The 62,395-nt window shown below is 45.7% G+C and overlaps 4 protein-coding genes and 1 non-coding gene across 6 annotated transcripts; 2 read left to right on the top strand and 3 right to left on the bottom strand.

Moving 5' to 3' along the window:
- Positions 1-2,192: 2,192 nt before the first annotated feature.
- Positions 2,193-5,820, top strand: LOC120839467 (the record flags this gene model as incomplete). Its single annotated transcript, XM_040209736.1, has 3 exons — positions 2,193-2,319; positions 3,578-3,965; positions 5,431-5,820. Coding segments are annotated over 3 exons (794 nt in total), but the record flags the coding sequence as incomplete, so codon positions are not given.
- A 13,407-nt stretch (positions 5,821-19,227) lies between these two features.
- On the top strand, positions 19,228-36,225 carry LOC8038970. The gene is made up of 6 exons (XM_029970979.2): positions 19,228-19,266; positions 19,470-19,485; positions 24,438-24,482; positions 27,311-27,446; positions 29,069-29,453; positions 35,953-36,225. The coding sequence occupies exons 1-6, from the start codon at positions 19,228-19,230 to the stop codon at positions 36,223-36,225; spliced, it is 894 nt and encodes a 297-aa protein (XP_029826839.2).
- On the bottom strand, positions 22,508-22,612 carry LOC115312088. Its single transcript, XR_003917147.2, has one exon. It is a non-coding gene; the product is annotated as a U6 spliceosomal RNA (small nuclear RNA).
- Positions 36,226-39,498: 3,273 nt separating the features above from the next.
- LOC8038971 (putative acyl-CoA synthetase YngI) lies at positions 39,499-57,682 on the bottom strand. Of its 2 annotated transcripts, none has more exons than XM_029970962.4 (10): positions 57,634-57,682; positions 54,900-55,008; positions 54,207-54,302; positions 52,855-53,003; positions 49,662-49,753; positions 48,547-48,623; positions 47,030-47,256; positions 45,245-45,360; positions 43,239-43,375; positions 39,499-39,754 (listed from the first exon to the last, which is right to left on the bottom strand). In XM_029970962.4, exons 2-10 carry the CDS (start codon positions 54,912-54,914, stop codon positions 39,608-39,610), a joined length of 1,056 nt encoding a protein of 351 aa, XP_029826822.2. In that variant the 5' UTR covers positions 54,915-55,008; positions 57,634-57,682; the 3' UTR covers positions 39,499-39,607. The 2 variants fall into 2 exon arrangements, with proteins under 2 accessions (XP_029826822.2, XP_029826823.2); XM_029970963.4 differs by having other exon boundaries at positions 57,640-57,682.
- A 77-nt stretch (positions 57,683-57,759) lies between these two features.
- Positions 57,760-60,604, bottom strand: LOC121834711 (medium-chain acyl-CoA ligase ACSF2, mitochondrial-like). The gene is made up of 4 exons (XM_042288444.1): positions 60,358-60,604; positions 58,963-59,091; positions 58,186-58,239; positions 57,760-57,903 (listed from the first exon to the last, which is right to left on the bottom strand). Exons 1-4 carry the CDS (start codon positions 60,466-60,468, stop codon positions 57,760-57,762), a joined length of 438 nt encoding a protein of 145 aa, XP_042144378.1. The 5' UTR covers positions 60,469-60,604.
- Positions 60,605-62,395: the final 1,791 nt, after the last annotated feature.

Below are 62,395 nucleotides of genomic sequence, written 5' to 3'. Positions count from 1 at the left end.
AGTAATGCAGGCTGCCTGGTCAGTGGCGTCACTAGGGTCAGCGGCACCCGGAACAATAGCCCGCCGTGACACGCTTCCCCCCCCCCCCCCCCCCCAGCCACCCTTGTGACGCCAGTGTGCCTGGTTACAATGTTTAATGCTAGAAAACGTCTCTATCACTTTCATTTCCCAACACCTAGTAGATATCAAAACTATATTACTGGATTTTTTGCGCCGCCTTCCGGAGCTCAGCGTGGGGCAAAGAACGCACACCAGGGCAGATTAAACACGAGTCTTAGACAAACACTGACGCTGTGCTAGTGTCCACTCCCTGTTCATTACTTGCTTCCGTTAGGTGCTGTAGAAACTCGGGTAGCGAATATAGTATAGTCTGGTGTAGTATACCGCTTTGAAAGCTTGCATCATGGCGGATTAAAATCAAAATCCGTATGCTACCAACTCCGTTTTGTTATCATCCTTGATATCCATAACTGTGTCAGCTGTTCTGCCTTTGTATATTTATTTACAGACACTCAAAAACTGACCTCTTTCGAGAAGAGATAGTGAACCGATATTTGGACGAAAATTGTTGGTTGTATTGTCATATTCGGCACACCAATTAGTTATAAGTTACGTTGCCTTAAGCGAGATCGGGTCCAAAATTTATCAAATAAAAAAAATATCAATATTGTACGCAACACCTCGTGCACGTTTTTGGAAGCTCGCTTCGTGACGTCACGTTACTTGCCCGGCCAGGCAGGCCAGCTTGGGCAGGCGCTGTGTCCGGTCTAGGTTAGATGGCGCAAGCTGCCGCCTGTCACAGAGGGCATAGCCGCTTGTCACCCATCCATCCGGTATTATCTATATGAATGAATGACATATTTGGGTACTCTACCAACCCGGGGAGCTAGCTGGGGCAATATTCTTGAAACTTCGTATTTCGGTTGAGAATTCCTTTAAACTGCTCATTATAGTGACTAATTTGAAGAGCCTAGATGTCGTTCACTGAGATATATACAGTCATATATAGACACACCAAATCGGAACCCATGCGAGCACTACCGTCGTTTACTTTGCCGAGCATATGCAAGACAATGTGTAACGTAGAAAGGCCACTGTTGAGGCGGAAAATGAAGCGTGAAATACATGTCTACAAAAACTGCGTGGCGCCGCCCCTCCGAGCGGTGTAACCATAGCAACTGCGGCACACACTATGACGGGGCTGGATGCCTTGCCGCCACGGCGTGATGCTACGCGGTTTTTGCGCACATCGAGTTTCACCCTCAACTCCCTCAAGTCCCTCGGTTAGACAGTGTTTGGGTTGACCACCACCAGGAGTAATCAATATTTGTGACGCATCTAAACGTTCATGGGATGCCAAAAAATATGAGACAACGAAGAGTCAAGGCCGCAGAGGTGCGTTAAAGAAATATTGAACCGAAATTTTAATTTTGCAAATAAGGCCGCAGAAGCGTTGAACAGGACGCTACGAACTCCAAAACATCACTCGTACGTCGATATCTCACACGGATGGCCGTACTTTTGGAAAAGAAGGGCGCGATCACGCGAGGGCTATGACGTCACGGTCCTCCTGAAATATTTGAGAATGAGGGCAAGCGGCCTCGCTTCTCTCCTCCTCGCTCCGGTTCACCAGCTCAAGGGGACGTAGCGAGGAGGAGAGGGAATGGGAACGTCACTTGTCTCGTCGACCTCGTCGGCCGTGTTCAATCGCGCACTTATTTTCTAAAAATGCGGCGATCTGTTAAAGATATCACTCTATGAGTGATGTTTTTCGGGTTTGCAGCGTCCCGCCTATTCATTCAGCCTTGTTTTGTGAGCTCGAAATTTCAATTCAGTATCTCTTTACATTATTGGGAGGACATGGACGAACGGATACATGCATACGGCAGAACTCTTTAAATTGGGTGTCGGCTTGCGACAACTAGCCAGTGTTGGCCCTTGGAATGGACTGCCATTATTTTCTAGTGCCGAATTGAGACAGTGGATTTCATTTTTCTCCGTCTGCTGGCGTTCTGTTGAGAGAGATGATAGTGCCGCCCACTGTATGTTTTATTCACTTTTGTTCACGAAAGTCAGCACTTTTGTACAGCGGCAACGCGTTTTATGACGCCTGTGTTTGATACTAAAAAGAATGATCAAATCTGAAGAGAAGCTTTGACATGTCTTGCTTTTTGCTTTCAATTTCTTTACAGATGCGAGAGTGATATTCGATTTGACAAAATGCGTCACGGATTTTGTTACGAAGATGGCAGAGGAAAGACATCGACATATAGTTTCATTGAACCTTTCGGCCGCTGCCAGTTTCCCATTAGAGGGGAAGTATGTGCTTCCATGTGATTCTATTGCCCGCAAATTGTCATTGATTCATTAGATCTAAATGTATTAATCATCTACTAGATTCCCTAATTCATTCATTTAAAGATATGCAAATATGAAGAAATTTACCGAGAAGTTTTCAGTGGCTGACCATAGTGAGATAACAAAAGAGCACAAAAACGAGAAGCATATAGTGATGAAATAAAAATAAAAGGAAGTATTTATTGAAGGGTTCTTCAGTTTTCTTCATGAACGTACGTGGCGTGCCATGGTACGCCACGAAGACAACGTAATATTCTAGACTCCTTGAGAGAAAGGCGAAATTTCGGCCATTTCGAAATGGCGGAGTATAAACGCGGATATTGGGTGTCCCAATTGGGACGTAGCACGTAGCACGCCAAACCTATCATCTGCTTTTTCTATTTATTTTTTTTTCTCGTTATTTCACTTGGGACCGCCGATGTACGCTCTTACGATTTGCCGCGTTCTGCTACAGTTTTTAACCTCTTGACCACGAATGAACACGAAATCTGGGTTGGCTTTAGTGAGGATGCAAGCCTGAAGTCATATCTTGATGGCAACACTGTAAGAGAATGCACATGCGCTAAACCACCTTGTGATTTCCGTACACCTGTGCCAATGTGTCGGACCACTCGGACGTCACTGAGTGTTTATTCCGGATTGCATATGGATAGACAGATGAGTGGATGAATGGATAAATGGATGGATACGAAAGGTGGAACCGTTTCAATTGAGCTTCAACTTGCGTCACTTAGTCAGTGTTTTTATAACAATAGTTAACCTCTTCTGCAAGGTACTCTATTGCACTGTATGCTCTCTCTCTCTCACTGGCGCTCTTATCTGATCTAAACTCTTCTTCGTCCAAAACAAGCAGTTTCATTCGGCTTCGCCGACATTTTTTAGAAATTTTCGTACGTACACTGCCTTTTTTGCTTTGTTTTCCTATTTTAAATATTCTATTCAGGCCACAGCTCGGAAAACTTTTCATGTTGACGATTTAACACCTCTCCAGACGTTTCATATTTCGGATTTGCTAGGCTTCTTTGTGCAGATTATCATTGTGGGTGGCGCTTTGTATACTTTACCTCGGAGTATAAAAGCTCCGGTATCTTTTGTGGTTAAGCAAATAATTTATTAATTAGCCATGATGCTTTTCCAGTTTGCTTACCAAGAATAATATTTAAAAGCAAATAAATAAATAAATAAAAAACCTTAATGTGGACATTTTTTTCTTCTGCAGAACACCATTTAGAGTTGAAGTCAGAAACATCACATACGGAGACAATGTCCACACCAAGAGGTCCGATAAAACTACCAACTATTCTGAATATTTCAAGAATGAAGATTACAGCAGACCTGAACAGAAAACTTACAGGAGCCATATTCGTAGGCCATTAGCTGCCATTTGGAAATTACGTTCTGTCTTCCAGAGCGAATTTGCTCTAGGAATAAATACCAAACCTCCGAAGGTGTATAAAGGTTCTCAAGAGGAAGTGTACAAATTCGATCTCAACGATACACTGATGCTGGAACGGAAGGGATTCACGTACCTCGTCAGGAACAAAACGTTCAAGGTACCACCCAGAAAAAAAACGGAAGTGACTCTTACAGTTCGAGACGAAACGAAGGTACGTTTGATTCGCTTATAATATTCCCGATTTATAGTATAGAAATGATACGCACCCCAAATGCCCAGTCATATTTCCCCCGTATGAAGATGAACGCCCCACGCAGATTGTCTCTCCCTCGATTCAACGTGTCCCTGAAAAAAAAAAAAAAAAAACAGTGTTTGGTTTAGCATAACTTTACTACGCATCACCGAACGTTCAGTCTTTACCAAAATGTAGCGCTAGCGGCTTGGACCAGACAACAAACCGTTATTTTATTCAAAAAGGTGATAAGCGATTTGATGAAACTTTAAAAAGGCAAAATTGGACCCGTTTCTGGTCGCTAACAAAAAATCACCTCCCTGTATTTGCGGGCTTTTTTTTTTTTTTTTTTTTTTTTTTTTTTTGTAGTGAACGGCAAGCTTTAATACTTTCGCATCTGGTCCGGAACGCTAGCGCAGAATACAAACTCTAAGGTATCTGGACCATCTGTTTTTTTTTTTTCTTGTTTTGTTTTTGCAAGTCATTTGGGAGAGACAATAGCCGTACTCTATAGAGGGAACTTGTCGAATAACCTATTTTAACATATGTTATAGAACTAATATAAAAAACCTGCGGTGTGAATTGCATGCCATTTTGCCCAGCTCAGTGTCATAGCGTAGACTATTTTCTTTTTATTGGGTCTAAACATAATTTCAGACTCTTCGTTCGCCAACTTTGAAATTGCAGCAATTGGCTCTCTCTACATGATGGCTTGAGAGAGTCGGCAACACTGGCACTTGACTGCATGTGTCGTCACGTTCGTACGTCGCGGAACGCTCGGCTTGCTCAGTTGCACAAGTGTTTCTTTTTAAGAAGGAAGGGCAGACTCTTCTAAATTTATTGATTTGCTTTATAGAAATACAGCACGTGTAATAAACATTAATTCGCATTTCTAAAGTTGACAACCCCAAAAGCGAGTTGGACCTAGGCTAGCAGCGGTATATTTCCGTGGCTAAACTTCTCATTCATACAACGGCATAGACACCAGACACCATCAGGGCTGCTAACTGCCCGCTTTCTAAATATACACAGAACGCAACTCTTTTTTTATTGTTCCATAGACTTTAGATTTAACTGTCCGGCGACCCCGTGACCTAACGTAGCATGACTTACCTTTTTTTTATTATCTGCGTTTTAATTTCCTCTGCCCACTCTAACTCATTAGTCGTTCAGTGTCTTGATTCTGACTTTTGTCCATCCGGAATCCTTAATATTATTTTGAAGACTATCACACTCGAAACTTACAAGTTGTCAATCCTTTGACTTAAAACGAAAGAAACACACAAGAGGACGAAACAGACGACACAGCTTTTGTGTCGTCTGTTTCGTGTCGTCTGTTCCGTCCTCTTGTGTGTTTCTTTCGTTTTAAGTCAATGTAGATTACCAACACGCTCAAGTCTATAATTGTCAATCCTTTTTTTTATTTTTATTCTTTTATTTCTAGATGCGATCATTCGGGGCCAGTATCGTCTTGAAGGGCTATTTCGGCGTCAAAATATGGCCGAGGGGAGACGAACCGAGTTCCTGGATTATCTGCGTCACCGAACTTCCCTGTGAACACCTGACCAAAACAGCCGATGACGAGATGACATTTCTAGTTAATGGCACTTTCGAGGAACGCTATCCGGTCTCAAGAATCACGCTGAAGACGCACGACTTGGTGGAGAGCGAAGAGGAGATTGAGGTTCCCCCGATATTTTCACGAAAACAAAGAGTTTTATGAAATGCCGCTACAGTAATGTGTCACATAGCAAAATGAGAAACTTAATTTAGGATAACGAGACTGTGTTGACCATTTGTACCCTTGTTCATAAATAAATGCGTCGAAACAGCACAAGCTCCCCTATTCTTCTCGTCAACCTGGCCGCCTAAAGTGTGTGCAGCGCCCGGGCTGCGTCCTGGCACATCAAACAAGGTACCTGCCCTGTTGAACTACTTGGTTTGAGTGGCTATCTTACACCCTCCGTAGGGCATGTGAGAAGGGTTTGCAAAATTTTAAGATCTGAGTACTGGCGCCAGGCTAGATTCTTCAAAGACTGCCTGTGGGTTGCCTGTGGCGTCAATGGGGCCGATTTGTACCGGCAACGACGATCCTTTTCTGAAATGAATAGGACATTGAGTAATGTTACCGAGTTTTTGTGGCAGCGAGTTCGACAAAACCTCCCCAAAAAGAAGAAAAAACCTTTTACAGCTGCAGGGAGATTTACCAACCTCGGGGATATTGTAGTACCCCATTCCCTTCAATCAACCTTGAATCTTGGCCCCAAGTTTTGCCTTCAACCGAATCTGCGCCCTCCGGAACTACTTACTTTGGCAAGAAAGGTGGCGTACAAGACTGATGAGAAGATAAGACCTCGATGTATATCGGAATGTGTTGACGCTATTTCTGTCTCGGGGAAAGTCCAGACCCAGGATCCTATGCGTCTGGTTAACTTCTTGGTCGACAACCAACAGCGTGTTTTGGAGGTCGATAAAGAAGGCTCCTTCGTGATAATGCCTGAAGGCATGTATAATGAAAAAGCCTGCGCAGCAGTACAAAAGAACTTCCGACAGATGCAGATTGTGATGAAAAAAGTGAAGAGCCAGGCTCTCAGTCTGTGTGAACGTCTCACGTTAACACAGTTAGCTGACAACATCAGAAAAGCTGATGAGCTGCACTTAGAAATCTTCTTCAGTGCCAAAACACACAAGGAAGCATGCCCATTCCGAGCTATTGTTACTGAAAGAGGTTCGTGGCAACGGCAAGTATCGACATATCTGCAGAAACACCTTTCAGGGTTAAAAATTAGTGACCCCTTTTTGATCAGCAATTCGGAGGCTGTTCTTGAATTTCTGAAGACAAATGACTTTAACAATCACAGTGTCTTCAGCGTGGATGTTCATGACCTCTTCTACTCACTTCCCCATGATTCCTTGCTCGCCTCTGTCAGGTCCTGCATTGAGTCACATGATGAACTTTCGTTCCGGAACTCAAGTGGGATAACGTTGGAAAGTTTCCTAGAACTTCTCCATTTCTATCTTAGTTCCACTTTCATAGAGTGGCAAAATGGGGTTTATTTACAAAAGTCGGGTGTGTGCATTGGCTCATGTGTAGCACCGGTTTTAAGCGATATTTTTCTTTCGGGTGTTGACCGTACTATTGAGTCTTCCATTGAGTCCACGACTGTCACAAAAGTGTTTAGATATGTCGGCGACTTCTTGCTGGTGTACAAAAAAAACGGTCGATAATGATGTCTGTAAGACAATGGACATTTTCCACAAATGTGGTTTGGGACTTGTCTTTACCTGTGAAACGCCAAAGGAAGGAATTTTGCAATTTCTGGACCTTTCGCTTTGTCTGCTACCCAATCACCTGTGCTGGACCTTTTCCCCTCGTTCCAAGAAAGGCATCCTAAACTACACGTCCTCTCACTCCAAAGTCGTTAAAAGGGGTATAGCTATGTCATGCCTTACAAGCGCCTTAAATAAGTCTTGTTTTCATACCCTCCAATGTAGTTTTGAAGCACAAATTGAGAGGCTGACATCCTCGGGCTTTCCTATGCAGGTGCTGACTGAGGTTGTGGGAACTCTGGTCAAGAGAGTGAAGGGAGTTCAAAAACCTAAGCCCGCTTTTGACAAAAAAAGAATTGTGGTCGTCCCGTATATGCATAAAATTTCCCACAATCTTAAAAAGGTGGCTAGCCGTTACGGGGTCCCTTTAGTGATGCCAGCCCCCCAAAAAATGGCTCAAATTTGTCCAAAAGTTCATGCTAAGGTAAACAATTTTAAAAAACATACGTGCCACAAGAACCACTGCCACTTTTATGTGCCCTGCTCCCTGAGTGTAGTATATAGTATCCCTCTTTCATGTGGTAAAAGCTACGTTGGACAGACCGGACGGTGTGTGAACGACCGGCTACGAGAGCACAATCTCTCTCTAAAGTCTACGGTGGGGGGCCATCTACCTCTTCACTGTAAATCGTGTAATTGTACGCCATCCTTAGCGGAAACCAAGATAATAGGCAGGTACCGAGAAAAACACACCAGAGAGATTTTTGAAGCTTTCATTAATCTAAGCATGGGCGAGTGTCATTAACAGAGGAGGAAATTGCGTTTTTAAAATCATTTTCGTGTGGGTAATTTTAACAGTACCCCTCGAGCCCTCGGGCCTCTGGTGCCTCGTGCCTGTGTGGCCAACGCTCGAGCGGATTCCGCGTTCTGTACCACTTTCTTTTCTTCTTTCGTTAATACATGAGTTGTGAGTGTGCGCTTGTCTGTCGTCTACGTGTTCCTCTTCTCTGTCCTTGTCCCTGTGTGCGCAACTGTCACTATGTTCAAGCTCCCCTGTTTGCTCATTGTGGACACGGTTCTCCACACGCGTTATTTGTGAGCGAAACTGTAGCTTTAAACACCAGCATGTTGCCCTGAACCACCTGAGCGTCATTTGCATCGCACGAGCGCGTTTCGGCGTGAACCCGGCTCTGTTTCGAGAATGACTCCGGCGTGACTGTTTGGCGAATACTCAAATCCACTCGCAAGTTTCGTGTAAAATAAAATGACGACCGACAATGTTGCCTGATGGTGTTTTGAAGGGAGTCTATTAAAACGCAGTATACCATATCGCCGTGACTAGCGAGTGCAGAGGCGTCAAGGTGCTGACAATAATAGAAGTTTTATGTGGCAAAGTATATAGGTGCCCTAAAACCGGCATCGATGTCGGCATAACAAAGGGAATAAACACTCGCAAAACACTGGCTCAATGCTGTAAGCTACCGCTCACTTCATACAGTCTACAGGGTGAAGAACATTCGGAACCAGAATGCACGGTAAGCTTCCTGGGTTCCAATGTGCTTCTATCGCTGCAGCGTGATACCTCCCGGAATGGATCTCGTTGCAGCGAGGTACCTCGCGGTATTGCAGCTTTTGAGGAGGAAACTTCAGCGATGGAAGGAGAAAATGTAGTGATTTGTCGTCAATACGTTCGACGATAATGAGAGCATCGATTCAGCGCAGTGCTGCATTTGTGAACTAGTGTACGTCCATCACTACCGTTGCAATAAACGACTGTGTTTTCTTCGTTCTACGGCTGCTAGGCGGGCTACGCGGAATGCTGATACAGATGTCCATACTTACCATAATAGACCCATCTCAAAGGTTCGTGAGGCAACATTGGAGGCCGCCATATTTTGGGCATCGCTTCCTGAGCAAAACGTCCGAGTGAGTGGATTCAAGTTCACGCGGAACGCTGATGCAGCATTCGTGTCCGATGCATACTAAAAGTGCATGCCCGAAAATTTGGAGGACGCTTAGGCTTCGCCTTTAAGAGTGGAACGCGATAGCGTTATCGGGCCCCGTTCGCAAAGCATTCTCATATAAACCCGAGCTTTTTCCCAAGCCGTGCAAGCGTGTGCGCGTGGCCTAGTCGGTAGCGTCGCGTGTGACGTCACACGTGTGACGTCACGTGAAGTCACACGTGAGCGTTGTGGGATGTTCGAAATTTCCGCGCGAAGTCATCTGGTGTGACGTCACACGTGGCTTTGACGTCATGATCCCATCGACCCGCTAAATTTGGCGGAAAAATGTTCCGGCAAATTTTTCCGCTAAATTTGGCAAAAAATGTTCCGCTTAATTTAGCGAAAAATTTTCTCGTCATATTCAGCGGAAACAAATTTCAGCGAAATTTAGCTGGTCGATAGGGTCATGACGTTATTGCCGCGTGTGACGTCACACGTGACGTCAAACGTGGTTGTGACATCATGACCCTATTGACTAATCAGGATTTTCTAGTCCTCGGATAGTTGACGCAAAAATTACTGGACGGCGCGCATTTTTTAAAAGGGTCAATTAGGACTTCTGCGAGTACAACCCCTGGGCGCCGCCATACCTTGGTGCTGGCATGGCTGGATAGTATGATACTCAAGCATTGCTGAGGTGTGCCCACAGTTGTCAGACAGACGGCCAAACTACGCATTTTTTATCCACGTTGGCCAGACTAGTTTTTAGACACAACACATTCTCGAGGTTGAAGACAAGCAAATGACGACACACACACACACACACACACACACACACACACACACACACACACACACACACACACACACACACACACACACACACACACAAACACACACACACACACGCACAAGCACACGCACACGCACACGCACACGCACGCACACACACACACATACACACACGAAAAGTCTTAAACATAGCTGTGTACGAAAATTTTTATGCGTGTTTAGTCATTCGTTTACCTGTTGTTTCAGGGTAATGTTATGTCAAATCTTCACCAGCTCTTTTGCGCCCTAAACTGTCGGCTTTTGCACATGGCAGCAGGGTGCTTCTGCTCGGTGCCGTGTGTCAGATCGTAGGCTGCCTTCACTTGACATCAATCCGCCATTCTCCTGAATCCTGCTTAATGTCAGTGAAGTGTATATTCGCATCTAGATGTGAAGGTTGCCTCAAGTACGAAACCCGATGTACAAAGTATACGCCTTTCAAATCGTTGACCTTCCGGTTTTTGCTCTTGCTGTGCTCCAAACTCCGTTGAAACGAAGCGCAGATCCCCTCTTCACTGCACTACACATTAAGGTCGTATACCCCCCCCCCCCCCCCCCCCCCCCCCCCCAAGAGACTCAGAGGTCTTGTTGTATACAATATCAAAGTGAAGGGCTTGGTGAGAACGACTGTTGTCACACAAGGAGGCTGGATATTTGCTAGCAGAAGCGTCGCCAGTTGAGGAAAGAGATGGCGGGAGCTTCCTAAAACGAGTACTTTCCCAACAAATGGGTTTTGTATCCGCACGTAGCTTTATTCCTGAATAAACTTCCCAAGGAAAGGCAGCAAGCGGCACCTGATTTGCTCGATTCCCGTTTCCTTTACTACAAAAAGCACGTTTACTTAAAAGGATACGCACGAAACGTTCCAGGGTTTTTGTCAAGGCATTTGGGATTAACTACTTATTCCGTTCGTTTGTTGTTCCCAATGGTCAAAACTTGCGGTTTGGCCTTGCTTGACGAAAGAGGAAAAAGTGAAAGCCGCTTACAACTCCCTGTAACGCCGAATTAGAGCGCAGCTCTTGAGGAGGAGGAGGGAAGGGCACTGGGGGGGGGGGTTAAACTAACCAGGGGGGTCACGTGACCTTGGGGGGTCACGTGACCCCCAATGCCGATGATGTCATCACTGACGTCACTGATGACGTCATCAGTGATGATGACGATGACGATGCGGATGCCGGTGACGACATCAGTAACGATGACGATGCGGGTACCGATGACGTCATTAGTGACGTCACTGATGACTTCACCAGTGATGATGACGATGACGATACGAATGTCGGTGACGTCATCAGTGACGTCTCTGATGACGTCATCAGTGATGATGACGATGACGATGCGGATGCCGGTGACGACATCAGTGACGTCACTGATGACGTCATCAGTGATGATGACGATGACGATGCGGATGTCGGTAACGTCATCAGTGATGATGACGATGACGATGCGGATGCCGGTGACGTCATCAGTGATGATGACGATGACGATGTGGATGCCGGTGACGTCATCAGTGATGGTGACGATGACGATGCGGATGCCGGTGACGTCATCAGTGATGATGACGTAATCAGTGATGATGACGATGACGATGCGGATGCCGGTGACGTCATCAGTGACGATGACGTCATCGGGGGGTCACGCGACATCGGCGGGGGTCACGTGACCTCGGGAGGTCACGTGAACCCCCCCCCCACCCGAGGTCACGTGACCCCCGAAGTCACGTGACTCCCCTGAGGTCACGTGACCCCCTCCTCGAGGTCACGTGACCCCCCCACGAGGTCACGTGACCCCGGTGGGGGGCTCGCGCGGTGCATTATGGGACATTTCCCATGATGCACCGCGCGGTTACGCCGACGGCGACGGCGACGCCGACGCCGCTCAAGCCGGAAACGGGCCCCTAAGAGCTGCGCTCTAAAAAGTTGGGGATCCGTTTGTACTGTCCTCTAAGGTTTTAAAATGGGTTTACCTCACTGGTGTTGTGCCCTTCGCCTTGTAACCCATCAGCCGTTCATCCCTAAGCTGACAGTGTGGTGGAAGTTACGTGCTCGTTGGAACAGCCACAGCTCTGTTTTTCGCCACTTAACCCTGCTCTCGTTCATACCCACGCGCAGTTGAAGGGACTGGTCAGGTGATCAAAAAAATGAAAGCTGCTTACAACTCCCTGTAACGCCGAATTAGAGCTCAGCTCTTGAGGAGGAGGAGAGAAGGGCACTGGGGGGGGGGGGGGGTTAAACTAACCAGGGGGGTCACGTGACCTTGGGGGTCACGTGACCCCAATGCCGATGATGTCATCACTGACGTAACTGATGACGTCATCAGTGACGATGACGATGCGGGTACCGATGACGTCATTAGTGACGTCACTGATGACTTCACCAGTGATGATGACGATGACGATGCGAATGTCGATGACGTCATCAGTGACGTCACTGATGACGTCATCAGTGATGATGACGATGACGATGCGGATGTCGGTAACGTCAGCAGTGATGATGACGATGCGGATGCCGGTGACGTCATCAGTGATGATGACGATGACGATGCGGATGCCGGTGACGTCATCAGTGACGATGACGATGTGGATGCCGGTGACGACATCAGTGATGTCACTGATGACGTCATCAGTGATGATGACGATGACGATGCGGATGTCGGTAACGTCATCAGTGATGATGACGATGACGATGCGGATGCCGGTGACGTCATCAGTGATGATGACGATGACGAAATGGATGCCGGTGACGTCATCAATGATGATGACGATGACGATGTGGATGCCGGTGACGTCATCAGTGATGATGACGTCATCAGTGATGATGACGATGACGATGTGGATGCCGGTGACGTCATCAGTGACGATGACGTCATTGGGGGGGCACGCAATATCGGCGGGGGTCACGTGACCTCAGGGGAGTCACGTGACCTCGGGGGGTCACGTGCCCCCACGAGGTCACGTGACCCCGGTAGGGGGCTCGCGCGGTGCATTATGGGACATTTCCCATGATGCACCGGGGTCACGTGACCTCGGGGGGTCACGTGCCCCCCACGAGGTCACGTGACCCCGGTGGGGGGCTCGCGCGGTGCATTATGGGACATTTCCCATAATGCCCCGCGCGGTTACGCCGACGGCGACGCCGACGCCGCTCAAGCCGGAAACGGGCCCCTAAGAGCTGCGCTCTAAAAAAGGTGTGGTTGATTCGTGCTGGTGAGCTGGTAGCTCCCACCGCACTGCCAGCTTAGGGGTGAGTGAAGTACAGTATCGTCGTGATCACTTGACGCTGTGAATCTGTTTTTCCTGGAGTTCGTGAGCCGTGGCCTTCCAGCGATGTCTTTACACTTAAGCCTTTTAGAGCGCAGCTCTTAGGGGCCCGTTTCCGGCTTGAGCGGCGTCGGCGTCGCCGTCGCCGTCGCCGTCGGCGTCGGCGTAACCGCGCGGTGCATCATGGGAAATGTCCCATAATGCACCGCGCGAGCCCCCCACCGGGGTCACGTGACCTCGTGGGGGGGCACGTGACCCCCCCGAGGTCACGTGACCCCGGTGCATCATGGGAAATGTCCCATAATGCACCGCGCGAGCCCCCCACCGGGGTCACATGACCTAGTGGGGGGCACGTGACCCCCCGAGGTCACGTGACCCCCCGAAGTCACGTGACTCCCCTGAGGTCACGTGACCCCCGCCGATGTCGCGTGACCCCCAATGACGTCATCGTCACTGATGACGTCACCGGCATCCACATCGTCATCGTCATCATCAATGATGACGTCATCATGACTGATGACGTCACCGGCATCCCCATCGTCATCGTCATCATCACTGATGACGTCACCGGCATCCACATCGTCATCGTCATCATCACTGATGACGTCACCGGCATCCGCATCGCCATCGTCATCATCACTGATGACGTTACCGACATCCGCATCGTCATCGTCATCATCACTGATGACGTCATCAGTGACGTCACTGATGTCGTCACCGGCATCCACATCGTCATCGTCATCGTCACTGATGACGTCACCGGCATCCGCATCGTCATCGTCATCATCACTGATGACGTCACCGGCATCCGCATCGTCATCGTCATCATCACTGATGGCGTTATCGACATCCGCATCGTCATCGTCATCATCACTGATGACGTCATCAGCGACGTCACTGATGACGTCACCGACATTCGCATCGTCATCGTCATCACTGGTGAAGTCATCAGTGACGTCACTAATGACGTCATCGGTACCCGCATCGTCATCGTCAATGACGACGTCATCAGCGACCTCAGTGATGACATCATCGGCATTGGGAGTCACGTGACCCCCAAGGTCACGTGACCCCCCCCTGGTTGATTAGTTTAACCCCCCCCCAGTGCCCTTCCCTCCTCCTCCTCAAGAGCTGCGCTCTAATTCGGCGTTACAGGGAGTTGTAAGCAGCTTTCACTTTTTTCTTTCGCATTTAGAGCCTGCCTTTGCACATCTGTCGAGTTCTTCGTACGAGGCTTTGCGCTCAGATGAGCGTCGGTTATTCGGCCTGTCGTCTCTCACAAAATCTCACAAAATCTTGTTTTTGAAGCTCGCAGACGAACTTTCTCCTTTGGGACAAAAGTAATTTTAAAAAAAATAATGAGTAATTTTCTCGAAACTACTGCCTGAAAGTAATTCATTACATTACTAGATTACGAACATAAAGAGGTAATTCATTACATCGCAAATTACCACAAAAATAATGTAATTACTCTAATTTCATCACAGTAATTCCACTACTGCCATCTCTGATTTAGTGGCTCTACTCAAGCCTTGCTAAGGCGTGTCCACGGTTGCCAGTCTGCTGTCTTAAAAATTCGTTTTTTTTTTGTGTGTTTTTTTTACTTACGGTGGACACTCACACTTTTGAAGCGTGGTTGCTTTCAAATGTGATTTTCCAGCGTTTTGTTTTGCCTTCCAAGGGAAGATTTCTTGAACTCGTAACGCAACGAAAATTGCAAAATGTCAAACAACGTCAACCCTCCGAAACAAACAATACCTTGACTTTTACAAAAGCAAACAACCTAACATTAAGCAATCTTCCGTATCCTTCAAGTGTCAGTGATCTATACACGACCTCCCCCATGCCTAAGGCCACGTCAGAGCCGTTTATACTGAGAACGTTTGGCCAAGGGGCGGAGCTTAATTGTTGCCCGCTAGAACCAGCAGATATCGCGATAACAGAAAAATGCGTTAGTTCTTTCTTTTCCTTATTCCTGAGACCTCGCAAAGAATTCTTACGAGTCAGAGCCACAAAAAACGGAGAGGCCGTGAACTGGACGACATTGTGCTGACGGTGAGCTGTGAAACGGAGTTGCGACAACTTCTCGACATATGCGCTGATGAGGCTGCCGTGCTTGTCTCAAGTACAACACATCCAAGTCCGACGTGATACAATTCGCCGGTGCTGAGAAAGAAAAACTCGATAGTCTGATATCGGCCCTTGACGTATTACTGGTACTGAACAAGCATAAGTATTGAGGTACTGAGTTGTCCAAAGAGGCAGACTATCTGAAAGATCATTACGTCCACCTACGTCAATCCGCCACACGGGGAGCTAACATTTTCTGTAAGCGCAGCCTATGGAGCTGTAATAAATTCATAGTGAGCCGTGAAATGTGGAAGGCGCTGGTGGTGCCAGGTTTGACATTCGCCAACGCAGTGGTGGGTGAACCAAGTGACGTAAGAACCACCTTGGGGCGCAGACAACGAGAAGTGGGACGTCAAGCGCTGTTGTGCCATAGCACGGTGGCGAGTGAGGCAGTCCAGGGGGACCTGGGCTGGTCGTCTTTCGAAGCGAGGGAGGCGACAAGCAAGGTTTCCTAAGACGGGCGGATTCGAAAGTGTAACCAGAAATGGAACTTGTCCTGTGCTTTACGCGGGTAAAGGCTTTATTGTGAGCACCGTTGTTGGCGAGAGCAAAAACGCAATGCGTTAAAAATGCACGCAAAGTCGGATACCTGGTTCATGCACCGTGCTATTTCTGCCATAGCATGGCGGCAAATGAGGCAGTGCAGGGTGACCTGGGCTGGTCGTCTTTCGAAGCGAGGGAGGCGACAAGCAAGGTTTCCTAAAACGGGAGGATTTGACTCATGGACCGGTGCCGCTGGTCGAAGAGGCTGTTCCTATACACACTAATGACTATCTGCAGAACCGTTGGCCAAAGCGCCTTTACCGGCTTGAGAAAGAGGTCGGCTTCTTCACAGAACCGGTGGAGGCGACCGCAGAAAAAGAATGGGAGTGTGTGGTGCTCAAGAGGGTTCGCGAACAGGAGAATGTGCAATAGCTGGAGGCTGCCCGGATAAAGTTAACCCTGACAATGTATGCGGAATTAAAACAGCAAATCATGGCGGAGACGCGGCTGTACGACAACAGCTTGGGTAGCCGACTGTTGTTCGAGGATCCTGCGGGTGCCCTGCGCATACTGGTGTACAAACAGCGCTTCGACAATAATGTGCAGTCGACTGTGTGCCGAGTATGCGAGGTTGAGAGCGAAACAGCGGAGCACATCATACGCCATTGTGGCGGAATCCGACCATCTGCCACTTCTCCCGCCGAAGAGGCGAACCGACTACACGAATGTGTCCCGCCTCTGGCGACAGCGCTGGGCTTCTCGACAACAAGCGAGAAATCCAATAATACTGAGGCCTTTTGGCAAACCATCGAGCAGACGAAAAGACCACTGGAGGATTGGTGGCATCAAACACAACACAGGTGGCGCTGAAATCACCCCCAGGCTTGGGCACGATTAATCGAGCCCGCCCGTTATAAAATAAGTAGTCGCAGTATCATCATCATCAACTGTATATGCTTCGCATGCGTATCGGAGTACCGCAATGGTGCTTCCATGGCGGCCATCTTGGATCCAAGGCTGCACTGCGGGAAGCGACCGTTGCTTCTGCAAGAGTTCCGGATGCGCGGGCTACGCGATCATCCTCCGTGTCGTCTTCTTCCCAGAATTTGAAAACATGTTTTCAAACATCGCTCGCGTTATAAAACAACGCGATTATAATGCATCCAATGATTACAGATAATGTTGAATGGCCAAGGAACTTTCCAGTTTGTTCTATTTTAGGACTAGGATATCTATTTCGCAAACGCAAAGCGAGAAACATGATCCGCCCTAAACTCGGAGCCTGCAAGGTCGCTTTCCCGCACAAATAACGTATCCAGCTCGGTACAGGTGACCCCGTCTCCACCAACACGGAGTTGGCGGCGAAAGGAAAAGGGGCACGATACTCTGTCTCTCCAAGCAGAGCCCATACAGTTACTCTAAGAGCAGCTAGAGCAACTGTATAGGTTCTGCAGAAGTGTAGTAAGTTGAACGAGTTGGTATGATGACATGATGAACAGAACAGCGCACACAAAGACAAGGACAGATATGTGTCCTGCATGTTCCTTTTCTCTGTCCTTGTCTTTGTGTGCGCTGTTCTGTTCATCATGTATAGGTTCTGCGTGCAGAGCCAGAGTACTGACCAAAGGAAGGACACAATTTTTCGGCAAGCCATTCCGCCAGGCGAGATACTTGTCATCTCTGCTAGAACCCTCCATAACCGCGGATTACCCGTGGATAATCCGCGAATATCCGCCATCAATTGGTGGATGCGGATAAAAATGAATCATATTTGACGGATTGCGGATCGGATGCTAGGGGCTGCGGATGAGTATCGGATGCAGATATCCGCAAGTCCGGATATACATCATTGCTGAGGCGGCCCACACGTAGAGTGAGGCGGTTTACAAAGTGTAGAGGGAATAAATAAGTGATACTCTGAAGTACGCCACCGAATGTTTCACGGGAGAAAATTACTGTCTCAGAGGAAAGCAGCCAATCGAGGAGAAAATTTTTCTTTGTGCTTCGAAAGACCTGATTCTCGCCGAAGACCGCCTTATACCATTTTATCTCAGCAAAAATGCTTTCCATAGAAAATGTATAAAACATGCAGGGGCATCCATACTTCTCGGCAGTTGGCTAGTTGATGATGAATATGTGGTTTGAGGTTGTGTTTAAAATTGAAACCAATAGGAGGTTTTGTCATTATTGAATATTGCGATATTTTCCCAGTGATGTATACTACTCGGGCTTTACCAAGTATTTATACGCGTACTTTGCTGCAGTGAGTAATTGCCTTTCAGGCACGTAGCCAGGGGGGGGGGGCATGGTTCCCGCCCCCCCCCCCCCCAAAATCTTCCATTTTGCTGGGACTTCCTCTCCACCCTCCCCCTCATACAGCATTTTGTCATGGGCGGCCCCCCCCCCCCCCTCCCCGAAACGAAATCCTGGCTACGTGCCTGTTGCCTTTCCTGTCCTACTTTTTGTATTGTTTGATCTAAATTATATGGTATAATGGTATTAGTCTGTCCTTCATTATTTTCATGTTTAGAAAGTACGTCTGCTTAAAGTTTTTCTCACAAAAAAAAAAAAAAAAATAGATGAACATGTTCTTCCGTTTGAGCGCCCCTTCTGGGTAGAATGTCGCAAACTCCCCTCGGTGAAAAGTCGTTCAAAATCAGTATACTAGAAGTGCACTGAAGTATACTAAAAGTATACTTTCAGTGTGGTCTTTGTACTCAATGTGTACTTCAAGTGTACTTCAAGTATACTTTCAGTAAAGATGATGGTGGATTGAAAGTATACTCGTCCATGCGAAACTAGTCCATGTAGTAGAATCGTAGTGCACTACGATTGTCACTCTAGTGGGGCGCGGCCATAAGACTTCAGCAGAAGCTCTGCCTGCAGCATGCACTCGTCACCTTCCGCAGGGCTTGGGCTGCGCGTGCGACGAAGTGTTATCAAAGGCAGAAAGCTCGTGTGGGCGGGAGGCATCTACTGAAATCTTTACCTGCCCCCCCCCCTCCCCCCCCCCCCCCTCTACGAGTTTGCATCGGATGGCCTTCATTTCCGCATTTGTGACCTTAGAAATATTTTCAATGAACAAGCATGCAGGAAGTGAAAACTCTCCAGTCCTCCTACGTAACGCATATTTTAAAGACAGCTGGTCATCGTCATCAACGCAAAACTGCAGAGCATGTGTTCTACACGCTCTCCGCAACCTTTACTAAGCGTGATGAATGTAACAAACAATTGAACGTAAAGAATCCGTTAGAATATTATAGCGCAGCGATAAATTCAGCTGGGCATTGTGAACTGCCTCCAGAACGTTGCAGAGCTTGTTGACGCCATGCGGCTGGGTATTCTCACTGCAACTTTGTTCATAGTGGTGAGTACATTACGCACATTATCAGCGTGGATGTCTGTCCCACGGATTAGATTGTCTGCTTTAACTATTATAGAATTGCATGATGGGAGGTCATCTGCCGCAGTCCCGATATACGTTTAACCAGAAAAATACTGCCCTGGTCTATGAAAAAGGTCCCTTACCGCTACAATATAATAATTCATTGCTTACTTTTTTCTTTTCAGGGAGTGGCTTCAAAAGGTGAGTTTCCTTGTCGGAGGTTGTCTGATTTATTTATTTATTTATTCGCATATTTACATCGTCCAGAGGGCCTTATTTTAAGGGGGTTAGATAAGTAAATACCGATTATACAAAAATATAAAAAATACACTAAAAAAATAAAACCAAACGGTTTATAAAAAGTGCATCTAACTCTTATCTTGAATAACTGTGAGAAAAATATGGCTGGATTGAGAAGTTCACAGTGAAAACAATTCTAATCGCGAATGGTAAAAAAAAGTGGGAAAACATAAATAGGACAGTTCAACTTTCGCGCCTTTGTTTCATGATAATTCCGCTGCAAAATAAAAATATGGTTTCCTCATATGTTTTATCGATAGCGGTTTGATTGTTATACACTCTAAAAAAGTCCGTGCGTCTACTTTCCCGCACAACACAGGGAGAGCCAATCACCGCGAGTTACGGAGGCAGCTCAGCGAATGACGATACCGAAACATGTTTAGGCCAAAAAACGCAGTCTGAGTTGTGACATTAAGCAATGCAAGCGTGACGTTTTGCATTGCTTAATGTCACAACTCAGCCTGCGTTTTTTGGTCTAAACATATGTTTCGGCATCGTCATTCGCTGGGCTTCTTCCGTAAGTTGCGGTGATTGGCTCTCCGAGTGTTGGGTGCGGGAAAGCAGACGCACGGGCTTTTTTTTGGAGTGTAGCATAAAATATTTTCGATGCAGGTATTTTCCCCGTCGAGAAAAAAGTCCATCCGACATGATTCCTAATTTGTGTATTGCTAGAGCTGAAATTGTGATTGTCACCAACAAAACGAGAAGTCCGGTTTTAGATACGTTTCAACTTGTAGAATGCATTCTGAATATGCGAATCATATGTTGCACATAGGGATGAGCAGTATTTCAAATACAAGTATTTGAAATACGTATTTCAAATACTTTGTGTATTTTGCATTTATATTTAATTACAAATTGGGTAATGTATTTGACGTGTGCATTTAAATACTAAAACGTGGGTATTTCAAATACAATCGTAATTAAATACAATTTTGTGGGCGAAAATACATCCCTCAAATTTATTGTCACGACTCATTTTGCTCATACTAAGACGTGTCCAAACTGCTCTTTCTTCATCTCAACGCCAACGGCAACAACAAGCCAAGAAACTTTTCATCTCTTCATACACCAGTCCTGCGGCAGTTCGCGTCTCGCTCACCGCGGGCGACCGGGCACGCCGGGCGCCTGCTGCACTTGCCTCTATCGCGTTAAATAAATGTTATTGCCAAAGTTACAATTCTTGTTTTTATGCATGTGGTTGTAAGATATAGTCTCCATCCTTTATTCGGCCATATGGGGCTTTTTTTCTTTTTCTCCTCCGGCTTTATTTTAAAGGAACTGTCCAGAGCAGGAAGAAAACTACGTTCTGCACCGAATGCAGTGTGTCTCAGTCAAGCACAAGCGTTTAGTGACTTTGTGATTACGGTGCTGGTCCAGGGCAAGAATAGAGACGAAATCGACGTTTACAGGCAGACTGGCTAAATAAGTGCCTGTGACAACTTGTGATGCTTTCCAGCCTGATTTCAATTCATAATTTGGCCTGGAACATTCTAAATGCGCGAGTTGTCCAGATTTTCGTAAGTGGTGCGAGTTTCAAGAATAAAAAATTCTCTAGCTAGTGCTGCGCGTCTTGGTCGTCTCGGTTCTTTTGATCTATACCAAAATGTAATCGACAAAAAAACCTGCTTGAAGCTCTGTACTCTTTTCACCTATTACGTCCAAGCTGATTACATTTTTTGTGATTATATCTCTATTACGTTACTAGAGCCTCGCACACTAACTCCCGAGTGTGCGATGCAAAATTAAAATGAGATACCCAGAAACCCGTTGCAGGTGTTCTGAAGTCGCTGACACAAATTTTGAGGAATATATTTGGAAAAGTATTTGGAAGATACCAAATACATTTGGTTGTATTTGTATCTTGTACTTAAATGCTTTTTTGGAAATGTAATTAGATTTGTAATTAAATACATTTTTGACGAAGTATTTTGTGTTCGTATTTCGATACATGTTTGCATGTATTTTACCCATCCCTGGTTGCGCACGCATATTGGCCTCGAATTATGGCAAGGCCAATAATGTGAGGCCTCGCAAAATTGGCCTCGCATTACTTTGAACCAAATTTCGTACAGCTTTCTTAGTTAAATAGTTGTATGTGTTTGTTCCACATACGATTACCCGCGTAATATACACCTAAGTGCTTATAATAATCAACATGAACATGCAAGTGACCTTATGAATAGTAAGCTCACAAAAGAAGTTTATGTTTACTGAAAAACAAATAAAACAACATTTTTAAAACTCATCTTTCATCTTATCACACTTCAATAATACGTACAAAGTCGAGGTTACGCTGCAGAGAATCAACATTAGAAACACCTTGGACGCTTTTATAAATTACATTATCATCCGCGTAAAGTTTTAGACTTAATAATATTGCAGGTGTTATGTCATCAATGTGTACCAGAAAGAAACCTACAAAAACCTGCAAGTCGTTTTAAAGCCATACATGTGAAAAGTAAGAAAGAGGCTCCGCCTCTTACCGCATTTTCACCGCCATTGTAAATAGTTGCCTTATATCCCCTTTCTTCGTTCTAATATTAACATTATTATGGTATAAAAAAAATTAAACGACAGCAATGAACTTTTCAGCATTTTTTGCTTCCCAACGACTATACTACTTTTAAAACTGGTTCAGGTTCAAGTAGACAAAACAATTTTTATTTTTCATTTAAAGGGGTCATGGAGCGATATCGGGTTGGAATGTTCATGACTTTGCAGAGGCATACCGGTTATAGTCTGGCCCAAGTATACTCGTACAGACCGCCACTGATTCAGAAGCTTGTTTATCGCGGTGAAATTGGGAGGAGAAAAGGGTGCTATTTCTTTCAGTCTTGCCTTCGCAAAGCTTGATGACCTCATTGTGTGATGGAAACCACCGGCCTGACGACAGTCCAGCGTGGTTGATGAATAGGACACGAGAGCTGCGTGAGCACTCGACTTCGGCTCGTAACAATCAGTGTGCAGGGGCCACGCTAATCTTCTCTGTATCGTTCCAATTTTAGTATATGTACTTTGGAAGTACATATACTAAAGTTGTTGTACTGCGCCGGCTAAATTGCTCATCTACAGCGAGTGACTCGTCGCATCTTTGAAATGGCTGACCAACTACACGCTGTCTAAATATCCCCACAACCCCAAGTATTATTATTATTAACAATCAGTGCCTCGGTGGAAACTCGGGTAGTGACTCGTGTGCTACCACTGCTGTGATTAGAATAGGAAGAAAAACTAAGGCAAGTTTATTCAGTTAATAACGTCAGGGAGTGATTTTAAGCAGTATAGCCAAAGTAGAAAAATTGTTTCATGACCCCTTAAAAAGACACTGACACCCCCCAAATTTTTTTTTCCTTTTTTGCCAGGCGATTTATTATGGTGTCGGAATACTACCCAATTACTATTTTGCTACAGAGTCGCGTATTTTTTTAATAAAGCCAAAAAAAGCAACTGCTCGAAAAAAAGCAAAACTCCCACACCGCTCGGAAAAGTGGAGAGGATAGAGTGGAGTGGCGGAAGTCACGTAACTACACCCGTCCGTGCAATTTTTTTTTTTTTTTTTTTCGCACGTAGCAGACAAAATGCGTTGCCGGATTTGTTCGCCGTGGGATTCCTTTGCAGTTATGTTTGTTCCGCCTGCTGTTCTGTACTTCAAGATGAGTTGTTTTGTACATTTAAGAGTTGACAATGAGTAGTGAGTGCCCGTGGTGAATTCCCGTGATCGGCTCCGAAAAGAATACTCCCAAGATGTTGCGTGAAGAGCTGGCTCACATGTCCTGCATCCGAAAAAAAGTGGCATTGTGCGACAGAGTTTCCGAAAGATCAACGGGATCGGGACCAATGGCTGGCTGCAATTCCTGTGGAACAGTTACGCGAAGCTCGGAAAGCGGACGCTACACGATTCGTATGCTCTTGCTTTTTGTGGAAAGTGATTACATTGAGTTCGCAGGTGTCAAAAAGGAAATCCCATACCATTTAATTCAGCGACCTGTCGTACACAACATTGGTTTTTTTTTTTTTGTTTCGTCAATGATAATTGTAAAAAAAAGAAATATAAACATCGAAAAATGTTTGAAAAAAAAAAGTTGAGAATTATGCAGTGAACGCACAGAATGCTTCCGGTTGTCTGTGCTACCTTTTTATTTCAATCAACGTATTTGAAGCTTTTTGGAGGCCACAAAAATGGGTTTCATGATTTTTTCTATTTTTAATATTGAGTGTGTGCCTTCAATGACCCACGACTTTGATTGAATTTGGTGTTCGCGTCGAAACCTTAGAAAACGGCCCGTGACCACGGAAAAGAGAGTGGGCGCGACTCAAACCGGCCAGTTCTCGATCGGCGGTTTTCGGGCGGAAAGAAACCGAATTTCGAGCCGCAAATTCTGTTCTGGGAAGTTGAGCTCTCATATGTCACGTACAACTAAAAACCTCCGCGAGCATAAATACCCTGTCAGTGAGGCACGGAGAAAGCAGCATACGAAAAAGACTCAGTATCAAGTGAGCATGTTTCTTTTCCATACTAATTGCTGTTCTTTTAGCACCATTTCTTGTCAGTATAGTCAGTGACATCTTAAGAAACGCAGGTCGTGGGGACTCCTGTGCAACTCAATATTCTTCCTTAGCCAATCAAATGACGGCATTAACCGATAAGAACGCCGATGAATCAATCAGCAAGAAGCGTAAACATAATAAGTCACGCTCTTTGTTTCCTAAGCTGCCAAGGAATATAGAGCATTTCCCGAAACACACCGTAATGTCGTACGTTGCAGCATTGCGTGTCTTATTTTTATTTTTGTGTATTCGTACACCGTGCGCATAAAAATATATGTGATGGTCTTTTTTTATTTTTTTAGACTCCTCGAAGCATAAAGATCACGTAAATCACCCCAAAAAACCAGGTAAGAAATCTCTTCGGTGTACCGTCAACAGCGACAGTGCATTTGTAGACCGGTCACTGGGCATAGAGTGTCAGCACCGGCCGATAACAGCAGTGTGGTGCCAATCTAAAGCGGCCACCACTGGTCTTAGTTAGCCAAAGTCTATCGTCCTTGAAGTTTCTGAATACGAAGCGAAGAAATCAAAACAACTTCAGTCATAATAATTATTCCATGGCAATTCGTGAATGGCTAAACGGATAGAACCATCACTTACGTCCCATGTAAAATGAGCGGAATAATACTTATCAAATAAGGAGCAAAAAAAAAGAAAGGATAGGCTTTTATTTATTATTTTTTGCCTAGTTTTACTCCGAGTATACTCAGAGATTAAAGCAGAGAAATCTACAGGTCGAACTGGACGAATGACAAAGGCCAAAATCGGCTCGTGCCAACACCACCGGTACACAGGGCCTAAGCACTGTTCCCTCTTCACAACATTAGACCTAACACTACACTAACCGACAGCTTAAGAAACACAGAGAGTGGGTAATGATGCTCACGTTTCTTGCTTTCTGATTCGCTTTCGAACCTTCTTATCCACTAACGCCACTATCCCATTGGCTGCCGATTGATCATAAAACCCTTGGGACTGGCACCTTGGGACAGCGTTGAGCGCACCAGCAAATTTACTCAAATATGACTAAAAGTGTCAGAAAGAAAGAAAGAGATAGAGAGAGAGATAAGGGGGGGGGGGCATCGAATCAACGACCGCGTCGCCCGTTATCGGACTTCATATGCGACGTCATGGGAGGGAGCAAGCAGGCCTTGTCAGTATCTGCACCCCCCTCCAGTGACGTACCAACCTGTTTTTGAGTGGGGGGGGGGGGGAGCAAACCAGACGCTGCCCCCCCTCCCCCCCAGGGCCGGGGTGTGGTTTCTTTGGCATCCCTTGGGCGCCACCGGCCAGTGTTTGCCCTGCCCAGTGACGGCTGTTTCAGGGGGGGGGGGGGGGGGAACCCATGCCTTGCCCCCCCCCCTCCCCCCGGTTGGTACGCCCATGCCCCCTCTCTCTCTTTCGTTCCCTCTTTTCTTCTCGCTGCATTCTGCTCTATAGCCAATGATATCGCGGCGTTTGCTGATAAATACGCCGTAGAACGAGTCATAAAACTAGAAGTGTGCTACCGGTTTGAGTTGAGCTGGTTGCTAAATGATCGCTGATGTTGGGGGAAACAGCATGAGCACTAAACGATTGCACTGAGGAAGGGCAATCAATGGCGATGTTTTCTTTTCCTCGCCCACTTTCTTTTTTTTTATTTTATTAATTTTTCTTATGTCTCGCTTCTTTTTTCTTTAATGTATACCTTGTTTTATCAATGTGTGTGCGTGCGCACGAGTGAAAAGAGGACGAGGAAGAAGACTAGACCGAAGGACGAGGAAGATGAAATACTAAAGAATAATTGATATTCAGCTTTGTGTGCGTGTGTCTGGTCCTGCCTCTGTGCGATCGTTTAATGTTTAAGCAGCTTCCCCACTATCAGTGACTAGAAGTGTGAACACAAAATGTAACGCGCAGCGTCTCCTAAACTGTCCATGATGTCGATGATCGTAGGTGGTGTTCATCTATAGCCACGCATGCTGAGTGCCACACCACTGCGCGTCTGCTTCGGTGCAAAAGTTTTTCTGCCTTTTCATTGGTCAAGCTGCCTGCGTAAGTCGCGGTGATTGGTTCTTCCAGCGCCAATCAAGAGTACAGTCGTGTTACCCAACCGGCCCAAGTGCAGCAAAATTAAATCACTTGCAGGACTTCCGATAGACTGATTTCAATCTGATCAATCAAGATGCGTCATGTTCGTCGGCTTGCGCGCATATATATGCTGGCTCGTTTCAGGCTTCGGCCTCATGGGGGGTCGCCCTTATTCTGCTGGAAAAGTTAAATCGTCGTTTTAGATATACCTAGAAATACTTACGTATCTGTCTCTTCATTAGTTTTATATCCTGTTTTCCAGGCCATCTTGGATCAAAGTCTCATAATCAGGCATACGGTACTTGAAAAAATAACTGAAGACAAAAACAAAAAACTGCAACGTTTTTGTTTTTAGCGGATCTGTTTTCTAGTGTGTAGTTTCTGCAGACAATCATCATCTGTTTTCAAACAGACGAACTAAAACATTAAAAAACACGGTTTATGTTGAATCAAAGTTGTTAATTAGGATATTTTTATTAACGGAAAGGACCTTCAAGTAGGTGCAATCTTCGTACCGCATGTCGTGTTTAGTAACTTCTTCAGGGTCATGCGGCTTCTTTGCTGCATGTATAATGCTGTTACGTCAATGGAATACGATAGCGTATAATAGCTTTATTCATTCCATGCGATTCTATTCTACGGAAGAAAAGTACATTCCTTATTGCGTTTAATTTTACTTTTTAATATCACTACAAATTCGATTTAACCATCATCCTCATACGAAGTTCTTGACCGACATGTTCTTCGAAGCGGTTGTACAGTATGTCCAGACATGCTAACAACCGAAAAGGGGCTGTTGAAAGGCGTTATCTCTTTCAATCGATAAGCCTATTGGCTAATTTTATGGCTTTGGATTCCTCTTATTTATGTATAATGGTGGACAAAATGGACAAGAGCGCTTTTCGTCGCTCTCGGTAGCGAGCATGTGAAGCTCGAATACTCGAGGATTTAGACGGTTCCGTTCAACGCCACCAGGTGGAATCAACCAAACCTGGGCGTACGCTTAATTTCCTTTCGTCCACGACTGTAATACGTTGCTAGAGACGTATGCTTTGCTTTCGCTCAATTGAGACAAAGTTTTTTTTTTTTTTTTTTTTTTTTTCAGATGCGCCAGTAATTTTCGATTTGACCGAATGCGTCAGAGGTTTTGCCACGAAGTTCGCAGAGGAAAGACACCGAGAGCTCATCTCATGTGACCTTTCAGCTGCTGGCGAGTTTTCAGATATCACTCACAAGGGAAGGTACGGAATCGCCATATGGTGTAGTCACTACGTGACCATCCCCGAGCCATGAAACCGCGGCATCAGCTGATAAGAACGCCAAAGATGTCAAACCACGAAGCAAGAAGGGTGAACCAAACAAACCACGAATTGTGTTTTCTATGCCGTCTGTGACAACAAGAGCGTCACTCCATACGCACGTTATTATCATTCATCCATTTCGCGGCGAGCAAGTGTGCCAAATGGGCGGGGAGCAATACGGGGAACACGCGGGAAATGAGTGATGACGAGGCAGCAAAGGTCGTGTTCGTCAGTGACTGAGGTCGAGGGTAAACAAAACACGCGAGGTGCGCGAGGAGCATGTTGACTTGCACGCCTTACAGTCGGTGACAACTTAAGAATTGCAGGGCGTGGCTTATTATTTCCATGCTTTTTCGCTTCGCAATTTGTTTCTCGGCGACATTATCGGCTAGTGCGGCGATCTGATTGGCCGTGAAGCGACAAAACGAAGGTCGGGGGACTCGCTATGGCCTCGAGTTTCTTACGCGCTGGGTTAGAATGGCCAACTGAGAAAGGCATCTTCGTGGGGGCAGTACGCTGTGCGTCTAAGAATGAAAAAAAGCCGCTCACTTCTGTTGAAAATGGGTGCTCCTACAGGCTGCTCAATTGTCTTAGAATAGTAATAGTGGCATTTATTTTAGCTTCGAAGAGCAGCGGCGAGGCAGGACCGAAGAAAAAGGCATTTAGTGTACCACGGAATACCTAAATGGAACCAACACGCTCAGCGCAGAGACAAAAAAAGAAGAAAAAAGAATGCCGGCGTTAGTCCTTAATGTAACTAACGCGCCGGAAAAAGACACGAGCTTCAAGAAACTCTTCTCCAAATTCTCTAAAACAAAAAAAAAATCATGAGAGAAATCTAACCAGGTTGCCCTACACTATTTCATACGCATACACGTCAAGGCGGGCCAGGATTTTCGTGTTTGTGCGCTAATGTCTTACGCCATTGTGACGTCACTAGAACGTCACAGTGGCGTCATTACACCCATCGCTGCTTTCATATTAAATATTAGGGACTGGCGACGTTTACTCGAGCACAGAACCTGGAAGACAAGGCCTGCATCCCCCCACCCCCTCCGCTCCCAAACATAATTTCTAGCGAATGCACGCACCGCTGCCTACATTGCGTCAGCACTGTCGCCAGCAGGTCTTGCAGCATCTCACAACGAGTGCGTCGAGCTTCTACGTGTTTGCCGCTTAGTGCGGGTCAGGGATCCACCAACGATGATGTCACACGGAGGCCTTGTCTTCGAAGTGGTATTGCCCGAGCACCGCTGTGTAACCAATAAGGTGAAACGACACTGCTCGGATAAACCGAAGCCAGGTCGTTCCTCTTTATTCGTAAACGATTTCCCTAATTTTATCGAAATTCCACCCTCCTCCTCTCTTTTTCTTCTGCGTGTCTTGCTGTTCGCGGACATCACAACTGAACATGGCACGCGCCGGCAGATGTCTGGGTTTTGCGGTTATACACATAAATTATTCGTCGCTAACAACGCTACGCTTATAACGACCAGTTTCAACAAAAAACGCGCGACAAATGGTTCCAAGATAATAATTACTGCGGCGGTATTTTTTTACAGAACACCTTTTAAAATCAAGCTCGGAAATATCACTTACGGAACCCATGTTCACTCGAAGATGTCCAAAAAAAGTACCAACTATACTCAATATTTCATGAATCCGTATACGGAACCCCAACCTGGACGCTACATGAGTAATGTGAGGGCACCGATAGCTGCTGTATGGAAATTTGATTCAGTCTTCAAGAGCGAATTCCCGTTAGTGACCTCAACGGAACCTCCGAAGGTATATAACGGTTCCCAAGAGAGAATTTACGAATTTGATTTCAACGGTACATTAAGGCTGGAACGGAAGGGATACACTAATCATATTAGAAACAAGACATTCAAGATAAAACCGGGGCAAGAAGTAGAAGTGACTGAGACGGTCAGGGAATCGACGAAGGTAAGTGTGATGCATCTCACTCATTCATTGTTTATTTTATAGAAGAATGCATAAAAACATTTCACTAAGTATTATTAGAGCCCAGCTCTTAGGGGCCCGTTTCCGGCTTGAGCGGCGTCGGCGTCGCCGTCGGCGTCGGCGTAACCGCGCGGTGCATCATGGGAAATGTCCCATAATGCACTGCGCGAGCCCCCCACCGGGGTCACGTGACTTCGTGGGGGGCACGTGACCCCCCGAGGTCACGTGACCCGCCGAGGTCACGTGACCCCCCCGAGGTCACGTGACTCCCCTGAGGTCACGTGACCCCCGCCGATGTCGCGTGACCCCCCGATGACATCATCGACACTGATGACGTCACCGGCATCCACATCGTCATCGTCACTGATGACGTCATCGTCAGTGATGATGACGATGACGATGCGGATGCCGGTGACGTCATCAGTGATGATGACGATGACGATGTGGATGCCGGTGACGTCATCAGCGATGATGACGATGACGATGTGGATGCCGGTGACGTCATCAGTGATGATGACATCAATGATGATGACGTCATCAGTGACGATGACGATGTGGATGACGATGACGATGCGGATGCTGGTGACGTCATCATCACTGATGACGTCACCGGCATTGGGGGTCACGTGACCCCCAAGGTCACGTGACCCCCCCCCCCTGGTTAGTCTAACCCCCCCCCAGCGCCCTTCCCTCCTCCTCCTCAAGAGCTGCGCTCTAATGCGGTGTTACAGGGAGTTGTAAGCGGCTTTCACTTTTTTATTTTGTATTGTTCTCTGCGTCTTTATTAGAATATGGGTCTCATTCTCACCTCTTCTGAACGTCTACGTGTTTAAATTTGAATGATGTTGGACAGTTCATTGTGCGAAAATTAATTTAGAACCTCGAAAGCCCAAAAGGACCGGAAGCAGAACCAGGCTTAATATCCTTTGGCCACAGTCTGGGTATTTTGGTCCTAAATCTCCAAACAAATGCCAGAGTTGAGCTTCACTGGCCTGTTGTTCGGCTGTCACCTGCCAGTTTTGTGCCACAATCACCCAGTAAATGCCTGGGTGAGGCTTCACTGCTGGCTCTTCGATTGTCACCCGCAACTTTGGCTAATGCAAGCACCCCAAAACAAAAACAAAAAAACAATAAAAAAACGGTGAGTTTACTACAGAACGCAGAGACAGCCAATCATCACAACGATTGAAGAATTCCGGCATTTGACGACGATCGAAAGACGATTAGACCCAAAAGAAATGCAGTATGCGCAGGGACAGCGGAGCGGGCAAGTGAAGCCTCATGCTTATTGCCTTTGCGAACATCACACTTGGTTGGTATAATTTCATTACAGTGATGTCTCGTTAATATGAACCCCGTTAATAGAAATATGCCGCTATATCGAAAACATTTTCGGAGGCGAACTAGCTTTATATACATGCATTTTTTGTCTCGCCATTATGAGTAACTCCCATTATGGACGCTCTTTATGGGGAAGCAAGGGTGTCGATATTAACAGGCAATCATTGTGTCAGCCTCGTAATTCGCTGGGATCCATTTTATTTTTTTCCCGTGAGTTTTGTCTCTGAGTTCTGCAGGAAACTGAACTCGTGGACCTTTTCTTCAAAGTCTGGCACTTTGGCACTCCTGTGGTGAACCAGAGAAGTGCCAAAGTTGGCATTTGTCTGGAATTAAGGCACTTTAGACACTAAATAACCTACGCTTCAGATGTCGAAACTCTGTTCCCGGATTATCTTGTGGCAGCCGCCATCTTGGTGATTTGCAAAGAGCAGACGAAACTCTCGATCGTCGCAATTCAAAAAAGCGATTTCCTCAGCTTTATATACGGTGTTAGAAAGCTAAAACGATATCGCTTTGCTCTGTCGCGAACTGTTTGAACAATTCTGGAGGACTTAGAAGGGCTTCCTGCAATTTAAGATAAACCTTAAGATAAGTGGCGACCGTGATTTTAAGCACCGAGATGGCTTAGTTGCGTTGCTCTGAAGCGCATACATTATCTAGTGACTCTCGTCAGGTCCAAGGCAAAGTATTCGTGCCCTAACGAGCGTCTTAAAGCAAAACCCTAATAGGACCGCGTTAGGCCCCTTGGATTGTCAAACTTGGGCCAAATTAGGTCTCCCTCTGACATGCTGCCTGTTACGTTTATAACAAAGCTAGGGTGTGGCATTAGAGGTTATTGAACAAAAATGCAGAAAGGCACACATAATTGTGACATAGGCATCACGATGCCTCGCCAATCACAACCAAAAAACCTGCTTCACGCAGCCGGTGCAGACGACCCCGCAAGAGGAAAAAGGCGGTTTCCGTGCTTGCTTACTTGAATTAATGACGGCTGACAATAATTCTTTTAAATTTGTTATGATCCCATGACCTTTCATCAACGTGAAACACCCTCCTTATGAGTAGCCTTATAATAAAAATAATGCAAGCACAAATGCACCTGCACTGTCACCATGCAGAGCCGCATGAGCAGCGACTTCGCTCAAGTCGGTGTCGATGGGACAGGAAGATCATGATTGGTCAATTACTGTCATGAAGTCACAGTCACATGACCTCACGAGGGAATTTCCAACAACACACTACGCTCTCGTGAGACATGGCGTGCTATAGTGCTGAAGGATACAAATGTGAAATCGTTGACGGACTATCAGATCATATGGCGGTGTTACTAACTTTGTTTGATAGCGTTGCACTTTCAACAGAAAAAGCTGTTAAACTGTTGTACATCATAATGCCGACAATAACGCCATTATTGACGCATTTGTTTTTAGTATGATGACTTTATCGGTGACATCAGATTAATTAGTTGAGTTATGGAAACGTTTTCTTGCTATTGTTACGCGGTGCGTCTCAAAATATGTTCCTTATCGCAACGGAAAAAAAAATTAGAAAGCATAACCCATGGATCATGAGGGAAGTGGTACATGATACGCATTAAAAGAGATGTGAACCGATTGCAGGAATCTTGGAAGCGATCCGGCCATATTTACACTTCAGCATCCTATTTTCCTTGTAGCAATAGGAAACTTAAGCAAATGGTACGCGAATCAAGGCAAACCCATTACAGCGTTTCTCTTTCATCATTCATAAAAACTAGTTTGTTGATGATGAATTTGAAATCGCTACTATATTAGGTGATTAATGTCCTTCCGTGCTTACAAGAGATAATGACAATGGAATAAAACTTTCTTTGGGGCTAGTTTGTTCATATCGATTAAAAGGTTAAAAGGCGCGAACAAACAGGACGAAAAAAGACACACGACACGGACAGGCGCCAACTTCCAACGCTTCAATTACCGAGTGGGAAGTTGGCGCCTGTCCGTGTTGTACGTGCGTCTTTTTTCGTCCTGTTTGTTCGCGCCTTTTAACCTTTTAATAGGTAATGACAATGGGCCTGACTACGACATTCTTTCTCAGTTACCTGGTCTAGAGAACATCACTGTCAATGAGGCCTGGTACATTGTCATTATTACTCCACTATGGTGCAAAAAAGCGGTTGCCCAGACGGTATCCCCAGTATGTTTCTCAAACGCTACGCGAAATGGGTTTCAAAATATTTGTTTATTTTAAAAACGTTATTGTCCACTTTGAGATTGCCGGTTTTTTTTAAGCATGCAATTGTTAAGCCCATGCATAAATCAGGTGACCCTCATCAAACAGTTAACTACCGCCCCATTTCTTTAACGTGTATTAGTTGTAAATTAATTGAACAGATCATTGCTAAACATTTTGTTCCACACGTCACAGAATATAAACTACTGTCAAATGTACAACATGGCTCTACAACGGTAATCGAGTTAGTCGAAACAGTGCACAATTTTTCATCAGTCATTAATTGCCGAGGTCAGGCTGGTGTCATCTACCTTGACTTTTCCAAAGCCTTTGGTATACGGTTTCTCACCCAAAGCTCATGTTAAAGCTACGCGCGATGCTTAGGAACGATCAGATTGTGAACTCGATTGGGGACTGCATCTCATATTGAATCTCATATTGCAAATGTAGAATCCAGGGTTTCACATGGATCTGTCTCGGGGACGTTGATTTTCTTGTTATTTATTAATGATATAGTCACTAATATTAATGTGAATTTAGGATTGTATGCGACGGCTGCATTTTATACCATAAAATCAAAAGTCCCGATGATCATCGCATTCTAAATATTAGCCTCCGGGATGTCAAAAAGGTGCAAAGAACGGCAAATTGTACTTGACAAAGAGAAAACTGTATTTATGTCTATCACCCATAAGAAACAACCATCGCTGTTTCCATACCACACCTGCAAACAAACACTGGTTCGGGTTTGCGGATACACTTATCTAGGCCTACGCATAACGCACAATTTAAAATAGAATAAGCATATCACTGCTCCTATAGATAATACTTCTAGAGAACCGTGGGTCTTAAGACGCGAATTACGACAGGCAGATCCTGATACTAAATTACTATCATACAAAACTTTTGTGATCCCTATCCTGAAACACGTAAGTATAATTTGGCATGCGTTCACCAAAACGAACATCAATAGGCTAGAAATGGTACAAAGAAAAGCGGTTCGATTTTTTTCGGGCAAAATAATATTTTAGCTTCAATTACCGACTTAATTGATAAAATACACCTATTAACCCCTAATACCAGAAATACTCTTAACAGACGTAAATTACTGTACCAGATAACTCACGGCATCATCAGCATCAATCGGGACAAGTACATATAATCTTCTGACTGTTCCAATGCACGTAGCCAATATTAGTATTATATTGTAGAACCATTGCCACATAATAATGTATTCCAGTATTCATTTTTTCCTCGAACCTTCAAAGACTAGAATAACCTACCCACTGAAATAGAAAACTCAAATTCTTTAACATCATTCCTAATCTATGTAAAAAAAAAACACTTCAACATCGTGTGAATTTTATATTTGTTTCGCTTGTATCTTTTTGTTCGCATGTGCTTTTTTCCCCATGTGTTTCTTCCATACATTTATAGCATGTTTTCTTACTGCAAATGATATTGTTTGCCATATTGAACTTGCATTTGCTTCTGTATTGTTATTTATGTAGCATTCCTACAACGGTCCTGAAGAAGAACCAGTGGTACAAAAAAAAAAAAAGACAAGGCCGTAATGCTGAATGAGATTGCGTCATCAGAGAAGGCCAACGCTGGACACAGATTAGAAAGGAGTGCAGCGTCAGCGCTCGGCTTAGGGCGAAGTTTGAGCCGAACGTTGACGGAATCGTCGTGTCCAATCTGTGACCAGTGTTGGCCTTTGCTGATGACGCCATCTCATTTAGCACTACGGCCTTGTTATCTAGGAGGTGTTGGACGTGATGCGTGGAATCAAAGTCATTAAAACATCACATGTAATGCGAATTAAAGGTCGCCGCGTGTCTCAACTGATCTCACTTTATAAAGTAATTCATTAGTCTTAAAGAAAATTTTTGAAGAATTTTAGGCGCAATTCCAACTCAAGACTCTTCGGTTGCGAGCCAGACTCGCTACTGACTATAGGCCATGTCCAGCGCTAGGCTAAGCAGGCACGCTTGCATGGCTTGGTAGCGAGCAGGAGTTTAAATGTTCCACTCTTAAAGGCGAAGCTTACGCATACTCGTGTAATACTATTTTTACTTCCTCGTGTGATATCAAACAGAATTGAAAACTTCAACTGTCTACTGCATATACAAACACTACTTCAGAATATACTTTAAAACCCTACGCACTTTGTCATATTGGTTACCAAGTGGTAGGTTAATGGACGTACCCAGATTAGCGAGATTTTCTGAATATGATATGCGTCAATTTTATGCGTGCAGTGCACATCTGCGATAATTCGTGACGTTAGAAAATTGATTTACGTTAAGTATCTCCTACATATCCTGTATATTATATATGTATTTTTTTCTAAGAAATGTTGCATCGCGTGTTTTGTGGCATACCCGAGATTCAAAACACTAAAAATGTTCCGGAAATTTATAGGTTTAGTCAATGTCTACATGCGCCATCGACAATTGCGAAAACCCTTAATTTAAATTGAGGACAAAATTCTATGTACAAACGACACAGCCGAGAAACGCGCAAGTCCTTTCTCTGAACATCTTTCATGTGCATAAACGGATATATACGGTAAACCTTAAGACTGGTCCGCCCACTTCCGTCTGACTACAACCGAGTACGCTTGTGACTGCTTGCGACCGGTTGCGCAGCATCGCAGCGGTCGTAAGACGTAAAACTAGTTATTAAAAGCCTCTCCAGTTGCAAGCAATCGCAAATCTGTGAACTAGATTTTCGTCATGACTGTTTCAGCGCTCAACAAACAAAATAGAATAATTTATTATTTCAGTTTATATCGCATTTGGGGCTCTTGCTGCTTTTTTTCCTCGACATCTCCAAAGAAAAAGTAACGGACAATCTCAAAACACGTGCACGCGAGAACAACAAGTGCTTATGGTCTTGAATTCTTACCTTTTCTTTTTATTCATAGGTGAGACCATTCTCTGTAAATGTCACCCTGGTGGGCTACTTTGGCATCAAACTAACTACAAGGGGAGACGAACCTGGTTCTCATGTATTTTGCGTCACCGAGCTACCATGTGCACACCTCAAGAAAACGGGGGCAGATGAAATGACATTTGAAGTTAATGGGACATTCGAGGAGCACTATCCAGTCTCGGCAATCACACTGACAAGTCACAACTTAAAGAAGAACCAAGAGGACATTCAGGTGGCTTCCGACCCAAAATCCAACTCCATCTAGAGGAAGACATCTATGAAGTACGACTTGCAATAATAAGGTGTCACGTTACATAACTATAGTAAGAGGTTTAATCTTGGACCTCGAGTGGGAGACACGCATAAACAGAGAGCAAATAAAACCGTTTGTTACCCATGTGCCTGTCCAGGAGTGAAGTGAATCGATCTCCTTAATCTTGTTTGCCACGCGCATGACGTGCATGGCAAACAAGAATAAGGAGAAACTTCGGTTTCTTGTAGATTTTCGTCTTTTTAATAGGGCAATCACTGCCATGGGGACTCGCTGCTTACTTGAAAAGTGTAATAAAAACATATATCAAAAAGGTTTAAATGCCGAGTCCCTTTCGGTAAGGAACAAACTAAACAATTAGTATAGTTTGTTTTATTTCAGTTTTTCCCGTGTGCTGATTCATCTATAAAATTCAACCAGCCTTTTTTTTTTTTTTTTTTTTTTTTAAGTGGGCATATTTGTAATACATTTTACCTCTATAGCACAATCTAAACAAGAAGCCTCGAACTCCCAAGTTTTATTTATCAGGACCATTTGTGCCCCACTAGGTGCCTCCTAGTGCATATATAATAAAATATGGTGGGTTTAACCAAAAACAACCAACCAAAAAAAAAACGAAAAAACATTCCAAAATGTGTTTGAAATTGCCAAGTGGAGTGAATATAGTTCCCTCTCGTTCACATTACCCCACACTATACTCTATTTCACCTTATAATGTACCGCAGGAAAGGCTACAGCGAGCTCCTTGCTCTAGGGCACATTTCGGCGGCACAAGCCCTCGTGCATTAAGGGCAGCTGCCAACGCTAGGAGCTCGGCTCTTCTAGCCTTCGTTGCGGTACAACATAAGGTGAAACGAAGTATAGGGCGCCTCAATAGAGAGTTTTAGTAGATCGTTTTCAAAGGCCCGCTACCTCTACGAGCGCGCGCTTCAGAGCATGCATCGAAGGGGCAGCGCGAGCTCCCGCTACGATTAGCGTGGCCTGAAAACACGATCTACTAAAACTCCCCAATGTCCCTCTGTTTAGGGCGATGCCACCCTTTGTTGTACCTACAGTAGTAGTACCCGATGCCGACAGCACGTGCTCACGGGGAAAATAGAAAGAAATCGACAAAAACGAAATGTCGCCATAGCACAGTGAGCGCCACAAACGCGTGCAGGGACACGCTCTTTCACGCGCTTCTGTACAAAAAAGAAAAATAAACGTGTGGGACAAAATGGCCACATGTCTCCACCCTAAGCAGAGCGCACATGAAGGCATCGTACCCCACGGATATCGCGTGAACCTTGTCAATACAGGTTGTGGTGAGCGGAAAGCATTCTCACTTTCCACATAATATTCGGCTTTTCTTTTGTATGCGAAGCCAGCAACTTATCGGCGACGTGAGCGATCGAAAGCGTCGCTGTGGTCGGCCTTCCACGATTGGCCGAATGCTGACTATGACCTCAGCCAAGGACTTCTCATGGACGGAAAGAAGAGCAATGTAAGAACTTCCATTTTGACGGTGTTGGCAGAAGTTGGTTTCAGAGTACAATGATTTCAAGCTTCCGCTATGCTCATTACAAACATACCGAACTTCTTGTTCGCAAGGTACTGGCGTCAGGAAAGGGAATGATAGGAGGGAGCCACCAACCACTATCGGGTAAATATGGCTGCCTGAAAGCAGGTCGTGCTGTGCCATGGATGTGCAAGCTCAACGCACAACGCTCCGGCGCCACCAGCTTGCTGCCGGCGTGTGTAGATCGTCTGGTATATAGTCAAGCCTGTATGGATGGATGGATGGATGGATGTTAACGGCTTTAGCCTTCATAACGGGCGGCAGCTTGCATAATTTGGACAACATGGCGCACCAGGGGTGCCTACTGGCACCCCACCCCCCGCCAAAAAAAAAGTTTTACCCTCGTTGTTTAGACTAGCTTTTGAAGCGTAACTGGTTGCAAACATCTGCAGGGTTTGACCTTTTTCAGAAAAGTGCAGGCATTATGACAGCGGCACTTGGTCTATCCCTGACAGCTTAAGAAAACCTGAGCGTGGCCTATAATGTTCCTCGCTTTGTGATTGGTTCTTCGCCGTCCTTATCGGATGATGCCGCAATCGTATTGGCTACGAACCGATAATGAGATGCATGGTGCTCGCCATTGCTTGAATCTGTAAGTGGATAAAGGGATCACGGTTTCTTATAGTGTGCAGTTCATGTGGCTAAGCTCAGGAACCAGAGGGAAAAAATACAGAAAAAACTTTCCATCACACGGGGGCGGTTGGAAGAAAAGTGTCTCGTCTACTTTAAATATGCCCACAACATTATCATAAATTAACATTTAGTCACGGATGTTTGGAACGCATTAAATGAAAACACATTAGACGCGTATTTGCGGTTAGTGAAGGATTTTTTCCTTCTTTCCTAGCTATTAAGATATATGCGGTCGTGTGACTTTGAAAGCCGGCTTCTTTGAGGGTAAACGCTCGGATGAGATTAAATAAACAATAAATTTTAAAAAAAATGACTTTCTGCTGAGTGCCTGAATAGGATATGTATAGACATGCCTTGCACACGAGCCAGGTTACAGCCGAAATTGCTGGCCTTCTCTCGTCTTTCCTAGATGCCGAGCCAGTGAAAAGGGCCTTGACGAGAATTCAGAAAGGCCAATGCTGGGGAGAAGGACACAGTAGAATCTAAAATGGCGATAACCTGCCATGCTGTTGTCATGATGAAGTGAAGTAAACGTTATACGAAGAAACAAAAATTTCGGGTCGGTTATGGCGTCGTCCTTGCAGAGCTGCTGCAAATCGCCTATACCACAAAAATAATTTTTCTGCGAAACAATAAGAAGAAATTACCGCAAAAAACGTTGCGTGAGAGATTTTGAGTCCGGCGCAATTTCAAAACATGCTTCGATTTTTGGACGTTGACCCCAAAATGGAAGCACGCGTTTTAGAACGACGTTTCATTTTTTTGACGTACGTGTTCTATCCAACAACTTACAAACATTTTTCTTTTTCTGGTTCACTGCCTTCTTAAACACTGTTAAGTCTGTGCTGTATTTTCCATACTTGTTTTAACTATGTTCAATTTCTGATGTGACGTCTTCTCAAGATATGGATGTACTAGAATGCGGAATAAATTACAAGGAGCAGATTTCTTTCTTCCCTGGTGAATGAAATGTCCATTTATTTCACCAACGTTTGTCCGACAGAAACAACATCGCAAGCCGGAACTTACAATTTATCATAAAATCTTCTATTACTAAAATATTTTAAGCATTTTATAAAAAAAAAAAAAAATTTGTGTCAGTGGATTTTTATACTACTTTTCTCTATTCTGGGTTATGGTACAATTAGTAAACACAATCATATGATAAAAACCTTGGCCCAAAACTTAAGCGGCCTCCGACACTGCTTTCTGGGTTCCATTCAGCTTGTCAGCCATTGCTTTCCGAATGTCGGGCTTGGACACCTTGCCCACGCTTGTTCGAGGAAACTCGTCCACGATCACCACGTACCTGGGGACCTTGAGGCTGTTCACCTGTGAATCATTTATTGTAAAGCTCGTCAGCATCCAGAATGGCAATCACTATGACACTGTGTAAAGGTACAAGGTATTACACAGGCATTAAACATACCACATAAATGAGATACTACATATATGTACTAAAGGTACTATTTTAAATGATGAAATGGAACATTTGTTTAGACCTCAAAATTAAGTCTGGGCAGTGGCATTACGCTATGCAAGCATGACGATTTGCACTGCACAATGCCACAGCGCCGACTTTATTTTAAGGTCCTAAACGAATGTACCGCCTCATCATTCGCTGAGCTGATTTCTTAGATCGCAGAGATTGGCTCTTTGAGTGTTTTGCAGGTAAGTAGACGCGCGGGCATTTTCCACAGTGTACTGCATAGTAAATACTCATAGGTACTGAAGGTATCGCGTTGGTACTGGATATGGGATCCTTCAGACGACAGAAAGTTCCTTCTTTCGTCACCAGGCGGAACAGACTACGAACTAAATGCATTGCCACACTCTAATTTATATCCTCCATGACCGTATATACTCTATAAAAAGGTGAAAATAAACTAAAACAACAGCCCTTAGTAGTCAGTCGGACATTGTTAAAACAGGACTTTAAACGAAACAATCAAAGGAGGCGCCTGAACTGACAATGTGGGCGTTTTTTTTTTTCTTTTTCATACGATTTAATTACCAAACGTAATTCTAAATTGGTCAAATCCCTAATGGTCTTCGCCAGACGGCGTACAGACAATGTATATAGTCTTCCCTTCACATGCGAATAACCTTCAAATGCACAAGTAAAAAGTTTATTTTTCCGAAATGATTCAAATTTATGTAAAGCGAAACTGAGATAAACAGAATGTGTGCATTTCGGACTGGCTTCGAGCCCTGTACCGCGGCCACATTTACATTGTTTTTTTTACTCTGAAGAAACTGTGGCGCCACATCTTGTGTAGTACAAGCTCACCTGACTGGGCCTAGCACGACACTTATAGCACCTTCGCTGAGTTTTTATCTTTCTGTGTAGTGCTGAAGAACGTAAAAACACCTTTGTACATCCGAAATCGGCTAGATTCAACGCCGCGAGACAATCGAAAGTGCCAGATTCATGCCACCACCGCTAGGATACGCGTCTCTTATTTCTGCGTGGTGATGTCAGAACATCTGCCGTGCCGAAGTTTTTTTGTATTTTTTTTTTTCCTTTTGCTTTTTTCGTAACGCATGAAACGCCGTCTCTTGTCTGACGCTCTCAGCCGCAGAGTTACTACAATAAACGCTAGAGGCTGAGCTGTCTCTAGTGTCTACGGGACTTCCGGTTGCAAATTAAAGCAAACGGCAACCGTCTACTTTTCCAGTCTTCCTGTGTACTCCTATGGGAAAGCGTACGTGATATTTTTCTCTTCGCCGGGGAATAGCAGAGATAAGCGTAGTTTCTTCCCTCGTAACAGGTACCCTGTAGCTGTATTTTATTTAGTTCATGTTCTTTTTTTTATTACTGAGCGATGTTTAAGTTAGCGAAAATTGAGGCCCAGGTCAATGTTGTACAGCGTGATATGTCAATACAAGCTATCAAATCAAGCAAAAAGCATTAAAGACGTTTACTATTCTCTGTAACGCCGAATTGGAGCGCAGCTCTTGAGGAGGAGGAGGGCACGGAGGGAAGGGTATGCGCCTTCTCCTTCCCTGCTAAATTTAGCGGGAATATCGGCAATGTTAGATGCGTAGACGTCACGTGTGACGTCACGTGACGTCACACGTCACGTGTTTCTATAATTGCGTCACACGTGGCGTCACAAGGGTAACGTTTTGACGTTACCCTCGTGACTCTCAAGGGAATTATCTTCAAGAGTGTAACCCTCACGGAGGTTACCTTTATAAGGGTAGCCCTCACAAGGGTGAACTCTGTGAGGGTTACTTTGTGAAGATAACCCTCGTGAGGGTTACCCTCATGAAGGTTACTCTCATAGGGGTACCCTCGTGACGATAACCCTCGTGAGGGTTACCACCATGAGGGGTACCCTCGTAACCCCCATGAGGGTTACCCTCATGAGGGTTACCCTCGTAAGGGGTAACCCGCGTGAGGGTAACTCTTGTGATGTTACGTGTGACGTCACCTGTCCCATAATGGAATGCACGGTTGCGCCGACGCCGCTCAACCCTCAAACGGGCGCCTAAGAGCTGCGCTATAAAAGAACAATTAGAAAGTGCGTAGGGTTGATTCAAGCTGTAATGGCATTCAAATGACGGAAATGCAGTTTGTTGCTAATGCACAGTTTGTTACTAATAAAGTATGTGTTCTTCGTTCCGTAACTCTGTGCTGCGCTCTTGTCGACTGATTTGACTGTTTGATTCGGCATATATTAGCATTATTTTGGTGCTCTTTCAAGCTGATCTACTTTGTGTGCTTTATAGCATTAACTTTACACGTAAATATGTGCCCTATAATAGCAGTCTGCAACGTCAACACGTATTATGCGCGTGCATTTTGGGACATTTTAGCGCAGTTTTCAACGCCATGAATTCCAAACAAAAACGCTCTGACTGAGACATATTTTTGTGCATCAGATTGTAAAACGTTCCAAACTTTATATTCTGTCAGAACACTAAGCAATGTTTGCTCTTATAATCGAGCGCGAAGAGAAAACGGATTTGCGTTTTCCCATAGGAATGCATTACCGGAAGTCAAATTTAGACTGTTTGCTGTCTGCTTCAAAATGCAACAGCACACTAGCGCCACCTGAACCTCTAGCGTTTATGGTAATAACTCTATACTCTCAGCGTCTTAAGTCTTTAACCTTAGCTTCGAAGGCGTTCGAAGTTTTGTTGTTTCTTTGTATTTTCCTCGTGATCTCGCGTTCCACACCAGAGCAGGCACGCTTCTGTATGTATGAAAGTTTGAGGCGCTTAAGTTTGTGCTACCCAAAAGAAGACCTGACGAGTCCCTTTTCGCAGCGCCCCGTGGGCAACGCAGGAGGCCTACACCGTTTAAAACGATGGAAACGGAACGAAACGAAAGTAAAAACTGAAGAGGCATGTGTGGAAGGTTAGGTGACGCTTCGAAATACTTGGCAAATTGCTAAACCCTTTCGGGAAAAAATGTATAGAAGCGATAGTAAAAGAGTGCGGGGCGACGGTTTGACAAGACACGGCGACACGTGTCAGGAAAGTCGAGATTAAACGTCAGCGTCTACTGCGTCCCTCATAACTGGATAGAAGCGCCGAAGGACAGGGACAAGGTGAAGGAGGTAACCACAACACGGAGCGCTCCATGTTGCAGTTAGCTCCTTCGCTTTGTCCCAGTTCTTCGGCGCTTCTATCCAGTCATGAACCAACTAGTCCAACTGAACAATTCGTTCCTCATAACACGCAGTTCTGCACATGATGGTTTCATCAAAATACAGGTGTACGTTCTTTTTTTGTTTTCCATTGTTATTATTATTAACGTAGCTACAACAAGGTACTGTAATTTTTTTTAGGCTGAGGATCAACTTGCCTTGGTCCTGCAGTGCCGCTGCAGTTCTTCAATGTTGGCCGTAGCGCCCTCCCTGAGCTTCACCCAAGCGCACACCTCTTCGCCCAGACGGGCGTCGGGCACTCCAACGACGCTGGCTTCTAAAATGGCATCGTGGCCTGCAGATTTTTTAAAATATTTTAAAGGTTATTGTTTACTTATTTATCGACACAAGTATGACTGAAACATGGATATTTTAGCATCTCTATGTGACAAGGCCGTAGTGTGGGAGTTTTTACGTCAACCATAGGAGGCCAGTGGGGAGGACGTAGACTGGACTGGAACGCTGCATGCGGTGTTGGGCTCTTGTTTTCCCTGAATAAGCGCAAGTCCTAGGCGAAAGCTGACAAGGACCGCAAATCCTTATAATTTAAATCATGCGCCGCTATTTCCCTTAGTAAAAAAATAATAAAAACGTGATCAAAGAGTGCCACGTGCACCTTTTCACGAAAAAAAATTTGCGTTTCTTGCAGGGGTGTGTCATATTTTTTATAACGTTTCGATACGCAAATAAACCACTCATGACGTGTCGGAGAAGGGAGGCAAAGGGGACAAAGTACAAAGACAAATTTCCAAACACAGCTAAGTGGCTGGTAAGCGACCGGAACGTATAGTTGTCATTTTTGCCCAGCTCGCTTGCACCTTTGCACTATTTGCATTATCATCAAACCACTCATTACTGTTTTTGTTTTTTTAAATAAGCGTGGGGTCGCATTTATCGGGTAATTGTCATAAAACGACGAACAAAAAAAGAACATCTTTAGGGCTTCTTTAACAGTACCAGAAAACATAAAAAAACTATAGGAACCGTGCGGATCTAATTCAAGCCCCGACCAGGGCGCCCCTAGCGGCAAACGGGTCCGTTGCATCGGGCATTTTCTGCCAGTCGCTGCGTTGGTTGTGCGTTGTAGTGGGTTAGCCGGTGAGCACTGTAATTTCTGAGATGACTATTCCGCACCAAGAAAGCCGCAACAAGTGCTGCCTGGTCGGCTGAAACAGTACGTCGAAGATCGCGCACGGCACGTAGTACTACATCGTCCCTTCGAAGCCGTACGAGGCGGAGTACTGCGCGACCTGGGTACGACTTGTGCGTCCATACAGGTTAGTGGTGTTTCTTACCTTCCAGTTCGTGTTTTGTTTAAGCTGCTGACGTATAATACAGTTACCTTCTTTTCTCTTCTAGCGACGATAGAACAGCATCGACACCGACGGCAAACTCTACGCAGCAAATACTTCACCGGAATCGAGAAGCGGAATGCGGTCGCCCTCCTAAGCCTACCCTTGGATGTTTCCATCAGCCTACAGGAAGATAGTAAAGAGAATCGCGGAACGGCGCGAAAAAAATATCGCCCAATTATTGTCAAGCTGATTCAGAAATAAACGTACATAATTACCGCAGTCCCCTCAACGCCAACTAAATTTTTTTGCGGGCGCGCTTAATTTTGTTTGCAGAGTACGGCGCTCCGTGACATCCACTTGTCCGTCGAAACGGACCTCCTTCACGTCGTACACGCGGCCAGATTCATGAAAAAGTTTTCTCTTCGTCATATTGGCACCACGGAAGAAGCTTTCTGGATTCGTAACCGCCTTAAACCCCGTCGTAATCACCCCGGGAACACTGTCCGCTGTTCTGCTAATCGCCACTGCTTCCCCCCGATGATTCTGCACCGGCTACCGAAGAAGCTTTCCGGATTCGTAGTCGCCACTGTCCTCTGTGCTGTTCGCTACTATTACTTCGCGATGATTCTGAGCCGGCGGCACCGGCTTCCGAAGGAACTTTCCGAACTCGTAACTGCCTTAAATTCCGTCGTAATCACGACGGGGACGCTGTCCGCCGTGCTGTTCGTCGCCATTGCTGCCCGATGCTCCTGCGGCGGCTACCGCCAGGTCGCGGCGAACAATAGGCGACCGCCGCGACACGGCCGGCTTGCTCGCTTCCTATGGCCGAAAAAAAAAAGAAACGGCGGGCAATATACGAGTGTTGTCACCTAGAAGAGCAGTTTCCACTTCTTCGGGGCTGATGTTGACACCTCCCTTGATGACCAGGTCTTTGATGCGGCCTTTTAACTCGAATGTTCCCTGGTCTGTCACCGCTCCCTGATCCCTGAAAAGACGAGAAAATAAAAACACGGACGCAGGCTTTAGCTTAGTTAGGCTAGGTGGAGCAAGCTGCCGCCCGTTTACCATCCATCCATCCATCCATCCATCCGAACAAAGCCGCTGTCACACATCCCATACATCCTACAAATGACAGTTTCTGCGCACACCGTCTGAAGCGTGTATCGTTTTTTCTTATGGTCCTGTTCAGAGATAGCACTAATGACACTACTGTAATTAAATTACAGTAATTAAATTACTTTTGTGGTAATGACTGATGTAATGAATTACTTTTCTGGGCTGGTAATTTAGTAATGTAATGCATTACTTCCGTGCAGTAATTTCGAGAAAATTACTCATTACTTTTGAAATTACTTTTGTCCCAAAATAGAAAGTTGGTTTGCGAGTTTAAAGAAAGGAATAATTATATTGCATGGTGAAACGTCGTTCATCCCTAAGCTGAGCGTGCGGTGTGAGCTACGAGCTCATTAGAACCAATCAACCGCCTTCCTTTGGTCCCCTGACCCGTCCCCGTCCCTGTCTTTGCGCGTGGGTATGAACGAGTGTCATTACGGGGCGAAAGATAGACTTGTGACTGTTCCATCGAGCACGTAGGTTCCACCGCACTGTCAACTTAGCGGTGAACGGCTTACTACAAGGCGAAGGGCACATCACCAGTGAGGTCAACACACTTTAAAACCTGAGAGGACAGGACTAACAGATGTCCAGCCTTCTCGCTCTTTCGTCAAGGAAGGTCAATTCGTAAGCTTCTACCATTGTCAACAACGAACAACCTGAATAAATTGTTCATTCCAAATGCCTCGTCAAGGCCCCAGAATATTTCGTGCGCATCCTTGGCTTTGTTAAAGTAAAGGTGATTTTTGTAGTAGGAAAAGAAAGGAATCGAGCAAAGCAGGTTTCGCTCGCGGTATGCCTCGCTGCCTTTCCTTAGGAAGTTTATTCGGGAATAAGATGCGAGCACATATCGCCACCCGTTCGTTGGGAAAGTACACATTTTAGTAACCTCGCACCAACCCTTCCCTAAACTGGCGACACTTCTACCTAGCAAATATCCAGACCCCTTGTGTGACAACGCGAAATAATTTTGGCTCTTCGGGTGTTTGGGAGCAATATTCCTTGAAAGGAATGAACGGGAATACGTCAGCTGCAGCTCTTGGGATAAAAGGGATTGCACCCCTGGCGGGAGGAAAACGTTTCACGTGACGACTCCTTGTAAGAACGAGCTCCAATGGCCCGACTTAACATTCTGACACGAACTATAACTCGACCTTCACCGTTGAGTGAACACCGAAACCGGTGAGTCGACTGTCTTTGAGTCACATTTAAAGAAGAAGCTATTCATCATGTTTGACACTTATCTCGTGTGCGCCAGCAAAACGATTCTTCAGTATTGTTAACTTTGAGGAGGAAGATCTGAGTTTTGGTACATGTACTGCAAATAAAATGAGCACGAATTACTGTCTCGAGGCATTGAAAAGTAATTTCATTACTTTTAAAAAGTAATTACAATGAAATGTCATTACTTTTAGTCTGCGGTAATTTGTAATGTAATCTAATTAAGTATTTGCAGTTTTCATAAAAGTAATTAGTAATGTAATTCAAATACTTTTTTAAAAGTAATTCTGCCATCTCTGGTCCTGTCACATGGGTCTCACCCCGTGGGCAGCCAGCCGTCGTCATAGACTCCGGTCACGCTGTGCTTCCAGTATCCCGCGAAGACGCTTGGAGCTCTCACTTGGACCTCGCCGACCTCACCCACGGGAAGCACTGACCCAGCGGCATCCACGATGCGGATTTCGGTGTGCGGCGCCGGGTGGTACCCTCTCTTGTCCCGGTAGCCGAAGGCCACAGGGCCGGCGGTTTCTGTAAGTCCGTAGGCAGTCTGCGAACAAATCGGTCAGGAATTACAGGGGACTGAGTCCACGAGAAACGATGTACCAGAAACCATGAACGAAAGTAATTATGAACGTAATTATGAACGCAGCCATGGTTACCGGTAATTCGTTCATGATCACCTGTATTCTCTTCACGCATTCAGCACATTACGTGGTTACTGATAATCCGTACATGATTCCTTTCGGTCATAGTTACCGATAAATCGTTTATGGATATGGGTAATCCATTCATGCGTATTCATAAGCTGTTCATTTTCGTTCATTGTTACCGGCAACTCGTTCATTGTTACTGGAAATCTGTTCATGTTTATTTGTATTCAAGCCGTCGACTCATCCCCTAAATCATTCGGTTAGCCTCATAAAGCCACCTATCAATGTTAAAAACTGTCCGCGGACACTTATGATGGTGCATATTTCCAAATGCATCCTCTCACTGACTGCTCTTAGTTTACCCAGTCCTGCCTTTATCTGTTTTCCCAGGATCTGGCTCCTCCCGTTCAACACGTTGTTCAGCCCTGCGTGAATCAACACTAGGTTTTCACCCTCCATGTTGTCCTACAATACCTCCTTCGCTTTGACAATGACATCTACCATGTACTTTCCTGGCTGCCTTTACTTGCACCCTTTTGTCCTCTTTCACCTTGCCTAGCACTCCCACTACGATCCTTGACACGTTGGAGTCTCCTCCTATTAGAACTTTCCTAACTGCCGACGGCTGCCCTCCTTCTCCTGGCACTAGCTTGCTACCCCCTCCATATACCACCGGTACCAGGTTAGTCGACACTTCTGACCTTATCCTCACAGTCGATTCCCTTTTCATCTCTTCCCACTGCGCTTTTAGGTAGACTCTCTTCTCGACCTCTACTCTGAGAATACCCTGCAATTCTGCCATCATTGTTTGTCCTTTTTCGTTCTTCCCGTACAGCTGATCATCAGTGTTGCCATCTCTCAGAAACTTTCGGTTTTGCCGTAGACACCCGAAATCAAACTTTGAGCCGTGATATCAATAAAACTACTTACCTTATCGAGAAAAAAAAATTATACTTTGTAATTGACTCATTGACTCACTCACTGACTCACTGCCCTAGTTAAAAACAATCGAAATCGAAAATTCAAAAACAGTGACCAGAGTTGCCTTTTAATGTGATGTCGCAGAAATCGTTCTGGCACCTTCGGACGAGCAGTGTTTAGTATTCAAGTCGATTTGTAGTATTCGCGAGAGATATGAATTATTAAGAAAAATATATGTCATGGCTTTGGTTCGTAGCCTGACTCACCATCAGATTGTCTATCTTCAGCTTCTCTGCGATCATCTCAAGCGCCGATGTCTGGATGCTGGTAGCACCGACGATGCCTGAGTTCCCAAACATTGCACACGTGAGAAAATATCTACCAGTACGTTTTCACTCCGCTATGGCTCTATTGCTTCAAGTGGGCTGTCGTCTAGTTCTCATTTGGCATGCGTATTTATTAAAGTATCCTAGCTTTTACAACATTCCTCAGTCGCTGTGATAAATGTAAGGCACGAAAGATAAGTTCAAGTGAAATTTTTGAAAAGGTACCGCAAATTACATTTAAATATGTTTCAGTTAAACGTTTCTGAACGTCTGGTCGCTTGATCCTGAGGTTTGTGCATCCGTAGACGTGACATTTTGTAACAGTGACACTTGAATAGTGTGTGGAAACTTTCGCCGGTAAGAGTAAAATTCAGGCGTCCCATTCGATTTTTTCATGTTATAGCTTAACCAAAATGTTGTGATGTAGCGGGTTTATTATGCAATGCGCCCTTTGGGGCCCTTGAGGGTTAATAAACAAAAATACTAGAATAATCTTAGGCTAACGCGCAATAAAAAAACAAGCTCTGAAGGCTCACCTTTGTGACGCCAAAGTGTATCGTAGACGACTTTATTTTCGTAGGCTGGATATTTAGCGAATTCTACGCAATGTTAGTTTCATGACTATTTTGTGGGGACACAATTTATCAATTCAACATGGTCTGCAATTATTCCTTACCACAGTGTAACAGAACCATATGACCTACTTTTCGAGTCGCGAAATTAGCGCTACTTCAACCCGATGTTACGCAACACTGAAAACTAGGGGCTCTCAGTCATTGCGGTAGTCAGATAGCCCAGCGTGTTTTCTTACCCTTTTAGTTGGGTATGGTTTCCGACAACGTAAGAAACACAGGGCGTGGTTTATTCGATGTTCAAGGTTCTTGCTTCCTGGTTTGTTCCTGCGCCTTCTTATACCGGCTAATCTCGCAAACTGATCGGCTGGGCAGCGATAATAAGATGCTTTGCTCATGCCACTTCTTGCGTTTATCAAATTGTCAGTATCCATAATCCACCCCATCGCAGCTACAGCTCAAACGGTTTAGGCAAAATCCCACCTTCGCACAAGCTCGATATGTCGTACTTGTCGAATTCCCGGCATTGTATCAGGTCGTAATATGTTGTAGGCGTTCCTTGTATGGCTGTACACCTGTGAATGATAGCACCCACGTGTGAACGACATTGCTTCGAAAAAAGAGTGAAAAGATCCTCTCTTTTGAATTTCACTCTGAATGTGTTCAAGCGGAATTCTGATACCGATAACGCCAGTATATACACGAATGGCGCAGAACCAATTAAGCTTTAATGAACTTCGTTCAAGCTGAACTCGAGAGAGCGATCGTAAGTGCTGGAAGTAAATCGAATGTTTCGCAGCATTTGCGAGACAGATCTGCACACTATTTGCGAGAAGTAGTCGCTTATAACATCTTCGGAATTATTTCAAGCACACGGTGAAAATATAATGCATGCAGCGCACGTAGATCGGAAGTGCCCCGGGGCTTCCCAATAGACGGCGCCAGTGTGTGTCGTAAACGGTCCCAAGCGGATGCAACGCAGTCAATTACACTTAAAGGGGGCCTGCAATCCTATTTAATCCTCTACCTTTTTTAGGGTTTCCACATCTCTTGAGATTCGTGCAAGCCAGCGGGCACGGAGAGAGTAACTAAATATCAGTGCGTCATATTTGAACCGCACAACGCGGAAGCCTCCTCCACCGACGGGGTAGACCCGCGGTACCGAAAGCGCGCGATATTTGACGTCTTTGGTCCTGGGCTTACTACTGGTCAGAGCCGCTAAAAGCTTCTTTTTAGTCGAAATACAAAATATAAGTGGCGCGAACCGTTTCAGTCATTTATGAAAGCAGTTTTTGTTCAGTATTTGAGATCATAAAAGAAACAAATGCAGTTTAGAAAGTACGAAAACAAGAAATGGCACGTCGGCATACTCGCCACCAAGCGGTGGAAAAGGTGGCGCATACTAGAAAGGGGTAGTGGGATCAGGCGCCGACCCGCGCCACGCATTGCTGTGAAGCGGCGAGCGTAGAAAGGTCCCCGTATGTACGCGGCGGCGCTGCGGTCGTATGGGTTGGAGGATCCGACCGGTTCCGAGCGTTGCGAAGGCCTCCGGCGAGCAAGTTTGGCCGTTTGGCGGTTTGTCAGCGCGAAGTGGCTCCCGTTCTGGGCTGATCTTACCCCGTGTTTGCTGTCGTTTGTGGCCAATGATGTTTCATGCCTAATTAGTGTTTAGTCGCGCAGCAAATGCAATGCGAATCGCCCTGGCCGCCCGCTTCATCTGGCTTATCCAGCACATGCTTTAGTGGCGCCCTCTCGAGCCGTCAACACGGAGTGCGGCAGCCGTGAGCGCTCGCTGAGCTCACTACCCCTCTTCTAGTTTACGGCCACCCATGCCAGGACAAGGGACGTCATGAAGGAGGTTATTTCTTGCCTGTCTTTGTAACTTTATTGGCCTATAACTTTTAAAATAACGCGAAATTCGTGAACAGAAAAGTTTCACAAAGTTACTACGTTCAGTGCGCTCGGGTTCGCTGCAAATTAAAAACCACTCAAAAAGTTGTTGCAGGGCCTTTTGAAGCGTAGATGTGTGAATCATCCTATACTCATAATTACCTAACAACCGGAGTAAAGAAAAAAAGTGGCTTTTTACGGATTATAAGCGATGTACTCCTTCGTGTGATATATGTGGGCGGATTTCAGATTAGCTTACCACTGTTTTATCAAGGCGTACACATTTCAAACGCCAAAAGCACAGAATCTTCCTATGACAGCCAAATCTTTCAAGAACTACTTCGTTTAACGCATGTAAATACGGCAAGGAATAAATTTCATCCGGCTTATAGGGCGACAAGATGGCGTCACTAAAACACGTATTCGTAACTACAATGGAGGGCGACACCCAGCGGAAAAGACGCGAAGGAGGGAAGCGGGGAGCTACACTCTAAAAAAAGCCCGTGCGTCCACTTTCCCGCAAAACACTCGGAGAGCCAATCACCGCAACTTACGGAGGCAGCTCAGCGAATGACGATGCCGAAATATATGTTTAGACCAAAAAACGCAGACTGAGTTGTGACATTAAGCAATGCAAGCGTGACGTTATGCATTGCTTAATGTCACCACTCAGACTGCGTTTTTTGGTCTAAACATATGTTTCGGCATGGTCATTCGCTGAGCTGCCTCCGTAAGTTACGGTGATTGGCTCTCCGAGTGTTGTGCAGGATAATGGACGCACGGGCTTTTTTTAGAGTGTACCGTCTAGTGCGCAGCGACAACCAGCGCGGCCTGCCGGCCGAAATGTGAAACTGAGGAAAAGGGATGTAACGCACGCCGTTACATCCCTGTTAACGTTACTTAACCCGAAGGTCTAAATATAGAATTAGAACAGTCGGTAACGCTATCGCGTGTTTATACTAGTTTCCGTCGTGGCCAGTTGTCCCGAATTCATGTTGCTGATAAGTCCCCTTGTCTGAAAGGAGACAAGTAGCCTCTCATGCTAATCTATGCATTATCTTGCATTATGGTAATACTAGTGCCTCTAAATAAGCTCCGCTTCAGAGCAACGACCCTTGGCCGCATTGCAGCTTAATATCATGGTTGCCAGTTATCTGAAGCTTATCTGAAATCACAGGAAACGCTTTTCCGCCTTCCACATATGCTTAAACAGTTCGCGCCAAAGCAAAGCAATATTACATGAGCTCCGAAACATCGAATCGAATTATGAGGAAGTCGCACTTTTGAATCATGACGATCGGCAGTTGCGTCTGCTCTGCATACGAACCAAAATGGCGGTGTCCACAACGATGTGGGGGACAGAGGCATTGTTTGTCACGATCCGAAATCGAATGCCTATGCAGTCTTGGTGTCCACTCTATGAGTAGCGCTTAAATATCGTAACAGCTGGGATCGCAAAGCTGGATGACGCACTCCCAACTATCTCCTTGTTGGCATTGTCCCCCCACCTCCGCCATAAAATTTTGCGAAAGAGAGACTGAAAGAAAAGGTTCCCTTTTATCCTTGGAATTCCACCGCGACGAAGACGCTTTTTGGTAAGTGACGTTGCGTTCGAGTATTCTTGGATTCCACTAGAGCCAGTAAGCTGGTGTACAGCGAGAAACGTTCCAGCGCAACATCGTTGCACAGCCATCTTTCCAGCGCTTATACCCACGCTAAAAATGCCGAGCCACTTGGTTAGAAACAACGACATATAAAGCACAGATGTCAGAGCAAAGACCCCGACCTGTATCTCTGTATGGCCTCCAGCGTCTGAGCGTGAGGGGCGCCCTGCGGTAGGTACACGGTCGGCACGCCCGCCACAACGCCGAAGGTGGAGAGGTCGATGTGGCCGAAGGTGTGGAACAGCGGCATCACTGCACACATCAGCGTCCTCTGGAAGCCGTCGAAGTCGATCGTGTCAGTCGGTTGTGGTGTTCAGCCCTCATTTCATGTCTCTATACAGCCGAGGTCCCGCGCAACCAACGGCCAGCGGTCCGTATCTGCCTCGCAATGCGGTTTTAAGCGCGAAACACATGTACGACGAAACCGTCCGATCTGACGTCCCACCGCGCAATACGACGGTCGGAGGCGAGGGTTTTCAACGCTCTCCGATGCTACGAAAACCCTCTCCCCCCAAGGTCATTCCGGCAGTCCGCACGTCGGATCGGAAGGTTTCGTCGTACATGTGTTTCGCGCTTTAGTCCAGCGCAGTTGTCTCAGGAAACATAGAAATACAAGTTGCTTCCTCGCTGCGAATATTTTTAAATATTTTGACGACCAGCAACTTACTTCCAATAGACTTTTTTCATGGCAAACGCGACCAGGCGGTGCTCCAGTCTTTGAGGTCTCAGAGAACTTCCGGTTTATGATATAAATGCCCCTTCCCCCGCCCCCCCCCCCCCCTCAACAAAAAAAAAAGTGAATTTGTTAAAAAAAATGTTAATATTCTTCTAAACCCACTTGCCCCCTCCAAGATCTTAAAATGTACAGCCAAAGGCCCTCGTTAAATCTTCAACCTTGTTGTCCGTATAGCATGTATGCTTTCTAGCACCGGTGACATAAGCAAGCTCGACAGGCTTTCAGAGATGGAGCGATCAAAAGTCGCTTAGGACGCAAGCGGCAGTTGATTATTGTAAATAGAAAAAAATGTCTAAATATATTAATCTGTTCGCCACCAACTCGTAAAACGCGGAGCGAAAGCTCGCTCTGAAGAACACAGAGATCATGGGTTCGATTCCCTCCCCTGCCCGTTTCGATCTGGATGAGCAACGTACTGGTGTGTGGTCGTGTAGAACTACTACGTGGTACACGTTAAAAACCCTAGGCTAGAGGTTGTACTGAATTTTTCATCTACAGCTGAGACTCCAGGCGCCCATTGAGGCTGACTAAATTAGTTAATATTCGGTTATTACTTCGCTAATTGCCAGTTTCTAGTATTTTCCACAGTGAATAAGCCTATCCCCAGGAATAACCTTTTTTTATTTCCAGTGTTCTTTTCTTTTCCATCTCCGAGATACCACCCGTATCAAGCCATCAGTTTTAATGTAAGATAATATAAAAATAACAAAAACAAATTTCCCGTATCTTAAATATTACCTCAGATGAGAATCCTGACATTGCTTTCAGCATCTGAATGGCGTTGAGGACGTTGAAGTGACTCAGCGGTATCAGCTTCGGAGGTCCCGTAGAACCCTGCGAAAATACATCGCAAGGATTATTCATTTGTTTTCCATAAATTTCATTAATTCCCCACTGTGTGCTCGTGCTACTGGTCATATGTGCTTGTTCTTCGACCAGACAGCAAAGAACTGAAATGATATGAGCCCTGACACGGTGCTTCACTAAATCAGTTCAGCTGCAGAACTGCGCACCGCCCCCCCCCCCCCCCCCCCCTCTCCCCCTAAAAATCCGCCTCCTGTCGTTCAACGCGCCACCGTTTCTTGGGGGGACAGTTGCTATGGTAGCTACCAGTTTACAGGCCTTGAAGCACAGCCTCTAGTAGATGGCGCTGCACCGTTGCGTGTCCGATGAATAGAGTTTTGAAATTAAGTCTCTAGATGGCGCTTCAAGCGATAGGTAGCGGACCTGAGGGGGAGGGAAGAAGTAGCCCTTTCCGTGGGAGTTCCGCAACTGAGTTGATTTATTCACATTACCTCCAACCCTACCTACCCATTACAAAACAGCCATCGTACAGGTCATCTTCCAGTATGTCTTCACGTATTACCCTTTCTATGGAAACTCTAAGGCATACAAAATAGAAAACAAAAAACGTAAAGGGATAAAGCATACCGATGATTGCAGCATGGTAACCGTTGAGTAGGGGTCTTCCTCGCCTCTGCTATAAGATCTTGAAGGGCCGTCCCCAATTCTGAGGACCTCTTCAAATTCCAAGAAGCCCCTGTCACAAGCAATCTTATCATGCACATCTTCGGTCCGATCCCCAGCAGAAGTTTATATAGCATGATTCACGACACGAATGAATAAGCATTCATAAGAGAAAACCCGGGTGCCTGTCAGAATGGCAACGAAAATAATTTCTCACTAAAAAGCTAACACGCAATAACTCATAAGTTGTCGCTGTATTTATGGCTATTGAAATCTGCGTGATATATTCTTGTGCGAAACATTATTTCACGTGCTATCACGTGACTGCCTGACCGTATACTCCCTAGGCAATCTGCAGCTGCTCAGTGGCTGCTTACCGCCAAGCAGCAGTTTCTAGATTTGTTGTTGTTGTTGTTGTTGTTGTCGTTCCGGAAAATTAAGATGATTGTTCATCTCAAATGGGAAATTTCTTGGGATACGGTCCATTCGTCACATGCACACTCGTCACAGGACGATTGGTCACAGGACGATTCGTCACACAGGAACATTCGTCATAGGATGACTCGTCACGCGGCCAACCGGTCCCACAATGGTTCGTCCCCCCAGAAATGTATTCCTCAATTTGGTTCGGGCGGACAAAGCGGCTCACCTCATATCTTAGTATGTGTTTGGCTTCTGAAAGGCGAAGAATTTGTAACAAACGTTTCAGCTTCTGGTTCGGTCCCGAACATTGAATGTTGGTTCGGCCTCACAAAGTGGGTCACCTCTTATCTTAGCATGTCTTTCGCTTCTCAAGGTCAAAGAATTTGTAACAGACGTTTTAGCTTCTGGGTCCGTCCCGAACGGTGAATGCGGAGGCCATATAAGAGCGACTATTTTTAGAGCGCAGCTCTTAGGGGCCCGTTTCCGGCTTGAGCGGCGTCGGCGTCGCCGTCGCCGTTGGCGTCGCCGTCGGCGTAATCGCGCGGTGCATCATGGGAAATGTCCCATAATGCACCGCGCGAGCCCCCCACCGGGGTCACGTGACCTCGTGGGGGGGGACACGTGACCCCCCCGAGGTCACGTGACCCCGGTGCATCATGGGAAATGTCCCATAATGCACCGCGCGAGCCCCCCACCGGGGTCACGTGACCTCGTGGGGGGCACGTGACCCCCCCGAGGTCACGTGACCCCCAAAGTCACGTGACTCCCCTGAGGTCACGTGACCCCCGCCGATGTCGCGTGACCCCCAATGACGTCATCGTCACTGATGACGTCACCGGCATCCACATCGTCATCGTCATCATCACTGATGACGTCATCATCACTGATGACGTCACCGGCATCCACATCGTCATCGTCATCATCACTGATGACGTCACCGGCATCCACATCGTCATCGTCATCATCACTGATGACGTCACCGGCATCCGCATCGTCATCGTCATCATCACTGATGACGTTACCGACATCCGCATCGTCATCGTCATCATCACTGATGACGTCATCAGTGACGTCACTGATGTCGTCACCGGCATCCACATCGTCATCGTCATCGTCATTGACGACGTCACCGGCATCCGCATCGTCATCGTCATCATCACTGATGACGTCACCGGCATCCGTATCATCATCGTCATCATCACTGATGACGTTACCGACATCCGCATCGTCATCATCACTGATGACGTCATCAGCGACGTCACTGATGACGTCACCGACATTCGCATCGTCATCGTCATCATCACTGGTGAAGTCATCAGTGACGTCACTAATGACGTCATCGATACCCGCATCGTGATCGTCAATGATGATGTCATCAGTGACCTCAGTGATGACATCATCGGCATTGGGGGTCACGTGACCCTCAAGGTCATGTGACCCCCCCCCCCTTGGTTAGTTTAACCCCCCCCCCCCCAATGCCCTTCCCTCCTCCTCCTCAAGAGCTGCGCTCTAATTCGGCGTTACAGGGAGTTGTAAGCAGCTTTCACTTTTTAACTCTGACTACATTCAAAAGGATGGAGGTGATCGCAACAGAGAGAAGTAGAGCCATGATGCTGCACGAGGGGTACTCGTGCACATGCAGCAGAAATAATTCCGATACGTATTGGTTTTCTCGAAGAGGGGTATGCAAGACAAAGCTAAAAACTGATTTGGCTGCCAGTCGGATTATTGCTCGTTCAAGCCAGCAACTGAGATGAACCTGCCGAAGACTCGTAATATGGTGAAAGGAAAAGCGGAGGAGTATTGTAAGATTAGTTTTCCTAACCATTGGTTTATGTGACAGTGGGAAGTCGTGAGACTCCTCATCAGCGAATGTGGGCAGTTGTTGAAATTTACAATTTACTATCGTCCCCTGCCCGATCGATGTGACCAGTTGCCCGCATGACGAGTCATCCTGTGACGAAAGTTCCTATGTGACGAATCGTCCTGTGACCAATCGTCCTGTGACGAGTGCGCATGTGACGAATCGTCCTCATCCCAAATTTCTTGTGTGAAGATAGGCAATGTCTCTAATGCAGTGTCCCTGTCGATCTGGGCTCTTAAACACGGGTCACGCATCAGTGATTACAGAGTGTTACAATGACCATCCCTCGCGAAACCGGCCAATCTCTCCCAAATAGAACATAAATAATCTCTTTTCCTCTCCCGGCCGGTGTGAATATTAAACCCATAACCTCTGGCACTTAACCGTCAGGCAATTCGTTTCGTTTCGTACACTTGCCCAGCATTGCCCGGGGTCAATGAGATTAGGTACTTCAGGTCTTGGATACCTGTAACAAAAACAAAAGAAGAAAAAATATAAGACCTTTCCCGCTATTTTACGCAGCTCAGACGATACTCGTTAAACACTTTTTCCTGCAACAAGAGATTGGACAAACTCAGGGAGATCCAGGGGAGGCTTCTTGTTGGCCACCAACTCCCGAGCCCATTGAGCGTGATCGGTCTTTTTGAATCCGTTGCCTACAATGAGGGCGCTGCAGGCCGCCTGGGAGAAATAAGGCGAGCGTACCCATTAGATGCCTCAGATCAACATCACCCAGAATGATCAAAGCCCGTGCACAAGCATTCTGAGGCCATCACAGTAAGATATCGAGCGAATACAAAGCCCGGGAACGAGCGCTGCCTCAGTGTTCGGCTGGGCCGGGTGTTGGGCTCCGGCCCAATTGCTAAGTTGGAACTTTCAGAGTGTGACAACGTCACACGGAGGTAGAGGCGGCTGTCCAAAGGCTTTGATTATTCTAGGTGGTGCTGCCAACGGTGTACTTACTCTCTTGAGCACAGAACTGAGTTCTTTGGGATGGCATTTGTCATTGATGGAAACCTGTGAGGACAATTGTGCAGGTTGTACTCTTGTTCCTCGCCCACAAACAACTACAGGGTCAAACCACCATTTTTAAAAATTGCCAGTTCAGGGCGTTTAGGTGTAAAAATGCGTGAGCGTGGGTTTTAAATGAGGTGCAGTTGCGTAGTAACGGGGGAGTGGGGGGGGGGGGGGGGGGGGGGGGGGGGGGCGGGAGGCCTTGGGCCCCGAGTACCAGGCGTCCCAGACACGGGGGGGGGGGGGGGGGAGGGAGGGGGGCACCTCTGGAGGCATCCGCCCTTCCCCCCCTTCCCGCTTTACTAGTTGCAATCTCAGGGAGTGAATGGGCGGGGGGGGGGGGGGGGGGGGGGAAGAGGAGGGGGGCGGCTACGCAAGATCTAGGTCCCGGGTGCAGGATAGCCTAGCTGGGCCAATGGCTAAACTAAAAAGCAAGATCCCGCTGGCTCCACCCAACATCCTTTGTATGCCTTTTGTGGCCTATCTTTTGCCACAGAGTTCCTTCAAAGAAGCTTGTCGCTCCTTACTAATTGCGCACAACGTATCATCCTGAGAAACATCGAACCGAGTTTCGCGCTTCGATCTCACAAATCACAATTCAAGAAGCCTCGTAATGAGGGAACAAAAGCTCAGAATGTCAAAACACTGTGAAATACTGTAAAAATGGGAAGCATACTGGCAGAAAACGTGATGACTCTAGGACTTCGTAGAGCAGAACAAACTCACCAGGACAAGACCCGCCTTCGCCACGGCAAACTGGGACACAATCCACCTATGGCACGTGGGTGACAAGAGGCCAATCCTGCATCCGGGTTCCAAGTCAAGGGATCTCAAACCCTGCGCTAGCCGCTCAACCTGCAAGTCATTTGCCGGCTTGAAATGAGGCGTGGGCCATTGCCGATCGAGATATCCCTCTCACTAAGCAGACAAGTTTTTTTTCTTTTCTTGTCCATACAAGTGAAACACGCGGAGATGACCACTGTGTCATCAAAGTAGAGCAGGGGTGGCGAGACGGACATATGTAAGAAGCCATAACAGCCATTTTAATTGAAAAGCCGCAGTAAAAAAGGGGCAATGTACATTTTTTATTACTCCTCCCAGTTGGCAGCCACAGCGAATTACACTTATAAAGCTATTAATCATTGTGTTTATTCATTTATTGTGCGTCCCCATTTCTAAGAAAAAAAAGAAGGAAAACACTTTGATGTTTGACTGAAATGACGCAGTCCTGAGCAGCTCAGTTTGGCGTTTGCCCGTCACACACGCTGTCCTAATTTTACCGCCTTCACTGTTAAAAAAAGGTCCCCTCAGTACTAAGCTAACCCCGAACATCGACCGAAATATGTTGCCCGCAAGCCTGGCGTGGGAACACCTTTTTTCTAGCACCAGTCACCAAAATCACTGTTTCCCCGAACCGCAGAATTTTCTTCTATCCTTCGTCTTCTTGAAGTTCAACTTCAAACGCTTTTAAATATTGTGCAACGGCTTTCATGACTGGACAGCCATGAAGCACAATGTCCGAAAGCACAATCGGGCTTTTATTGTATTACATAGAGCCGCGAGTCGCACTTGTACCCGCGAATAGCCGCCCACGGTTCACTTTCCCATGAAGATTGAAGATTTCAGAGAGGAGACTATCAAATAGATGTCATGGCGTCAATATTATCATAAATATTGTTAACCCCCAGCCTTCAAGCTCATTTTACGGTGAGGAAGTTTATTTCCATTGTCATTCACCGACGTTATCTTCTATATTGCGGCGATGTGCACTCTTCGCCTGATTTGCTGTTACGCATGCGGGGAGACTATTTTAAGGGGCGGTTCACACATGCATCTCGCCGCTGAGAAAACGCAAAGTTAGCGCTGCATCAGCGCTACTGTGGGTGCTGATTTAGCACTGACTTACCGCAGCATTGTGCGTGCGAACAAGATAATGCAAGGTCAGATGTATCAGGAGGCTAACACATCAATAATCTAGCGCAGAATCAGGGCTTTATCTGTAGCGTCGAGTTTTTAAAAGGCAATGAACGTATTTACTCGATTGCCATATGCAATACGATGACCGGTGTGAGTCAGCTCAAAATCGAAGTTAAACTACAGTTACCTTTCCCGAGGGCTCACCTGTTCTGCGAAGCTGGAGAACGTCAATGACAGGTCTTCGCCCGGGAAATGGAAGCCTACGCGGTTTCCGTCTTTCCTCACAGTCTCGTCCAGAGCTTGTCCTACGGTCATCCGAAACCTGAGGGAGGTTCCTTAGGTCCCACCAGGTAGCTGGAAGTACTCAGGGACCTCAAGGGACCCCTGAGGACAACGCTGAGTGTCCTCAGCCGCGGTAAGCATCTCTGACAGTAACTGGACAACCAATCTGGGAGCCCGTTTTGACGACTCGTATCTTATCGACAGCTATTGACCCCGTCGTAATTCCTATTCGGTTGTTTGCCGGCTCTGCGTATCTTGGGGCCTAGATACTAAGATAGTGCTTGTTCACGTAGCTTGCAATCTCTTTCTATCTCGGGAGCTGCGACTCAGGATTTGCATATCTGTCTGTGTTTCCGGGTGTTGTATTTGGTCATCAACTTAAACTCCAAGAAGGCTTTCGCTTCATCTTGGCTCCTTTCATCTAACGCCATTTTAGACTGTTGATCATTGAGTGCTCTTCAGAAACAAAGGTAGGAGAAGATGGTGGTGGGTCTTCTTTTGGGGGGTTGTTTTTCAGCTAGAAATTGGTTGCTTATAACCCTGCTTTAAAAGATAAGCTTATTCTTCCTCCTCCAGTATTTTCCCTTCCATTGACCGTGAATTCAGAGTCGGAATTTTTCACTGTCGCACAGCTGCCCGCATCGACTCTCATCCACAGAACGTCATCATCATCAACCGATTAATTTGAAATTTTGAAAAACATTAAGTTTTGTTAAACCTGAACCACTTGTGGTTTTGTTGCGTTTTTGCACTACGGTCTTGTTTAAAATCCTTTAGCCCGATTTTGGTTTCGCCCCTCTTCTCTGTAATTCCTCCGGGACCTGAGAGTATTGAAATAAATAAAATATCACTCTCTCTGAGAAAGACGCTTGGTGTACAGAAAATGCACTAAGATGGAAAAAAAAAAAAAAGAAAACAGAAAAAAAAAGGAACGGCGATATTGTTATAAAACAGAGTCGAAGAAGATAGTGTGTGGTTTTGTGAAAAACACTTGATATTTAACTCCGTAAGTGAAATTAGCGCGTCACTAGCCGCCTTAGTTATTCATTCTTTACTTATAGCTGTAATTGGAGTAATTTGGAATTCGTCACTCGATGCTGTTCGTTTATTGCCTTTCCGTGAATCTTTGCCTGCGATAATCACTATTTATAATGTTTAACTTTCTTACTTTTTTATTATTATTATTCTATATTGTTACTTTTTGTTTTATGTTTTGCAGAGTTGTTTTTTCCCCCGCTCCTACAATAGCCCTCTCGGGGCCGCTGAATTTCAAAATAAATACATAAATAAATAAACATTGATTTCAATCGCTCAGGCTGTCTTTTGAATGGAAATGTTCGAACCGTCCGAGGATTTAAAACTGTGCAACGGTCTTCGAAACGCTTTCCACTCACTATTCAACGCGCTGTCGACTGAGCAACTGAGCACTGCCGATTTGTCTGCCAGCTCGGTTTACAAGCCTTTTTTACTGACGAGACACAAACGCAAGAAATCAACGCTAACAAATATTCAAATGGAGGTAAAAAGTTTTAAAGCATCATATTTCCTCTAACGTGGTCATTCTATTAAAACACGCCCCCCCCCCCCCCCCCCCCAGAAAAAAAAAAAGTAACTATTTGAGTGTGTACTGCAGGTCTAGAACGAAGTGGAAGCTCCCCCCCCCCCCCCCCCCCCCCCCCCCCCCCCCACCTCATTCCACTTTAGTAGAGCGAACGCTGGAGAGGAAATGACCTCCTCTCCAACGTTCGCACCGCTGTAGTGCAAAGAAGTGGGACGATCTTCCACTTTATTCTTGACCTGTCACCGGCTATGTTTTAAATATTAGGTTCTCATGTGCGTACATTTGAGCGGAAATAGTATTATGCTTTCTTTTTGTAGTGTTCATGTGTTTTTTGCTTTTTTTTTTTTTAGAACTGATAAGTTCGTGACATTTGTGTAGTTACTTTTACTCATGTTTAGT

This window comes from Ixodes scapularis, unplaced genomic scaffold (assembly GCF_016920785.2).
Source record: "Ixodes scapularis isolate PalLabHiFi unplaced genomic scaffold, ASM1692078v2 ptg004490l_1__unscaffolded, whole genome shotgun sequence".
In the NCBI taxonomy this organism is placed as follows: Eukaryota; Metazoa; Arthropoda; class Arachnida; order Ixodida; family Ixodidae; genus Ixodes; species Ixodes scapularis.
This window is presented reverse-complemented; position numbering and strand designations above follow the sequence as displayed.

Coding starts and splice junctions, on each gene's coding strand:
- LOC121834711 (XM_042288444.1), bottom strand. CDS start 60,468: ATGACCGTAGGACAAGCTCTGGACGAGACTGTGAGGAAAGACGGAAAC. Junction 58,240..58,962: donor CGAAGGCGGGTCTTGTCCTG/GTGAGTTTGTTC, acceptor TTGTCCTCACAG/GTTTCCATCAATGACAAATG. Junction 57,904..58,185: donor TCAGTTCTGTGCTCAAGAGA/GTAAGTACACCG, acceptor TATTTCTCCCAG/GCGGCCTGCAGCGCCCTCAT.
- LOC8038971 (XM_029970962.4), bottom strand. Junction 48,624..49,661: donor CATATCGAGCTTGTGCGAAG/GTGGGATTTTGC, acceptor TTGGGAACTCAG/GCATCGTCGGTGCTACCAGC. Junction 45,361..47,029: donor GACGGCTGGCTGCCCACGGG/GTGAGACCCATG, acceptor TCGTCTTTTCAG/GGATCAGGGAGCGGTGACAG.
- LOC8038970 (XM_029970979.2), top strand. CDS start 19,228: ATGCGGCTGGGTATTCTCACTGCAACTTTGTTCATAGTG. Junction 24,483..27,310: donor AAATCACCCCAAAAAACCAG/GTAAGAAATCTC, acceptor TTTTTTTTTCAG/ATGCGCCAGTAATTTTCGAT. Junction 29,454..35,952: donor CGGTCAGGGAATCGACGAAG/GTAAGTGTGATG, acceptor TTTTATTCATAG/GTGAGACCATTCTCTGTAAA.